This window comes from Balearica regulorum, chromosome Z (assembly GCF_011004875.1).
Source record: "Balearica regulorum gibbericeps isolate bBalReg1 chromosome Z, bBalReg1.pri, whole genome shotgun sequence".
Taxonomy (NCBI): domain Eukaryota; kingdom Metazoa; phylum Chordata; class Aves; order Gruiformes; family Gruidae; genus Balearica; species Balearica regulorum.
Window position 1 is genome coordinate 12,181,096 of NC_046220.1, and position 70,748 is coordinate 12,251,843.

The 70,748-nt window shown below is 49.8% G+C and overlaps 2 protein-coding genes and 1 long non-coding RNA gene across 3 annotated transcripts; 1 reads left to right on the plus strand and 2 right to left on the minus strand.

The window, feature by feature from the left end:
• Nucleotides 1-2,559: 2,559 nt before the first annotated feature.
• Nucleotides 2,560-3,279, minus strand: TMEM215 (transmembrane protein 215). The gene has a single exon (XM_010303995.2). The coding sequence runs from the start codon at nucleotides 3,277-3,279 to the stop codon at nucleotides 2,560-2,562; it is 720 nt and encodes a 239-aa protein (XP_010302297.2).
• A 37,027-nt stretch (nucleotides 3,280-40,306) lies between these two features.
• Nucleotides 40,307-40,923, minus strand: LOC142599449 (uncharacterized). Its single transcript, XR_012833006.1, has 2 exons — nucleotides 40,794-40,923; nucleotides 40,307-40,579 (listed from the first exon to the last, which is right to left on the minus strand). It is a non-coding gene; the product is annotated as an uncharacterized LOC142599449 (long non-coding RNA).
• Nucleotides 40,843-45,833, plus strand: TOPORS (TOP1 binding arginine/serine rich protein, E3 ubiquitin ligase). The gene is given in 3 exon segments (XM_075740130.1): nucleotides 40,843-40,926; nucleotides 40,928-41,218; nucleotides 42,290-45,833. Coding segments are annotated over 3 exon segments (3,372 nt in total). The 3' UTR covers nucleotides 45,287-45,833.
• The last annotated feature ends 24,915 nt before the right edge of the window (nucleotides 45,834-70,748 follow it).

Genomic DNA, 70,748 nt, shown 5'->3' on the forward strand with positions numbered 1-70,748 from the left:
TTTAATCTCTTTCTATATTGTGGGAAATTTTCACTCCTATTAAACTTTGCTGTAATACAAACATTCTCATTTCTACACTAAGAATGGAATAAAGCACATGAATCAGATCTGCGTGGCTGTATCTCAAGTTATATATTTACTATTCCATTTGTCACTAGAGTTTTCCGTCTTGCCTTGTAAAACCCCATATAACTTTTGACAGAACATCTAATCCTAGACAAAATGGAAAAGCTTGACCTCTTCCTATATATATTTGCAGAACTGTATAAATCTAGGTTCCCAGCGGGCTGACGCTTTGCTCTTTTATGCAAGGCAAGCGATTGCTCACAACGCCGGCAAAGGCAGTATGCAGCTACCTGGTAGCCTGTTTTCTCATGATGGGTCTGATCTTCAAGGATGCTGAGCACCCATGGGCACATGCTGAGATCCTCACCTGCTTCCCTTGGGAACAGAAAGTGATGAAAGACCCTATTTCTCATCATGTTCATCAGCACTATTTTAGCTGTTGGCTTCAGAGGTCAGGAAAGACTTCCCAGTGCCATCAAAGAGCTGCTCTGTACATCGCAGAATAAGGTCCTGCAGTGACTAAGCCTGCAGGAGGCAATCTGCCTGACAACAACAGTGTGCTTTTATGTAGAAGTGAGAGTTGAACATGTCAGGGAGAGGGTCTGTTTTTGTGGAATTCCTTTGCTCAGTGGATAAAACTTGGGCTTCTAACTTAGTCCCACAGTACTGTTGCTGCATGCCAGAGCAGCAAAGCTGCCTGTAACCACCTATTGAGAGGCTTTACCTGACTCAAACTAGCTAGTATTTTTTTAATTTATCCTAACAACATCCTGATGCCCCACCAAAGCCTGGCCAAAGCATTAGCATCTTGTTTGGTCTGAAAGAAACCAAGCTATCTTATGTAAAAAAAATTGTATTTCCTCCTTCTGGAAACGTCTTCAGAGACTGGTTGTCTGTAATGATTTGACAGAAGTTTCCAAATAAACAAACTAGTGGGTGCATAAAGTTTTCATTCACTTTCCAAACAATTCCATGGGCAGCGAAGAATGGCTTCATTTCAGTGGAAAATTCCTTGCCACTTTCCACACATCATCTCAGGTGACTACAGAAGAAAGCTTGTCTTCTTTCTATCTTGGTAATTTAATACATTTGTCTGGTACAACTTCTGGTTGACAAAAAACAGCTAAGTAAGAAGTCATTAAGATTTCCATCTCAGAGAAACTTTTTGGAGTTATGAGAGTTTAGTTATAGGAACTGGGACTTTGTGAGATGCTAGCAAATTACTCCGTGCTTTAGTAAAAATTACCCTAAGAGCTTAACCCTTAGAGTAGCTGCTAAGCATGTACATCGTATTATACCACATCTCTATTACCTACATATTATAGGCAAGATAAGATTTTTGTACACAGCATGGAACATGCAATTCACTGTTGGACAGAATAGCCATAATTTGCGTTTCTGTATGTAAACTGCAGGATCAGATTTTGAATGGTTAATCCTCATTACTCACCTCATAATTCTCTTGCTATGTATCCATAAGCTGTGAACAAAAACATCTGTCAGCCAGGTCCTCTGTTCCCTCCTCCCAGCAAAGCATGACTTTCAGACCCCTGCGTGGACTGTAACCATTCCTCACCCATAGAGAAACATCTGGCATTTTAGAAAAGGCACATGAAAATGACATTTTTGAAAGAGTCAGATCCAGTTCTGAACTCAAGCCATAGAAGTCTATTCCCTAAGCAACTTTAGAGGTATTGAAATATATTTTTAAGACCCTGAGTCCACTGACATCTGCTCCTAGTCTCTGCAAGAACTGTGTCATGAGCTCCTTGTCAAGTAAGCCTATAAAATCCAAAAGTGTTAGAAACATTCCTGTGAACTCAATACCAGTGGGGAATGAAGCTAAAACCTGTACCTTACATGCCATCGATGATGGATCAGCCTTTGAAAACTCCCCTGAGCCTATCTGGCTCCTAGGAGACTTTCAGAAGAGCCCACAGGGTCAGCACATCAATTCCTTGAAGCAGAGGAAAATAAAATCCTGCTAGGAAGAAGAAGGAAGAGAGACAAGTAGCTTCTACACTCCCAAACATCAGCCAGCTATTGGGGTGCATGCAAACATTTTTCAATCCCTCCCAAAATGAAGTGACACTATTGCTAAGACCCATTCACCACATTCTTTCCTACAGACAGTTCCAGAGTTTTGATTCAGCTCTTGATCTCAGCTTACAGCCACTGCTGCCCTCCTGCCAGTGTGTCTACGGACTTGGGTACAATAGGCAACAGGAAAACAAAAGGGGGGGAAAGGGAGAAAATAATATGTAATTTCTTTTTTCCAAAATGAAAAATTGAATTTTTTTAACCTTTAAACATGCTTGTTTACTTACAGAAAGAGTATTTCAGGCACAAAAGGTTTGAGAATCAGTCACATACCAGGTTAAATTGTAATAGAATCAGGATTGTCCCATGCAGTGTGGTCAGCTATAGTATCCCCTATCAAGAAGTTGAAGTTGTAGTTTTTGTTTACATACATATATATAAAGTATGCATCTTTCACACTATGGTCTCCTGGTCTGAGCTGACTCCAGTAGAGTTTACGTAACAACAGTATCTGTCATAAGGAGTGCTCTCCTTGTAAGAGCAGACAATGATACTGTCTTTAGGAGCAACAAAAATGTTGTCTTCAACGTCTGGGCGTGCGGTGCTGTCCTTGGTGAGAGAACAGCTCTTATTCTCCAAGGCACTGTATGCGGACCCCTCTCCCATGAACACGTTCTCTGGCATCTCTGGGTAACAGGTCTCCAGGTATCTCAGCATGTCCTCCTGCTCCACCTCTTTGATGAAGTTCTTGCGCTCTCCCATGGTGGTGATGGTGGCAGCGGTGCAGATGGTTGTGCAGTTCTCACCCCACCGCACCTTCCTGTCCTTCTGGCATGCTTTCTTGGCCAGCTCATCACAACTCCCCTTGCCAGACTCCAGGTCCGAGGGGGTCCTCAGCAACTCTATGCTGTCCCGGTCCTCGACTTCCTTGCAGCACATACACTCGTCCTCGGGACATTTGGTGCAGCCGTCGGTCTTTTTGGTGAGGGCGATGGCGGCGATCCCTGGCAGGCAAATGGCCGGCCCGATGGCCAGCAGCGGGATGTCCCCCAGGGTCTCTCCCTTGATGCCAGACACGGTGAACATGAAGCCAAACACCAGGAAGACGCTGACTAGAGCCACCACCAGCCCCGTTCGGGGGTTGATGTCGTCGGGTTTCACGGACCGCGCCATCCTGCCGGTGTTCAAGGGACCACTTTCCTTCACCCAATCGGCCTCTCGGGGCACGGGGTGGATGTTCCCCGGCAAGTGCCCCAAGTTTCCCGGGCAGCGAACCGCGGAGGTTCCCCTCGGCAGAGCCGCAGCCGGAGGGCGGGACGGAGCAGGGGTCGGGCGGGCTGGCGGGCTGGAGCCGTCCTGCCTTCTCTCTCCCCTGAGCCGCTCTGAGCCGCGATCCGCCGACCGCTCCGTTAAAGCGGGAGCGGCCCCCCCGCCGGCAGCCCCGCCGCGTCCTCCCACGTGTGGGCACGGAGATGGGGGGCTCAAAGCCGGGGGGGAGGGGGGGGGGAAGAGAGCCGCAGCCGGCGGGCGGGGAGCGAGCGGCCGCAAGGGACACCTGCCCTTCCTCCTCCTCCTCCTCGGCCAGCCCCGCCGGAGCCCCGCAGCACCCGTGAGTACGTTCACCGCCCAGCGCGGCGGGCTGCGGGGTCGGGGGGGGAGGCTTTTAGCAGGGCGGGACGGGGACGCTGGTGGGGGGGGTGGGGGAGGGAGGGGGTCGCCCCACCTGATGGCGGCCCCGGGCGGGCGCCCACTCTCCTCCCGGGCGCAGGGCACTGGGTCTGGGGAGGCCGCGCCGGGCCCCGCCGCGGGCATCCTTCCCCGGGGGGCTTCGGAAAGTCGGGTCTGCGCTCCCTCTGCCGCGGGGCCCCCGCCCTCAAAGCCCCTGCCTTGGTGGCGCTGGGATGTGCGGAGTAAAGCCTCCTCCGGACAGAGAGCAGTCCTGGCCCGAACTCTCCTTCCCGGAGTTAGGTGCAAGCGGGGAGAGCAAGGCTTCAGGAGACGCTGTGCTGCCGCTGAATTTCATCCCGGAGGAAGCTCTTAGAGCTAAAGCCTCTCCCGGTGCTATCCCCTCCCCCGAGACCCCAGGAATGAATCTGTCTGTTGGGGGCACCTCACAGGCCTGCCATAAATCAGCTGTGATGGTGATGTTCAGTTTCTGTGTTTTGATGCACACGGGTGATGGTAATTCAAAGTAATCCCCACCATCTGCATAAATACAGGGAAGGATCTGAAATGTGTGGGAATGTGGAAAAGCAGGGGGAGTCTTATAACCTGCACAATTTTCCGGCAGGTTGCTTCAACATTTAATGTGCGAGTGACATAAAGGGGTAAATGCTTTCATTTGGGGAACACATACTGGCAAATAAAAAGGAGTGATAACAGAAAGTGTCCAAGAGAATTAGGAGAATAAAAAAGGACATTCTGAAGTAAATTGTGAAACTGTGCTTTCTGTCAGTTTTCCTATCAACATGATTCCTTTTCATGGATTCACAGAAATCACAGATTCACAGATTCACAGATTGGTAGGGGTTGGAAGGGACCTCTGGAGATCACCTAGTCCAACCCCCCTGCTAGAGCAGGATCACCTAGAGCAGGTTGCACAGGATCACGTCCAGGTGGGTTTTGAATATCTCCAGAGAAGGAGACTCCGCAGCCTCTCTGGGCAGCCTCTTCCAGTGCTCGGTCACCCTCACAGTGAAGAAGTTTTTCCTCATATGCAGATGGAACTTCCTGTGTTCCAGCTTGTGCCCCTTGCCCCTTGTCCTGGCACTGGGCACCACTGAAAAGAGTCTGGCCCCTTCCTCCAGACATCCACCCTTCAGATATTTGTAAGTATTGATGAGATCCCCTCTCAGTCTTCTCCAGGCTAAACAGACCCAGCTCTCTCAGCCTTTCCTCAGAGGATTCTCAAGTCCCTTAGTCATCCTTGTAGCCCTCCTCTGAACTCTCTCCGGTAGTTCCTGTCTTCCTTGAACTGGGGAGCCCAGAACTGGACACAATATTCCAGATGTGGCCTCACCAGGGCAGAGTAGAGGGGGAGGATAACCTCCCTTGACCTGCTGGCCACACTCTTCTTAATGCACCCCAGGTACCATTGGCCTTCTTGGCCATGAGGGCACACTGCTGGCTCATGGAGAACTTGTTGTCCACCAGGACTCCCAGGTCCTTCTCTGCAGAGCTGCTTCCCAGCAGGTGAACCCCTAACCTGCACTGGTGCTTGGGGTTATTTCTCCCTACGTGCAGGACCCAATACTTGCCTTGGTTGAACTTCGTACAGTTCCTCTTCACCCAGCTCTCCAGCCTGCCCAGGTCTCGCTGAATGGCAGTGCAGCCTTCTGGTGTGTTGGCCACTCATCCCAGTTTAGTATCATCAGCGAATTTGCTGAGGGTACAGCCTATCCCCTTGTCCAGGTCAATGATGAATATGTAAGAATCCTCATACTAGAAATTCAGAAAGCTCAGAGAAGCCATTTTAGAAAGCACTCAGACACCTCTCATTTTTCAGGCATGAAAAGGCCTGGGTTTTATTCGTCCTCCCTACAGTACAACATGAACAAAGCACCTCTTTGTGGTAGATTTCGAAGTTGCCTTGCAGAGAGCAAGCCTGCTCATTAATGGGCACAACTCCTGCCTTACAGGACACTTTCTTCATAAACAGGATGTCAAGTGATAGCCTTTGCTGTCTTAATTTGAAGGAAGAGTAAGGTGGGAGCAGAAGTACACATACTGGGTAGAGGTGTTAAAGTTGTTGGCAATGACTTGGTTTTGAGATTAGAAGTTTTTAATGAACCATGATCATCATTTGAACTTGTCCTCCAGAAAGTTGTCCAGTAAAATCCATGTCGAGCCTCTTCACCTGTTGGGTGAAAGTGGGCTGAAACAGGGATAATTTAGACTCTGTTGGGAATACCTTCCATCTTGACTTGAAAGACTTAGAAATCATAAGCATCTAGTTAGCTTTCAGCACAAGTTAACTTCTACTTTTGTCACTGTGCAGGATTTAGCAGGGAGAGCAAAGAGTGTAGGTTCTCAGCTCGTATTTTCTAGAGTGAGGATTTGCTGCTTGTTTCCATCTGCTGTTGTTCAGATACACAGCTTTTATGTCCTCACATTAGAATTAATAATGCCTCCTTTTGCCCCTCTGCTAAGTTTTGTATGAAGGGAAATGATTAACCCTCAGCCAGTCTATCACACTTAGCCACAATGTTTTAAAGGTTATTAGCAGCGTTATGCTGTGAAACTCTCTGTTCCTGCTCCCTGGCCTTCCTTCACCTCCCCTTGTACTTTTGAATAGTCTTTAAGATTCGGCCGGAAATTGGTCTTTTGCTGAAAAAACAGTGTTTCTTGCAAATAGCAATTAATGGTAGCTGTATTCATCAACAGACCTTCAGAGAATGGGAAACTGCAACAATAGATGACACAGAAATGTAAATATCATTAGTGGCATCAGCGGAGGGGAAAAAAACCTGTGACAACCGCAATACATGTCAGAAGATCTAACAGGAATAAAAATGACCCTTCAAATTTAAGCGACAGGGTTACTGAGACGGAAGAGAGAACATCTACTTTGGAACAGAAAGCTGTTAGTGGGCAGAAAAATACTTACAGAAAATGTCAGGACAAAGGTGGAACTAAATGCTTCCAATCTGTCCGTTTGTGAGTGGTTTCCAAGACTTAACAGTATGAAGATTGTGTGCTTCCTGGAGAGGGATAGAAAAGGGAGACCAATCACCCCATTCCAGGAAAGCATGCTACAATTGTTAAAATTGTCTTTCCAAGCTAGAAATCAAGAGATTATCCACTTACACAATTGAGCAACAATGCAAATGGTTTAATTTTCTATCCTGTTCATAATTAGAGAAAAAAAATTACTCCTTTGAGATGAAGCATGTTTCCATTGTGGTACCTTACACAAAAGGTTTGCATTACCTAACATCATGACTGAAAATCCAAAGTGTTAATTGAACAGATGATGATGGTGATTAGCGATCTTTTACTGCTATTACCCAGTAACTCAGACTGTTCACTCAAAGCAAAATTGGAGCTGAATTTAGGGAGAAAAAATGTGTTCTTGTTTTTATTCTACACTGTGATTTCATCAGCTCGTTTAGGACTGTTCTAATCAGGTTAATCTCTGGAAGAGACTTTTGGGAAGATCTAGGATTCATTAAGAGAAGGATGCGAATGGCCATTCCTTACCAGGGCAGGCAGGATGCACATACTGGACAGGGGTCATGCGTAAATGGGGATATTAAATGGTAAGCTGGTTATGTTCTGGACTGGGGCACTGATTTCCCTTATATACTCAGTTAGATACAAAACCATTTTCCTGTCCCACATAACAGTTTAGTGTAACCGATAATCAGGTAGTGTATGTCATCCTCTCAATGTTGGAAATTCATAACTGAAAGTAGTGGCCACTGTTGGTAAAATATGTAAGCATTACTCAGGCTGAAAGCCACTACAGAGGTGTCACCTACCCCAGCTCCTTATGGCCATGGTGTGGAAACTGGAAAACTGCAAATTAGAGCAGACTTCAAATTGAAAATAAAGTTTTAAAGAGCTAATTCAAAGTGCAGTGACTATTGTTACCAGAAAGTGGCAAAATATTTCACTGTCTAAGACTTATTTTGAAGTTTTAGAAAGCAGGCAATCTTTATTGCAGCGCTGGGTGCACGGGGGATAACTCCACCTAACGTGCACACCCAAAAGACAAAACCAGCAAGTATTTATACTATGTTAATATACATATTCAGTATATTTCTGAGTAATGCTTATCATATTCATGGATTTTCCAGGAACTCGTTAGCATATGCTAATGTCTTTCGCACATGTTTGTTGGCACCTCCGGGTGGTTGTCGGGGGTCTTCAGACTCAGTCCTGGTATCACATATACCTTATCCCTCAAGGCTGGTTTTGTGATCACCTTGTAACTTTCTTATCTCTGCGCATCTGTTCTTCCAAGGCCGAGCTGTTTAAAATGAGATTGTTCCAGAGCTTCTTACCTTAATTATTTTCTAAGTTACAATGGTTTCCCTTTTGTTTGGTTACATCTATTGAGCAATGGCTCTAATTGCTTGAATTGATCTTAATATTTCAATATTCACAGGTATCACTATTGTGCTAGTCATGTTAAATATTGCGGGTGCTCAAAAAGGCTCAACTACTTTCTTTATCATCTTGATCCATCAAATGTGAAATACATAAATTTGAATGGCCCTAAATGAGTAAAACACTGTTAAGCATTAGCTAGGAAGGTGGGCAACTTTAACATAAAGATCTGATAGTCTCCAGCAGCCCTGGTGTCATGCAGGGGTCTGAGCCTATTCCATCTATATAGGAATAACTCATCCTTTCAAAAGGGTTGGATCCCTCACATAGGGATGACTCTATCTTCTTTTTTATCTCCACAACTTTTAGCTCTTGCCACCTCAACAATGCAAATGTCCTCTTGCTTGCATTTGCTGACCAATTGTATTGATGCTAAAATATCAAGAATCAATCTGGGTTGTTACTGCTTCAACTTGAAGTGATGTTTTAGCTCAATGGCAGGCTATTTCTTAATTACCATGGAACAACCAAAACAGTTATCTAGATAAACAACTTTAGACATCTTACATCATTTCTGGTTTTATGTAGGTTTAGATGGTACAGATCAGAGAAGAATGGACCAAGATGGATGTGGTGAAAAGGATAGCAGCAGAGTGACAGATAAATTTTCCTGGCACTTCTTTCTTAAACCCTTCTCTGGATCTTTTGTTTTGCAGATCTGGTTGTCCACTTCAGTCAGTGGCTTTGTGTAAAATCAAAGCCTTTCTCTGACCAGGCAGTACCATAAAACCTCTGGAAAAGTGTATGTAGCATATTTTTTTAGCATCCTAAAGGGAAACAGATCTGGGAGGTGGAGTTTCAAATTAATACATTACAACTGACAGCTGGCCTATCTCTAACATCTCAGTCATACCATATCAAGACTCCACAAGTCCTTAGTAACATCACAAGTAAAATTAGACTCTCCTTTCCACCTTCCAACATCTATGGCAATGCTAAAAGTTGGCATAACTTGATACTGCTTCTGAGTGTGGGATCATGTAAATCTTGTAAACACAGGACTTGTTTTGATGACAAGTTCTGTGTGGGTTGGGATGCTCAAGTTTCAAACTTTTACAGCAATGCTTTTGTGCACACATTTGAGCCACCCCATTAGCTTGAGTATACAAACTACTGTCATTATGTTGAGGCCACTGGTAATTCAAACCTGCTCAATAACTACTTCACAAAGTCCTTCTAGTTTGCTTTCTGTAGTGAGTACTCCTTGCTGAAGGTGGGTCCCAAATGCCACATCCATCTCCAAGCCTTCTTTAAGATTGTGTTTTCTTGGCCACATCCACAAAAGAAAATATTTGCTAATGTCTTTGTGCTGTGCAAATAGGTATTGTGATCCTCATATGCCTCAATTTACGGATTTTTTCCCCATTTGAAACAGCGTGTCATTGACCCAGCTCCATATACCAAAATTGCCTCATTTATGTTTCTTAGGGGGTCTATCTAGCCAGACCCTATGGCTGTTCCATCTCTCCTAACTGCTCCCAAAGCCCCAGGCAGTTCTCTGTCTCTTCATGACCTCTAGCACAGGAATTTCACCTGAGGGAGGATTTCTGGACCCTGGCTGTTCACTAATGCCCCAGGGTCCTGATCTTTGCAGGCAATCATTTGTGCTTGACTGCTTCTTGCTGGCGGATTGGCCATAGGTCAGACGTGGAAGGACTCTGCTGATGAGAGTCTGATCAAGAAACAAGTGGCAAAAGGGAAGTAGCAAATGCCTGAAGGGCTTGTGCTTTGCCATCACACCAGGAGCAGGATTCAGAAACCCTGGCAATCAGTCATGTGTCAGACTTGACATGACCTCAGGGACTTCAGCAGGATTATCATAGAATCATAGAATCACAGAATGGTTTGGGTTGGAAGGGACCTCAAAGATCATCTAGTTCCAACTCCCTGCCATGGGCAGGGACACCCTCCACCAGACCAGGTTGCCCAAAGCCTCATCCAGCCTGGCCTTAAACACTTCCAGGGATGGGGCATCCACAGCTTCTCTGGGCAGCCTGTTCCAGTGCCTCACCACTCTTAACAGTAAAGCATTTCTTTCTAACATCTAATCTAAATCTACCCTCCTTCAGTTTAAACCCATTACCCCTTGTCCTATCACTACACTCCCTGATAAACATTCCCTCTCCATCTTTCCTGCAGGACCCCCTTTAGGTACTGAAAGGCTGCTATGAGGTCTCACTGGAGCCTTCTCTTCTCCAGGCTGAACAACCCCAGCTGTCTCAGCCTGTCCTCATGGGAGAGGTGCTCCAGCCCTCTCTCTGGCTCCAGCCCTCTGATCATCTTTGTGGCCTCCTCTGGACTCGCTCCAACAGCTCAATGTCCTTCTTATGCTGTGAGCCTCAGAGTTGGATAGTTGCTGTGGAGCAGGCTGTTGTGTGTTGCAGCATCAGACAGTAAATTTGTACCATAAGAGCAAAACCTGCCCATATAATTCAATGGGAACTTTGTCTATCTGCATCATTCTACCCGATGTACTTTTTCCCTTTAGTGTACTTCTGATTAAATATACTTTAGTTCTTCTATCTATAAGTACTCAAATAAAATAAGCAATAATCTCAGGAGAGTCATACACAAGTACTGTGTGCTGTGCATAATGGTGAATAATAGGTGTCTTGCTTTGTCCCAAAGAACAGAGCAAACTGTAGCCTACACTTCTTAAAAGTGGTCTCTAATTGGATTCTCTCATCTGTGGAGAGAGGGGGAGGGAAAATAACCCATGTCAGGTTGTCTTGACCTAACTGTACAGAAGAAGATAATGATTTCGGATGCACTGAAATACCTTTAAAACATTTTTAAGCATAATCATGTAGAAATGACCACACATTAAGGCACTTCAGATGACTAATTCTCTCTGGGAAGCTCACTGACAGCCTTCCTGTCTGGTTGGGAAAAGTTAGTAAAAAACTGAGGGAACCGATCACAAGAGTACCAGCAGTTCATGTTACTTGCAGGCTCTGGAAGACTGTAACTTCCCAAGCCAGCTAAGCAAATGAAAGTGGGGGTGGCTATTATCAAATCCCTAGTCTATAGCTCATTTAAACAATGCAAATATCCCTTTTTTAAAAAATGATCCTATGCTGTAGATGTGAAAGAAACAGTGAAATCTTTGTCATAACAGTCCTGATTGCCTGCCCTCTGATTAGTTTGTGCTGTCTGTATCTTTGCCAAGATGTAGCAGCTAATCCTGGAAACCATTTCCAGGTATATGAATGAAAAAATAATAAAGAGCAGTCAGCATGGATTCATGAAGGGTAAGTCATGCTTGACCAACCTGATAACCTTCTACAATGAAATCACTGGCCTGGTAGATGAGGGGAGAGCAGAGGATATTGTCTACCTGGACTTCTGTACGGTATTTGACGCTGTCTCTAAAAGATTCTCATAGACAATTTGTTGATATTTGGGTTGGAGTGAGGTGGATTGAAAACTGGCTGAATGGGCAGACCCAAAGGGTGGTGATCAGTGGCACAACATCTGGTTGGATGCCAGTGGCTAGCAGCGTAACCTTCCAACAGATCCCTTCCAACATGCACGCACCACTTTGTGATTCTGTAATGGCAGACAGAATGATGGATGAGTGTGAGCATGTGTGTGTGCACAGGCTGAGCAGCCCCTCACCATTGTGTGCAGGAGGAGAAGGGCAAGGCATGTTTTGCTGGAGAAGGGGGTGCAAGCAGCTCTCTGAAGGGGATGAAACCTGCTCGGTGCACCAGGAGCTGTCTAGGGGGAGGAGTACAATGTGACACAAGGCACGGGGCAGCTGTGTCCCTGAATAACATGAAATTTTATTTTTTTTTTAGGAGGCAGCCTGTCTGATCCCTGTCAAATGCTGACGGCTTTCCTCCCCCGTCTGCTCCATCGGGACCATCTACCGTCACGTGCCTGGAGGCACCGGAGCTGCTTGCTGCAGTCCCATGGTGGCTCCCCAGCTCTTGGGCACTTCCCTGGCAGCTCCCCTTCCCGATGCCTTTGGGGAATACCTGCTGCTTCACCTGCCACAGCCCCCCCCAGCCACGTGTCTCGGAGGGGTTTTCTCCGGCAGTGCCCTCCAGCAGCTGCGGGGCCACTGAGGCTCCTCAGATGACACGTCTTGTCTCACCAGCTAGCTGCTGGTGGTGGCCACTGTGAAGAGCTTTCAGGCCTACTCTGAAGTCCTGGGGGAGAGTGATGAGCTAAGAGAGAAGTATCCATCAGCTCCGCTGACCTGGTGAGTGACACCCAGGACCGGCAGTCAGGGCAGCTGTGGATCAAACCAACAGCATGTTGTGCTGTGCAATTCCTTCTTGTGTTTGGCCTTCAGGTACACCAGAGACCGAGGTCAGGGAGTGACAGAAGTCTGTCCAGGCTTCCCTCCCACACTGTGAGCTGCTGGAGACTGCCTGCAGAGGAAACGCTGTTTGAGTTTGTACCCACAGGTACCAGCCGTGAGGAGTTGTGGGGAAGGAGGGGAGGAAATGGTTGTTAGGAAGATGTTGCTGTTCTCCGTGGATAATGCACCAAAGAGGTGGGAAGGGGTAGTAGCCATAGGGTCTTTTTGATGGAATGGGGAAAAACTAGGAGATGTTCTGTTGTTCGAAGGGAAATACCTGCACATCACCATGGCCCTAGTATGCCTCCAGCTGTCTAAAAATCAAAAGCTGACTTGTACAGGCACTCCTGAGAGCCATTGTTGCCTCAATAGTGGCTGATTGACCTGAGTGCCCTACCAACTAATTGGGAAGTTATGGGGGCATCTTCATGGATTGTAGTTTTTTCCTTTCTATGGACTCACTGCCTTTTCCTGAAGCTGCACCCACAGTATCCATTAACTTATTAAGCCATCACAGATGGTGAGATGATGCCAGTTATGGTACTGCCCTGTGTCAGGGAGCAGTATTTAAAGGTCAGGTTGTGTATTCATTGTGCACAGCTGTGTGAATGCTTCAGGCATAAAATACATTACAGTGTTTACTAGATGAGGACGTGTAACCACAAAGGGTGACGGAAAGTGATGAAGGAGGACTTTGCCAGTGTTACACACCTTTCAGTGTAATAAGCTGTTTTTGTGTTTCAAAGGCATTCAGTGCAGGAGAGGGTGTTAAAGTTTTATTGTTGTACACTTAAACTGATTGCAACATTTAGATCTGGTAAAAACTTTGGATGCTAGTATCAGCGGATATCAAATGGCTCCTGATTGCAAGCGTGGGTGTAAATACACTGCTAATTCACTTGTTTCTGTAGAACAGACCTGTCTCTCTGAAGAAACAGGGAAAGATGCTGTAAAAACAGCTACATATGTTGCGGAGGAGGAGCAGAGCACAGAAAGGTCTCCAGCCAGCCCCCAGGAGTGAGGGGTTGGTGCAAACCCAGCCTCTGAGCACAGGCTCAAACCTGGCCCCCTCCCCACCCTCACCTCCCCTGCACTCTGCCTGAGTGACCACCCCGGGCAGCTCCCTTCGGACAAAGATGTTGCTCACCATCCCCAAAGATGGGCTTAACCTTGCTGCTGGGATTGGAGGGCTGCAGTGTGTATTTACCCAGTGCATTTACTATTTCTGGCCCTTCCCAGCCCAGCACAAGCTACCCGCTAGAGAGGCCCATCTCTACATCCAGCATCAGGTGTGAGGTGCCGTATGTCCTCCATTGAGAGTTCTCCAGCCTACAAAGAAGGTGCTTGGGCCACGTGGCAGCTCCTTTCCCACTCTGCAGGGTAGTGAGCAATGCACGTATGCAAAATACACTTTTCACGGGTGTGGTGGTAGGGAAAGTAAAGTAACAGAAGTTTTATAACAGACTTTTTTCTCCTTCCTGCAAAGTGCAGGCCTTTTCTACAGACTCTGGCGGCATCTTGGGTCCCCAGTGTACCACATGTGTGGGCACTGCCTCTTCCACTGGGCTTTCACATCCCCACTCCCAGAAGCCCTGGTACAGCAGGACAGGTATCAGAGGTCCGGTCCCAAGACCGTCGGGTGAAGATGCTGCTGAAGGAGGTGCTGGTGTGCTCCCCACTTCCCTGTGTGCCACAACACAAGCAGATGGGTGCAGCTTGTGCAGTGTCACTCTGACCCAGGGTAAGAACTCTTAGGTAAGCACATCCTTGAGCTTCCAGTTGATCCCAAATGCCCACTTTCCAAAACTCATTTTCATTTTTCGTTCAGGAAGCAATCTTCAGTTGAAGCTGCAGGACATGGGCAGCAAAGACTCCTCGTCTAGACAAACGGCTCATCCCAGGCACAGACGCTTGGCTTGGACACCCCTCAGTCCACCTCTGTGCAGGGAATGAGTGCAGGTGAGTCCAAAACCCTCATCTGCTGCTCTCAGGATCTCTGAAAAGGAGCAACCAGCCATTGGTGTACACTGAAAAGTACCTTGTGGTTTGACAGGAAGCTGCAGTATGGCAAGATGAGTAATTAATTATCCTTGTGCTGCCACAAGCATTTCCAGTGCTAGCTGACACAGACTAATTAAGAACCTCCCTGTGGTGTCTATTTTAGATAACCATTTACTTTGGTACAAATTAGCAAAGGCTTTTCTAATGGTTTATTTCACAGACGACTCATTAGATTAATTTACGGAGCAAATAGCAGGAACTTGAATAGACATTTTGAGTTCTCAGCCACCAAAAGCTCAGAACTTTGCTGAAGAGTGCTTTAATTTTATCAAGGCGAAACACTTGCATCCTTCTCATTTTTTGTGTCATGTCATTTGCTCTCGGATATTACCTTAGCCCAAGTCCAGAGGCTTTGAAAACTGAAGGTGACCTCGTAAGTCCTGGCTCTTAGGAACAGATTGATGTCCTGGCACCTGGTACCTGAGTTGTCCAGCAGAGTCATTTGGGGTGCTTGCAGACCAAGTGCAGCTCATTATCAATGTTGTCTGTTTCGGCATCTCAGTGGAGGTTGAGGAACCAAACCTCATGCCACCTTTATGACCCCTGTATCTGTGACCATGGGAAACACTGATGCATGTGCAGCTCCAGGGGTTTTGCAGGTTACCACACAAAGCCTAAGAGAATCAGAAAAGGGCCCTCAAATATCAGGCAGGAGTGTCCTTCCTTTCCACATTAGCTTTCACATGTTAAGCTTGACCCTGCCTAACAAATGCACAGTTTGTCTTTAGGGTGCCGCAAGAGTCTCAGATGTAGTCTGGACCAGTTTAGGGACATAGGCTGACAGTGAACCCAGAAACAACCTGGTTATTTCCACTACAAGATCTGTCCTGACAGGAAAACAAGTGCAGGAGGATTTTACCTTCCCTTACTGTCTCTGCACTGCCTTCTGTTTACAAAGTGTAGCTGTGAGGGTGAAATATTTAAGTTTGAATCCCAAATCAAGATGACAGCAAAGGTGGCAGATTGGACCTTACGTAGCAAGGGATCACGCAGCTTGGGAAAAGAATTGGAGCTTTGGACTGGAGAGGAGAGCAAAGAACATGAGCTGGAACATCTCGCTGGGGGAACAGGGTGGCACAGCAGCAGCAACAAAATTCTCTGTGTGATTTCCAGCAGGGAACAGTTCTTCAGGCAACTGAGATGAAGTACTTCGGTCAGCACTAGAATTAACTGGGAAAGTCTTTCAAATTAAAGTTTGAGCATCTAATGTATTTTCTTTTTCCTCTGTGGGAATACTAGCCAGTTCCCTGTTTTCAAAGAGTGGCAGAAACTTAGGTTAAAGCCTCAGAGATAAATTTTTCTTCCACATTTGGTTGAAGTTGGGTTGTGGATTTGCATACAGAACAATTTAATTGGAGAAACTGGTAAAGCTAGAGATGCCTCACTACAAGTCATCCGCTCAGAGACACCTGCTCGGAGGTGTACAGATCGTCTTTGCTTCATTGTCTTGCTTTTCTTCCTAAAACACTTTCCTAAACTAGAATTCCTAGATTATTGTCTAGGTTAACTCATAGGAAGTGAAAACTCAAAAACATTAGTGCGATTATCAATTTGCATTTCTCAGCATGTAATTGCATGTAATTTTTGCTTCATTCTCCCCCACCCTCAGCAATTCTATATGTGCAGAAATGGGAGCATTTTCCCTGTTTCATGGCAACAAAGCTGTGTAGTGGAGGCTCCACAAAGCCACACACGTTACGATTTTTATCCCCTGTTGCAGGCTGGCGGTGTGCAAGCTTTTCCTTCCCAGTCCTCTCTGACCCTTTTTGGATGCAAGCAGCTATAGCAAATATCAAATATGACTTCGTTTGCTGTAGCGATCTGCCCTCCCCCTCTAGTCCTTGAGGCTGTTGATGATTTCCTCCGTGGCCGGACGCTGGGATGCTGGTGACCCACTTCCCGAGTCTGAAGGCATCACGGAGCATAGGGTAGCTGCAGCGCCCAGCAGCTCTGTTAAAGCTGAGTGCTGACAGCTGGGAGGCAGCAAGGGTTGAGCACAATTGCTTCTGAAGTGCACGCTGCACACTTATCCCCAGCAGATGCTTCTGCCACAACCGTGTAACAAAATGTGCTCTCCAGTCACGAGGCCAGACTCCTTGCAGGTGTAAACTGGCTCACCGCTACCAACTTCGATTTCTTCCCACCAAAGAGCTGTCCCTGTGCTCTCTGCCAAAAGCCTCTGAGGATCCTATTAAGCAGGGGGGCTTATAGACTTTTTTTTTTTTTAAATTTGAGGAGAGCATTATATAAGTGCCCTGTGCCACGCTGATGTAATTTGCACTGTTGTCCTTTTCTGGCTGATCCTCTGGGCATTTCTGAGTGGCCTCCTGAGGTCACTGGCACTGCTGTGCTAACTCCTACATGGGGCGCTCCTCCCTCGGCTCAGCTCAGCCTGCCAGAATAGTAAATTTGTCTACCGGGGGTACTCACATCAACTGCTGGGTGCAGCTGGCAGTTGCTGCAAAACCAGCAGCTGGTTTGTTTTCCTTTTTCAACTTAGAATAGCTGTTTCCAAGAATATTGGGTCGTTTCTAAGGATGCTGTGTGTAAGACCTCCCCAGGTTGTAAACTCACATGTCCTTTGTGCTTTGGTGCGTTAATGGATGGGGTTCTTGGGCGTGTCGCAGTGCCTGAGAGTCTGTCTGGCCTCTGAAGTTGACCTGATGTGTGCTGCTGATTTTCCAAAGCAGAAAATCATCATGAGACAATGAGTCTATGCAAGGTCTTGTGGGTGAGCTAGGTCTAAGCTCCAAGTAACCACAACCCACTGTGCTACATGGCTTGTTGCAGGGTCACAACTTGAGCAAAGGAAGTTTCTAATGGTATTTTAGGATTCCTTCAGAGCCTGTCTCCCTGACAGGGTCTTTTCCACAGTTCCTACCCACGTGCTAGCTGCAACACATGTAATCAGGCAGTGGGACACAGAGTGGATAAAAAAAAATTCTCAGCAACATTTATTTGGCAGATTTGGATAAGACTGGATAAAAAAATTCTCAGCATTTATTTGACAGATCCATTCACTGTGATCAAAGGCCCTGTCCTGATCCCATTGAATTTAATGGACATTTTGCTAATAACCTCAGGAGACCAGGATCCGAACTCTCCCTGATTTGTGTCAAGACAGTTAGAGCTTCAGGAGAAATTAAATCCTTTCCCCTACTCTTTGGGTGGGGGGAAAAGGCATGTATCATGCTTCCTCTTTGGATGATGCTTGTTCGCACAACTGGCAATTATCTGAGACAGTAGCTGGTGTAGCATGTGTCAGAGGAGTGTGCTAAGGCAATTTCTCTCATCGTCATATATTTAGCCCTGAGTCTGGAAGACAGCTCGTACTAGACAGAGCTGAGCTAAGGTTACCTCCATGATTGTAGCCATGCATTTCTAGTCTGTGCAACGAATGGTGCTGCAGAACCCGGCTTTGAACTTCCACTTCTTTTTATTCTTTTCCTAGCAGACTTGGTAGAGGAAGGGGTGTTGTGATGATTTCTCTGTCTTCCCCCGAGATTTATATTTCTGGAATATGTCTCAAATATACTTAGGGAAAAGGAATGAAATTCAGCAGTATGACTGCTAGCAGAACAAATGCTTTGCTGGTGGTAGCTCTTTCCCCCTTCATGTTAGCACTGAATTTGTTCTGGTTTTCCTGAAATGCCTTTAAACACTTCATTTCTTTTTTAGAGTTAGCCAAGATGGTCCCTTGTGTGAAAGTTAGCTTTGGGAAGAAAGCACTAAGCCTCTTACGAGAGCAAAGCTGTGCCTGTGTTTAGACTCATTCCATCATCCTCTGTGGCATTTGAGCTGATTCCTCTTTTTATGCCTATCACCTTCTCATTTCCTTTGGCTGGGATCCCTGTTTCTTTCTGCTGAAATGTTTGGAGGGCAGGCAATTCCCTGGCTGCCTGCAGATGAAACGAGATCAGCTTTCGGCGACGAGTTGTGTAACAGCTGCCCACTGTCACTATAGAGCCAATTTTGGGACAGTGTCGTCAGCTTTGTCAATCCATATGTCCCAGGGAGATTTTTACTGGATCAAAGCTTAAGTGCACATTAACTGGATCAAATTCTTAAATGTACATCCGAGATCTGAAGTGACGAATGGGACACCCAAGTTTCATTAACCAAACCATGGTCTATATATGAATGTGTGTGAATGAGCAAAGTATTTTTTAGTATTCTCTGCAAATTTTACTTTGTTATTTAATAAAGCTTGTAGCTGTCAGGTTTGTGCTTGTGAAAAGCATCTTACAAAAAGACCAGTATGAATAATATTAGGCTTTCATTTGGCCAGAGCAAGTGTAAAAAGGCCTGGTGGAAGCTTGCAAAGGTATATAGTAGCTTTCTAATAATAAAAATGTCTTAGATGTGGGACGCTGTGTCCTGGAAGATGACCTGTTGTTCCCTAACAGCAGAGCCTCGTCCAGTGAGGGCATGCCCTAAATTGCTCTTTGCATTTGAATTCATTTCAGAACAAGGTGGCAAGACCCCAGGGCTCGGAGGTCAGCAACGCACAAGCTGCATCAGATCCCGGGTGGCTTCTGCCAGGAGGATCAGCATTAGCCTGTCTTGCGGCTGATGGGCTGCAGAACAAGTTGTGGAGCTCAGACAGCTCTTGATTTGCGTCGGTTTGCATAGACAGCTAGATAACTGAAACACCATGTGCTTCAGAGGAGTTGTCTGCAGAGACCCCACGCCTGAAAAGAAAGTCTCAAGACTGAGTTTGGGTATATTTCTCTTTGCCTAAATACAAAAGCATAATCAATTCAGCTTGCTTCACTTACCTGGTTTGTACGAGATACATTTTTGTACGATATTCTTCTTTCAGCCTAATAGTGGCTTAACCTGATTCATCATCTTAATACTTCTTTAACTGATTCAATTTAAATAAGAAACCAACCGTATCTGGTGCAAAATTTGCTGAGTGATTGTGATGTGGGCCTACTCAGTAGCTCATGGTCTGACCTTAGCTCTGGGTCATTCTCAACAGGCTTCTGAGCATACACAACATGACAGCTGCCTTCAGGGCAGCTAAAGGAATGAAAAAAAATAATGCTTATTTATTTTATTTTAAATAACCATCTGATGTTGTAAACAAACTAATGAACATACTTTAGCCAGATGTGCAGCATTTATAAATTAGTACAAGCAGCTCCGTTCCTCTGATAAAGTCAGTTGGTGTATATTGATTTGCAGCTTCCACTGATCAGACCTGCCTGCATGAGATTAACCTCTTGAAATTGTCTTTGAAAAGTGAATTTGGCCTATTTCTGTGCAGCGCTGGATAGCTTTTAATAGGAAATGTCAACCCAGCATTCTGGGTGCTTTTGGACAATGGGTTTCATTATGGAAGTTCCCATAGTAATTTTTTCCAGCAATAAGCTGCTTTTTCAGGCTGGATAAATTCCAGCTCAAGTAATTACACTCCGCCTTCCTCAGTTCTCCCCAAAGGTCCAATTAATTCAAGCATTCTTAGCATAAAATCGTTACATGCTGCTACTGTACATGGCTAAACAGCTGTTGTGCTTCCCCCAACGACGAATACGTCTCAGTGGTGCGTGAACTGATTCCCTTACATCACTCTGCTGCAGTGTGCCCGAATGATTTCAGTGCTCACAGTCCTCCAGGAAGAAGCACATTGGTTACACATACTTTTATCATGCTCTTCCTAGTCCTGCTAATCTTGCTCGTCCTTCTTCACTGTCTTTCTCATTCAGAAGAGAAAATAGGAAGAAGCAGAAAGTCCTGCTGGTTAAATTCGCTTCTGGATCTTGAACCACCATGGGTGAGGAAGGTCTCAGAGCAAAGGGTGGCATGTTGCCAGGGGTGCCGGGCACAGTGGGAGGCTTTGCTCACATGGCACATGTTGTTCTGGATACCTGAGAGGGCACCTGCCTCTGAAGTAATTAGTTATGTCCGGATTGCTTAACAGACCTGTGACACCAGTGTGTTAGCCGGTGTCCATCTATAGTGAAACAGGGTCTTAAAAACCCAGAGAGATAGTGGAGATAAGCCTACAGCTGCAGTAGTGCCTGCTCTGCTTTTTCTTTTCAAAGTGTTTTCACATCTGCTTTTTTGGCGAGGTCTCGGTGCCATCGTTGCAGCAGGAACATGCTGCTTTGCTGCCCACTGATTCCCAGCTCTAATGATCTGGTGCAACTCCCGTGGCTGGTGAAATCAGCTCCAGTGCTCATGGCTGACCCTTGCTGGCCCACTGGATCCAGCTGTCCCATCCGGGAGGGCTTTCCAGGCCTTGTCCTGGGTTCAGCTGAGAGGGTTAATTTTTTTCATAGTAGCTAGTACTGGGCTGTGTTTTGGATTTGTGCTGACAACAGTGTTGATAACACCGGGATGTTTTCATTCCTGCTGAGCAGTGCTCACACAGCGCCAAGGCCTTTTCTGCTCCTCACACCACCCCACCAGCGAGTGGGCTGGGGGTGCACAAGGAGTTGGGAGGGGACACAGCCCGGACAGCTGACCCCAATGACCACAGGGATATTCCATACCATATGACATCATGCTCAGTATAAAAGGGGTGCTAGTCGGGGAGGGGTGCACGGCTCCAGGGCACGTGGCTTGGGCACGGTCCGGCTTCAGGACCAGTCTGAGCATGCGGTCTGAGTTGTGCAGTCCTTGGGTGAGAAACTGCATTGTGTATCACCAGTTTTGTGTATTCTAAGTACTGTTGCTGTTTTGGGTTTTTTTCTTTCCCTCTCTCTTTGCCTTCCCAGTAAACTGTCCTTATCCCAGCCCACGAGGTTTTGCCTTTTCCTTCCCATTCTCCTCCACATAACACTGGGGGCAGGGGCAGGGGGTGAGCAAGTGGCTGCGTGCTGAACCACGACACCAGCTTTGGAAAGCTTGGTCCCATCATAACAGCTGTGGTAGCGAGGCAGTTTCAACATCAGGGTTAAAAGGCACAGCGTCTTTTTTTGTAGCTTGAAAGCTGAAAAACAATGTGCTGCACCTGGTGGGACATGTACACTGCTCGGGCAGCAGCACATGGCAGGAGGGCTGCAACGAGAGAGGCTATCGAGAAAATAAAGCTGAGTGTGAGAAGGATCTGAGAGGGAAGTTTCTCTACCATGTGTTTTGCTCTTTGACCTTCAGGGATTTTTGCACCCTGCTCCCTGCTCACCCCACTTTGCAGGGAGGCTGGCCCTCACTGCTCCCCAACTCCTCTTTCTTCACCACCGGATCCACAGGTTTGATTTCTGTCCACGCAGACTCCCAGGCCTTGTGGAAGTGAGTCCTTATGGGGGCAACCCGGTGACCCCTCAGCATCCTAGGACTTTTACTGGATGTCCCTCTGTGACAGGCTGTCATGGTTTAACCCCGGCTGGCAACCAAGCACCCTGCAGCTGCTCACTCGCTCCCCTGCTGCTGCGATGGGGGAGAGAATCAGAAGGGTAAAAGAGAGAAAACTCATGAGTTGAGATAAAGACAATTTAATAGGTAAAGCAAAAGCCACGCGTGCAAGCAAAGCAAGACAAGGAATTAATTCAGCACTTCCCATGGGCAGGCAGGTGTTCAGCCATCTCCAGGAAAGCAGGGCTCCGTCATGCATAACGGTGACTTGGGAAGACAAACACCATCACTCTGAACATCCCCTCCTTCCTTCTTCCCCCAGCTTTATATGCTGAGCATGACGTCATACGGTATGGAATATCCCTGTGGTCAGTTGGGGTCAGCTGCCCCGGCTGTGTCCCCTCCCAACTCCTTGTGCACCCCCAGCCCACTCACTGGTGGGGTGGTGTGAGGAGCAGAAAAGGCCTTGGCTCTGTGTGAGCACTGCTCAGCAGGAACAAAAACTTCCCTGTGTTATCAACACTGTTGTCAGCACAAATCCAAAACATGCCTCCATCTCCATTTTCCATGGAGAAAATTAACTCTATCCTGGTCAAAATCAGCACACAGACTCTCCTCTTTGCTTCGCTGTTAGATGCCTGCATAAATGATGACAAAGCTTTTGCACATAACCTCACACCTCTTTAGAAGGGGGTACCTCACCTGAGCTGAGGTGCTGGTCTTATCCAGTGCCTCTGTACGGGTGTGCATCTTGTTAATGGAGGGCTGCGAGGCTATGCCCACGGGCCTCCTCCCTGCACCAGCACCCACCCTGGCAGGGGTAGCAGCCAGAGTCTTCCTCTGCACAGGAGAAGGGGTCTAAGGAGCTGATGCTGCAGGACCCCAGCGCTTGGGGTGGATGCCAGGGGCTGGCAACTTTCAGGCCCCAGAAGATGGCTGATGCCCAGAAGACCTGCTGAGAGCTTCTTTTTGTGTTACTGGCTGCTCCGCCAGAACTTAATTTGCTCTTTACCTTGTGCCAGATAGGGAATCCCTGTGGGGAGCAAATGCTGGAACCAGTCTTTCCCCCTGGGCCAAGGGTGTGGGGATATTAAATTGCCATTTTCAGGGTGACCTCCTGCCTCTGTGCAATCATTACAAGAGTCCAGAGGAGATGCAGCTCCCCTTGTTCTCTTCCTCAGTTTTCCCACTCCGTTGTCTCGGTTTTCCTCATCTCCCTGTCCTCTTCTCCTTTCTCCTTAGCATCTGCATGACACAGATCCATATGGATTTAACAGAATATCATTAACATGCAGATGGCTACAGAAGGCTGATGCTTTCTTAAAAACATAGCGCTTTCTATTTTTACTCTCTCTGAGCGATGGGTGCCTCAGACAAAGCTGAGGAGGTCTGCCCGGCTGCTGTGCACTGATCTCGGCTGCTGTCTCCCTGCACAAGTCTTATCCTGGTGGTGCTTCAGAGATGGCTTGGACTCCAGGTTGTGTCTGTTCAGACTGTGGCCCTGTTACAAATTTGTAGCAATACAGCATCTAAAAAGGGTAGGAGGAAAGTTATGTTTTCGGCTATGCATATGCAAATTAGGATACCGGGAAATTTAAAGAAGAGTGTGGGGTTTTGTTCTGTTTCTGTATTTCAAATTCCCCTCTTCCCCCCCCCCCCATCTGGTTTTTGTCCTTCTGCTTTCACAAGTGCTACAAGAATTGAGATCACTTGCCTTACGACACTACAAATTAGATGTGGTACAACACAAGTGCACTGGTACTTCCTTCACAGTGCATTGTAAGTTTGTCTTGTTCACGTGGCTTTTTTAAACAAGAGTCTGATAATAGTTTGTATTGTAAGAAAACAAAAAAGGACCCTTCATTTTCATCCCCCTCAATCTAGGTTGAATTTTCCTTATTTAATGGTTGGATAAGCAAGTATTTACTGCATTTATTTCATATGGTTGCTTTTCCGCTCAGTGATGATGATATCCATTTATGTCATATTTTGGCATATAGACTGGCGAGGGGGGCAGGGGGTGGTGTAGTTTGTTTTACCTTGCAGGCAAACCTTCACAGCATTTACCAGCCATTGTGCTAGCAGCTAGTTTAATCGCACATCCATTGTAGGCACTAAAGGTCCAGCATTTTCAATGGGAAGCATATGGGGCTTCGAAGCCAGTTGTAAACTGCATTGTTGTAAATGTCAAAATAAGTTACTTTGCCTGAGAATTTAAAAAAAAAAAAAAAAATCTAACACTGGGATCCAGCTAGACACCTAACTTTCCAAATTACAGGAATTCTAAAATTAAAATTTGAAGTGAAATAAAAATCAAACTTTGAAACTTTCCCAAGTCCCCTGTTTTCACCTTGAAAAGCCTTATTAGCTTCTCAAATGTCTCAAAGCATGTGGATTGTACTGATGTGACTGAAAAACACATTTTTTGCAGCAGTTTTTCACTTGAGTGTTCAAACCTTGAAGCAGAGGAACGTAAGGCATAGAACCAGATTTGGGCGTTTAATGTATTCTCCAGTGAAAATTGCTTACATAACTTAAACGTGTATAATCAACGCAACTCACGCCTTGCAGCATCAGCCTGACTCTCAGAATGCACCACAGCTGCAGAGTTTGGTGGCTCCCAAAGCTGGACTGTTACAAATTGGCTGTTTAGAAATCTAATGTATATTTCCTTTAAAAAGAAACAAACAAACAAACAAACCATCCAAGAATTAGTTGGGCAGGTGGTAGATCTCTGCTGCTTACCTGGAAATACTCTTTGCTGATAGAGACCTATGGTTGGAGTAGAACCTCATAATTTATTGTGATTTATTTCTGTCATGGCCTTACTGTTCACAGATAGGTAAGAAAATAAAGCCCTTTCTCCAATTGCAATGTAATGAGGTGACATGCACCAAAATCTGCATTTCCACTGCATATAAGGAGAATGGAGGGAGCCCGAAAAGCCTTTCTGTGTGCAAGACTCATATGCCGTGGGTGCAAGGCAGGATGCGAGTGACCACACACTTCAACACTTCAGCTGTTCTCTGCTTGTGGTCTCTGCTGGACCTGTGCATCCTCTTTATAAGTAGCTGCTATTACACTAGGGTGTCACTTCAGTCCCTGTGCAGACTTGTTGGTTGGGGTTTTTTTCACCATGAGATAATCAAGACATAAGGACATTTGAGGATGAGTCTGGCTAAAGCTTCTGGTAAAATCATTGTGCCCTTTGTATTTGGTGGTCCAGAGAGGTTGTGGAGGCCCCATCCCTGGAAGTGTTCAAGGCCAGGTTGGATGGGGCTTTAGGCAACCTGGTCTGGTGGAGGGTTTGGAACTAGATGATCCCTTCCAACCCAAACCACTCTATGAATCTATGATTTCTCTACAAATTTCCAGGCAAATTCTTCAGTGCAGAGTTCTGACCTTGCATCAGGATCTTACTCCAGTTCCTGCAGTCCCAGGGATGGGATGGCTTTTCTGACTTCACCCCACACCAGGGAAAGCATGGGTGTCTCAGCAGTGTTTATGCCTGCCAGGCAGCTTCTATTCCAAGGTCCTGTGTTTCTGCAGTTAGGGCTGTGTGCTCTGTACACGTTGCATTCAAGCACCTGATACTGCCCAGGATCACACAAAATGATGCCTTATAAGTTTTGAAATGTCCTCCCAAAGGGTACTCCAAGGAGCCTTGTAAGTACTGCTAGCATCCCTCTTTGAGGAGGATGGAGTCGTTGCTGGTTTTATTCATCTTCCTTTGAGACATTAGGCACAGTCATTGTGTGGGTAGACTGGAAGCTGAGATGTTGTGACTTAAAAGGGTAATCTGCATGAAATTCTTGGAAGGTGAAAAGATCCATATGCGTGGTTTTGCCTATTAGTGAGTGTGGAAGGTTTTCACTGCTGTCCTTGCCTATCTTTGAAGGCATGTGATTTAATTTCTTCCCCTTATGAGGATAGTTGCTCTTGTTTTTTCCTCCTTGCTTTCCTGCTTTTGTATATGGCTGCTGCTCCCGATGCAGCTTGTGTCTACTTTATACAACTCTTGATGTCTTGCAATTCAAAACTGCCTTTGGTCTTGAGCAGAGCAGAACCGAAAGCAAAGCATATCACGGCCAGAGAGCAATATTGCCTCATGGAGCAGCTTTGAAATAACAACCTTGTTTTCTCACTTTGCTTAACAGCTTCTGTTTCAGACCCTTTTGACCCAGTTTTTCCAGGGCTTGAGAACTCATTGCCTGCTTTACTTAGTGTCTGTGGTATGGCTCGCTATGTTCAGTGATTACCGCTTGACCTTTCCAGTTTCTCTTGCTGCTTTGTGATGAGCCAACCAAAGGGCAGGTGTTGGATATCTTTAAGGCAGCAGGTTGCTAATGTGGGCACTGTTCAGCCAGTGCATGTGCATCCCTGCAGCAGCGTGAGGAATGATGGGAGGATGTACAGCTTGCTGGTAGAAGGCAGCTGATCTCAGAACCTGAAGGCTTTGCACAGCAAAAGTGCTTTTGCTTTCCCTGTGCCAGGGAATATTAAATGTAACTCCCTGTCCAGAAATAACTCTGCAGATACTATCATGCTGAAAGGTATTTGTCTGTATCTTCCCTTTCAGTTGTTACCCAGAGAACTCCTCAAGGCCACTATGTAATTTTGCAAACATTCAATCCCTTCTGTAAGTGACTACATGCTGTACACATCTTGTCTTTTTGATTATGATGCTGGCTTAGACTGTGTATGTCCTTTCATGTCCAGGAGACCCAATCTGTGTGGTTTTGCTTAGAAAATAATAATTTTTAAAGTTAAAGAATAATTCTATTTTTAAGTCCATATAATTGTATCCTTTGCATCCCAGAACTTGATTGTTTTTGAAGAGGTAAAATAGGTCACTAGATTCTAGGGACTACGCAGCTTAAAGGAGCGGTTATGGAAGCTCAACCTTTACTTTCCAAGTTGCTGACTCAATTTCCATTCACATATTAGGAAGCTATGTTGCCATCTGACAGCTGCCTGCAGCTCACATCAAAATGAGATGGTGGTTCAAGTCGAGTCCTCGAGGCTGAAGGGAAACCAAAGTAAAGCAAAAGAAATAAGCCCCTCTAACTTCTCCTGCAGTTTGGGACCCTCTGGGCACCCTTGACTGAGTGCCACGAACAGAGATGGGAGATGCACACATGGCATGCTCTGCTTGGAAGGCCTCCTTTTCTCAGTGAGTAAACTCACCCCGTCCTTCGCAGGTCAGGATGTGACTCATGCTCCAAGGTGCTTCTCAGCAGGGATGACCCGACTAGGCAAATGGTAATCTTAAAATGAGATGGGTGCTGGGTGCTTTCTGTTAGCCAGGAGATGTGTACCTGGTGGTTCAATTTTCTTTGAAAAGACTCATATTTAAAGAAGCCTATAATTTCTGGAAAAATACATGCAATTACTGTGGCATTCCTGCAAGTCCTTATGTCTTCCAAATATAAAACACTTCAAGGCTCTGCAGGAATAAGGAAAGAAAATTTAACCTCTAAGATGAATCAGCTCCTACATTTACAGAGTTACTACCAGATTTCTACACCAATACAGTACTTCTGTGGTGCCACCATAAGCACACGTGTTGCCTTCAGAGCTTGTCTGTAATCAGAATATTGCTAATTTCATACCTTGATTTGAAGTTACTAAAAAGCTGCATAGGCCCTCTAGGAGATAAGAAGATTGGAAAGGAAAGATTGGATTGTGCATCAAAGGGAACATAATCAGTGATGCCTGAATTCCAGGAAACAGAAACCCCTGGGAAAATGACTTTTCAATCACTTTTAATTACAGCTGCCCACTGATAACCCCAGGGCCAGGATGAGATGTTAGATTAAGCCCATCAGGTGTGCTGGATGGCACAACCTGGCTGATTTAATGAGTTGCCTCAATAGGTATTATAACTGATGTGAATCAATCTCTTCACTGCATGACTGATCTCATTGTTAGAAGTCATGTTGCCTGAATGTTGCGCGGTGCAGCCTGGAAGATCAGCGGAGCAAGTAAGGCTAAAACATTGGAAAGCACCTCTTCTTAGCCAGAGATGTTGTTCTACCTGGTACTTAAATACTAATCCATTCTTTCTCTAAGAAGTCATGCGGGTGTATGGGAAAATGTGGGCCCCCTGCTGAATGAGTTGGGTGACGTGGTGACGAGGATACAGAGAAGGCAGAGTTACTGAATGTTGTCTTTGCTTCAGTCTTTACTGCTAAGGTTGGCCCTCAGGAAACCCAGACCCCAGAGGTAGGAGAGAAAGTCTGGAGAAAGGAAGACCTTCCCTTGGTCGAGGAGGATCAGGTTAGAGAACATCTAGGCAATCTCAACATCCACAAATCCATGGGTCTCGATGGGATGCACCCATGAGTGCTGAGGGAGCTGGCAGATGTTATTGCTATGCCACTCTCCATCATCTTTGAAAGGACATGGAGAATAGGAGAGGTGCCTGAGGACTGGAAGAAAGCCAATGTCACTCCAGTCTTCAAAAAGGGCAAGAAGGAGGACCCAGGAAACTACAGGCCAGTCAGCATCACCTCCATCCCTGGAGAGATGATGGAACAGCTCTTTCTGGAGGTCATCTCTAAGCATGTGGAGGAAAAGAAGGTTATCATGAGTGGTCAGCATGGATTCACCAAAGGGAAACCATGCCTGACCAATCCTATAGCCTTCTATGATGGCGTGACCAGCTGGGTGGATGAGGGGAGAGCAGTGGATGTTGTCTATCTTGACTTCAGCAAGGCTTTTGACACTCTCTGCCATCACATCCTCACAGGCAAGCTTAGGAAGTGTTAGATGAGGGGTCAGTGAGGTGGGTAAAGAACTGGCTGAATGGCAGAGGGTTGTGATAAGCGGGTCAGAGTCTAGTTGGAGGCCTGTAGCTAGTGGTGTGCCCCAGGGGTCAGTACTGGGTCTGGCCTTGTTCAACATATTCATCAATGACCTGGACAAGGGGATAGGCTGTACCCTCCACAAGTTTGCCGATGATACTAAACTGGGAGGAGTGGCCAACACACCAGAAGGCTGCGCTGCCATTCAGTGAGACCTGGGCAGACTAGAGAACTGGGTGAAGAGGAACTGTATGAAGTTCTACAACGGCAAGTGTAGGGTCCTGCCTAGGGAAGAACAACCCCAAGCACCAGTGCAGGTTAGGGGTTCACCTGCTGGGAAGCAGCTCTGCAGAGAAGGACCTGGGAGTCCTGGTGGACAACAAGCTCTCCATGAGCCAGCAATGTGCCCTCACAGCCAAGGCAGTAAATGGTACCTGGGGTGCATTGAGAAGAGTGTGGCCAGCAGGTCGAGACAGGTTATCCTCCCCCTCTACTCTGCCCTGGTGAGGCCACATTTGGTGTGCTGTGCCCAGTTCTGGTGGGCTCCCCAGTTCAAGAAAGACAGGAACTGCTGGAGAGAGTTCAGCGGAGGGCTACGAGGATGACTACGGGACTTGAGAATCTCTCGTATGAGGAAAGGCTGAGAGAGCTGGGTCTGTTTAGCCTGGAGAAGACTGAGAGGGGATCTCATCAATACTTACAAATATCTGAAGGGTGGATGTCTGGAGGAAGGGGCCAGACTCTTTTCAGTGGTGCCCAGTGCCAGGACAAGGGGCAAGGGGCACGGGGCACAAACTGGAACACAGGAAGTTCCATCTGCATATGAGGAAAAACTTCTTCACTGTGAGGGTGACCGAGCACTGGAAGAGGCTGTCCAGAGAGGCTGTGCAGTCTCCTTCTCTGGAGATATTCAAAACCCACCTGGACATGATCCTGTGCAACCTGCTCTGGGTGATCCTGCTCTAGCAGGGGGGTTGGACTAGGTGACCTCCAGAGGTCCCTTCCAACCCCCTACTGTTCTGTGATTCTGTATGGGGATACTGCCCAGTTTTCAGAAACAAAAAAGAAATAGGGTTTGTTCCAATGTTGGTCTTCTGTGGGTGAAAAAACAGAGCAGAAAAACCCACCTCACATGGAGTTTGCCCATCTCCTCACTCCTGCGTCCTCGCGAGTTTTATTTAGAGATACACAATTCACATGCCAGCTGTCCCTTGCGAATGGTTAGTGGCAAATGCAAGTCACCCCAGATAAGCACTCTTGATACTTCCTTCTTATGCTAGCTGTGTCCTCACACAGGAAAAGCCAAACATGGCACCTCTCGTGCGCACAGGAGGATTTGGGAGCAGAGAGATCTGCAGTCAGTGTTGGGAAAGAGAGGTGTGGGACAAGACCAAGAAGATAAGGACATGCATTTTCGTTCAACTTACTATAGCATCAGCAGACCCTGATGAAAGCGTAAAAAAAGCAAGGGAGTTAATTTTTGCATGTCAGTTCAGGCTCTGCTCAGGAAATTTAACGTATTTTATAAAATATGCCTGTGTAGGTACTTAAGCATGTTGGAAAATGTTGGACTTGGTTAGTGCTAAAAATATCTTTTTGATTCTTTGATTTTCTTTGTTCTCGTGATAAAGTAATTGAACCATGAACCTCACCTGATAATTTTCAGCATTTAGACAGCTTTGTTGCTGTTTGCCTTTTTTCAAGGCCATTAGTCTTGGTTCTCATATGTTGGCCTAATCGAAGTCATACCAGAGCAATTCAACTTATCCATGCAGCTGTGAGAGGAGAATGAGGTCTTCAAATAGTTAAAGATTTGTAAATGTGGAGTATAAAATAGGTGCTATCTCGTGGCTTTTAATTGCCATGTTAGTGTGCTGCTTGAGTGCTTCATTCAAGGCTTTTAATAGCAGTAAAAGATTCTTTTCAAAGGTGTGACTTTGTGTGTGCTGAGCTGATCATGTCAGGAAAGACAGTCAAAGTTGAGCTGGTGGAGGTGGCCTCATTTTCTCAGGGGCAGGTGGTGTCAGAAGTCTCTGCTGGTGCTTTGTCCCCTGGCAGGGACGAGAAGAGTGTCTGATGTAATGCTGACAGTTCTCTACATTCATATGCATACCATTAGTCTTGCTTTTTCTTCATTTGGGCCTTTCACACAACACTAGCAGGGAAAGAAGCATTTCTTTTAGTGAAAAATGTGGTTGTGAAAACGTAAATTATCAGCAGACTGCAGGCATAGCTTGCTTGCTTCTAAAACTAATTGTAACTCACTTTTATTTAGCACTTGACATTGTCCATTTAATGCAAGCACTAAAGTTTTATACAGGTTTCTAAAGTGTCACTTACAGTTTCATTATCTGACTTCAGCAGCAAAAAACAACATAGGTGAGCTATGGTTAACTCAAAAGAAGCAATAAAAGAACATATGCTTATTAAGCAATAATAGAGGAATCCTACTAAGCTATTTCTAAAATTGCTTCCCAAACTAGAAGTATGCATTCTTCAATTGAGTATTGAGTACTATTTTCCCAGAAGGAGCCAGTTAGTATTTATTATCAACATTAATTTATTATCAACATAGATACATTGGCCAATGACAGATTGCAGTATGAGTGAAGTAATTCAGTATTCCTGTCGGATAAAGACTTGCTAATCTGAATTTATCTAAAGGAAAATTGACAGAGCAATCAACATACTTATTCACAGACTAACTGGGTGAATCTTGCACAGAAAACACGACCAGGAGTTTATGCCAAAGTCTACTGAGATCTGTGTTAAGAAATTGTGTTTTTCTGAGTTTTTACTATTTTGAGAAAGCTGAAAATTATTATACATTCAAATGAATAGTGATCTGAGATACAAACATATTATATTACATATTTGTACATAGACTTCTGCTAATACATATTAATATACCCTGTTATATCTGGGAAATAAATGAACTAGTTGTTTCTGAATTCTCAACTCTGTGCTAACATTTGTTGTAAAACCTTTCTTTTTATCCAGAAACAAAATTCCCTGTGCAGTTTTTTTCTTTTTTCTTTTTTTTTTTTTTTTTCCTGGAAGGAAGAATTAATGGACCATTCAGAAAGAAACAATCTCTGCAAGGAAAGATGCAAATCAGTCATCTGTGAGTGGCTGATGTCCCTGCGCAGTCACTTGTGCTGGGCAGCCTACGGGGGATGGAAGAACACCCCTCTCTGCCAGCCTGCTTTATCCCAAGGAAGGCAGTTTGCCGATACCTGCCAGATGGAGTTGTCTCCCCTCCTATCCTACCCCTCAGACCGGCATTGTCCCTCTGTCTATCTTGCTCTCCAGTGTACTCCAGGCTCAGAAAGAAAAACAAGGAAACTGTTAGAGGTAGAGACTCAATGGGGGCAGAGAGAGCAACTGGAGTGACCAGGGGCTATAATAACCATGGATTGCTTAAAAGGAATGCAGAACAAGTATTTGTAAAAGATGAGACATGCTCCTTCCTCTGTGAAGTGCAGATGAGTTGGCAGTTGTGGAAAAAAAAAAAAAAATCTGCGGAAAATGGTTAGGGTGGTCTTGGGACAGCAGGGCTGGATGCCATGATCATGAGCATTTGTCTCCTGAACACATGTAATGCAAAGAGCTCTTCTGCAGAAAGAGGCAGATGACTGCAGATTTCAAAGGAACAAATTTATTTCTTTCCTCTTTCATTGCAGTTGTAGCCATCAAATAACTATTGCCTCAGGTTTTTAAACATCAGACTCACTGCCTTTCAGCCTGGGGCAGTCCACTGTGACACTACAGAGGTTTATCCTGTCAGTCTCTACATTCCTCCGCTGTTACCCATTTGTAGCCCATCATTCCCATCACAGCTGAGGCTATTTTAGTAGAGTATCACTAGACCAAATCCCTCAGCTCTTTACTGAGGCAAAACTCTCCTGGTTGCAGTCAATAAAATCTGTACGCTGTGGCTGGATGCTGCAAGTTTGAACCAAAGTGCAGTAGTTTAATTCACTACCTTTTGAATTGGTACTTAACTCCTAATAAGTGCAATCAATCAACATACAAATAGAAACAAGGACTGAAATGTTAAAATTGCTTAGTTTAGTTCTGTCCAGGTGAACTACCCAAACAGCTTCTCTCTATGGAGAAGAGAGCTCAGCATTACCAAGGCAGCGGTTGTTGATTTGAAGTCATGGACTTTCTTCTTTTAATCAGTGATTGCATTCACCTGCAATTTTCACACAATATGTGGTCCAAAAAGCCTTTGGAATACAAATACTGTAAAAATCCAGTTTGAAGCAGGTTTGGTGCAAGCAGAGACCAGCTGAACTCTGCATGCCGTCAGGACCTCGGGGCCCACTGCTGCGCGCGGTACTGTGCGTTGGAGTGCTAGCTGCTCTTGGAGAGATGCAGGACTTCATAAGTCTTTTCAATTCCTTCCCCTTTTCCTGCACTACAAATTTCTCCTTCTTGCATTAGGCATTTCTACCTGCTGTGAAATGTCCACCCACAGTTACGTCTGAAAAATAACAGTAGAGAAGACAGAGTGTGTTATCCTGTGCTTGAGAGCTTCTGTAGAAATGTGGAGCGACAGCAGAATGATGGCAGCTGATGAAAAAAAAATAAGGTTTTATTATCAAGCTGCATAGCTAGCAAATGATTTCAATAGTGTGGGTTTAAATCTTTCCTTTTGGGCTCTATTGCTAGCACTGAACTTTTGGTTCATGATGAAAACCAATATATATTTAGTCTTAATTACGCTTCCTCATTATTTTAGTAATATTGATTACTTTGCTACTTGAATCAGCACAAGGATAGAGTCAAAATATTATTTGGAATAGAGGACTGGGAAAATAATGCTACCAAAAAACTAGTATGTTGGGTAAAAATATATTGTCGTATTGACTGTAATCAGTAACACCCAAAGCGTGAAGGAAGTAAACACTGTCCCTATCTGCTGACAATGTTGTGCTCTCAGCTGATGTTATCATTTCAAAATAATCCTCATCTGAGTGAAAGAGAATTCTTTCTTCCTTTCCTCGGAGTGACTATTGTCCTCCTGTTCTTCAGTGTGATGTGTGCCATGGCAGAAGAAACTAAAGAAACTTACTGCATATGTTTTCTCATCCTATAGCATCCTGAAATCATTTTCAGAGCAATCCTGTATAGTCACAAAGCTGTACCCGGTTAAAAGATTATTGTGACATTATTATTAGAAACCACTGCAGCAACAACTTGCCAAATGAACTGTTAAAAACAAACCAGGTTCACTGAACCACAGTAAAATTTCATTGAAGGCTGCTTGAGGCAACATACGGTTTTTGAAGGTCTTTATCTTTTTAACCATTTGTCTCTTCCAGTATCAGTGGCAGACCTCTCCACCTCCCTTTTTCTTTCATTTGAATGTAAATAGCCATTTCAAAAACTGCAACTTGCTTTTTGTGACAAGCTCATTTGGTGGTGTGCCACTGTTAAATTGGACAATCTACTGACATGCAGAAACATGAATTAGGGGGAGAAAAATGCTTTTTTGCTACTAAATAAAAGTATGTGTTCTCAGAGCTTTGGGAACTCTGCTTGAGGCTTTTTGGCTGCTGCTTTCCCCCATGAACTCTGAGTACCTATTCTGTGGTTGTTGGTCTTGAGGCTGAAGTTTCAGAGATGCTAAACCATTTTTTCTTCAGATGACAAAAAAGGAGGCCCCAAACTGATTCCTGTAAATGCAGAACCCACAATTAGAGCCTGCTGTGCAAACTATGGGCAGTGGCTTGCCTGTGCCTTAGAGCATGTGCCAACACTGCCGTCTAGCTTCTGCAAAGGTTTTGTATGCTCTTGCTTCACTTTAGTTGCTTGTGTTCTTCAGTTACACAGCTTTGTCGAGTCTTCGGTGGCAAATCCAGGTCCTGTAGCATTGTCTTCTGTTCAGATACGCCGTGTTCTTTTCCACAGGAATGTTTGAATTGGTTGCAGCATGGGATGAGTGATGGCGGATGGCTGCAGCAAACAGTAGAGGAGACCTGAAGTGGGAATGCAGTAAGAAAACCCCCAGCCTGTGTTTGCAGATAGGGAACTGAAACCTGTCTGCGCAAACTCTTACGGGATTTTTGGCAGTACCACAACTCAGGCAAACTGGTCCTAGGTCTGTTCAGTGTTCCTAATCATGAAGCATTGGTAATATCCTTGGAGAGAGTCCTCTGACATGCCATCCGCCTTTGGGCTCAGTGTTGTCTTCCACTTTCCTGCATCTTTCTCTTCCCCTTATTCTTCTGTGTCTCATACCATGTATACATTTTTTTTCCTTTCACCACGAAATTTGTAACTTTTGCTTCTTAGTCTGTGGTGACCTGGGAGCTACTTACAGTCTGAAGTACTGTCTTTAGGTGTATATGCATTTCATGTCTGGTCACCACAGGGATTTTAAAACATTAAGTTTCCATTTACCAGGAACTTGCATGTGTTTACCAAAATCTGTATTTATACAGCTCTTAGGTTACAGGTGGTATTGCATAAATAAGAGAGAATAATGAAAGCATGTAATTATTATTAGGCAGGCAGAGGGCTCTATTAAACTCTAGTTTGAAGTTGTGTAATTCCTCCATCTTCAAACAGCCTGTAATGCAGGAATGAAACAATTATGTTCCCACTTCCTTGCTAGTATAATTTCAGAGAAATTGATTATCATCAGTACATTAAGGTGATTTAAAGCTGAATTTAGTCCACAGTTGCCTGGCTGATGATTTTGTTTCTGGTTTTGACTGTTTTCAGTAGCCTCCATTAAATATCTCAGCTGCAACATTAGCTATTCTTACGTATTCTTAACCTTACAATTAACCTGTATTCATGGGTACTGTCTCATGTTAGTGAGGCATTTGAATGAGAATCTTTTGTATCTGCTGAAGCAGCTGTTAGTGTGGCTGCATACCTGGCTGAATTAATTAATCATTTCATTAAACAAAAGTACTCTTAGCTATGCTAATCAAAAGCATGCTGATCACAATTTTTCCAAACAACCCCCTGAAACCTAAACAAACAAACAAAACACTTCAAGACTCTGATAAATAAGTGATGCTTTATTTAAAAGGATTAAAAAGAAAAAAGAAAAAAAATTATCTGAGAGGAGTTTCATCAGCATTATGAATATATTCTTTTAGGGATAATAGCACTGGCAAAATAGCCATCTCTGGTGATCTCATCTGAATAGTTAATGCTCCCTAAACATAGTTATTGCTGTGCCTTTTTGAATGTGACAGGAAACACATGCTTTGTGCTCTGCACTGCATCTTTGTGAACAAGGAGAGGATGATGGATGCTGATCACTGGATCCAAGCCCTTCTCGTGTCATCCCAGAAGCAAATTGAGGCAGTCTGCATGTGCTTCTTGACTTCCAAGAGCAAACACATGGGCACAGGCTGCACGGAGAGTTTGAAAGGGAAGGGGAGGTGGAACATATAAGTGATAATACTTTAAGTAAACAGCTTCAGAGACAGCTTCTTTAGAGAGAGGTAGATCAGTGTATTAAGAAATGAGACAACTGGCATCAAAACTCCATATGAAGCAAATTTTTCTGGTTTCTCTGCTTACCTGGAGCTCTCCAGTGTATGTTTTATGATTATTTTAATGGTACAATGCAGAGACTTTTTTTGCTGAGGTGGCAGTTTCAAATCCTTGGGATGCACATGATTTTAATTCATGCTTTCCTGAAAGAGCTACTGTTGTTGGGCAAGTAGCAGAGCCAAGCAGAAGGGTAAGCTGCAGAGAAAGAAGCTTCAAGCTGTGTCCTCCCCACTGGACTTGAAGGAGGTATTTTCCAACGTCTCTGGGGGCTTTGATTACAGAATCACAGAACAGTAGGGGGTTGGAGGGACCTCTGGAGATCACCTAGTCCAACCCCCCTGCTAGAGCAGGATCACCTAGAGCGGGTTGCACAGGATCACGTCCAGGTGGGTTTTGAATATCTCCAGAGGAGACTCCACAACCTCTCTGGGCAGCCTCTTCCAGTGCTCGGTCACCCTCACAGTGAAGAAGTTTTTCCTCATATTCAGATGGAACTTCCTGTGTTCCAGTTTGTGACTGTTGCCTGTTGTCTTGTCACTGGGCACCATTGAGAAGAGTCTGGCCCCTTCCTCCAGACATCCACACTTCAGATATTTGTAAGTATTGATGAGATCCCCTCTCAGTCTTCTCTTCTCCAGGCTAAACAGACCCAGCTCTCTCAGCCTTTCCTCATAAGGGAGATACTCCATTCCCCTAATCATCTTTGTAGTCCCCTAATAATCTTTGTGATCCCACTCCCATGTTACCTGGGAGAAAAAAGTTGCTTCTTGCTGCTGCCATCATCCTGACATGGCTTCAGGCAAACGTCATGATGTAGAGCTGAGGATGTTTCTTAGACCCTTGACACTGGTGGGGTGCTGGGGTAGCAGCACAGGAGAGAGAAGAGGGAGAATAGTTAGAGCAGGGCAAAGAAGAAAAAGCTCTTGAGATTCTCAGTTCTCTTAGTATCTGCAGAAACATTGCAGTTTTCTCAGTTAGCTAAGGACCATACCATACAAAGAACAAGTTCTCTCTCTGCCTCCTTGCTGTCACTGTGCAGGGTCCTAGTCAGCAGCCGGGACGTTTTTGGGCATTTCATCTCTGTTGTGAGCAGTTGTAGGCTCTGCCTTGGACTTCCAGGGACCAGAAACAATGGGGCAGGTCTTGGTCCTCTGGAGACTGTTGGAGAGGCACCCCTGAACACGCCGAGCAGCAGCTAACCCGACAGGAGAGAAATTCTGTCGGTGCTGCTGCTTCCCTGCAGCACTGGATGGCTCCAGCCGGGGTGCTGGCAAGCAGCTGGCTTGGGAGTGATGCTGGGAGTATTTTGCCATCTCGTGGCAGCTTGCAGTTAAAACAGCTCTCCGTCATCACGAACACTGGCTACCCAGAAGGAATAAAGCCAGAATGGGTGAATTCCATCGCGGTGGCTGCAAAATGTCATTTGGAAGGTTTGCAGCAGAGCAGAGCAATCCAAAACCCTGCAGTGACTGTGCACCTGCAGCTCCAGGGCCATGCCAGTAGTGGTGTTGAGGGATATTAGTGGTTTAGTGTAAATAAGTTTTAATTAGAATAAATTACTTTGGATTATAATATGGTATGATTTATGCTGTTTTACTTAGCTTTACTTAGCATGAGTAGCTACATTTGCTGAAGCCTTTAGGCCACGATAGAGGTATTTTTCTTAGTAATTTTCCTACCAGCTAGTGCTTAGGCTTTTAGGATAGGAAGGTATTTTGATATCACACTAATGTTTTGGTAGTGTTCTTCCCAAGTCTGAGACTATTCAGTTGTCCATGTTCCACCAGCAAGAATAGGTGCACAAGGAGCATAAACCAGAAGATAAGGAGGCTCCAACCTTCGGCTGAAACGGCAAATCAACAAGGTAAGAGCCTGCATGCCTGGACACAGAAGAAGAATCCCATTAGATGTTAGAAGACACCAGACAAAAATCACCATTGGATTGCAAGACACATGGACAGCATGCGAAGGGTGCATGAAGGGCAGGTGTGTAGATCATAGGGGTATAATTTCCCAGGGATTTCTTTGTCCAGGGTCCCTCTCTTTGGAGGCACCCAGCCTAGGCTGTTCTTGCTGCTGTACCTTTCAGTTAAACTAATTGTTTTATAAAATCCGATGCCTGAGACTCTGCTGTGGGAAACCTAGGGTCAAGCATGAAGAAGGAGGAAGTGTGCCCAAGAATAAGTGTGTGTGTGTGTGTGACACTACAAATGGTGTGTGAATGCTCAGGCAGCAGCTCCTCCTTTAACAGGTGGCACCTGAAAAAAGGGTGGAGAAGCTAGCAGAGAGAGGCCACAGCCTGGGGCAGGCTGGCGGTCAGAGAGTGTTTAACACAGCCGGCCAGCTGCGCATGTTAGTCCTGCTCTTGGTGACGTGCTGCTGAAAGGCCCAGCTGGCCAGGGGAAGGAGAATGTGACTGCGCCTGGCGACTGCTTGAACACCACGGTGTCCATAACAGTGTCCCAAAGCTGAGCTCTTACTGCATGGACAGCGCAAAGACGATCCAGCCACTCAGCTTTGGCTCAGAGAAAAAGTCAGTGGACAGGCAGAGAGCCTCTCTGTCAGCACAGAAACCTTTGTAAGGGGACTGCCGGGGTCTATGACAATTTTCATGTATTTGCAGGGTGGTGCAGCTAATGTGGGAGATGTTAAAAAGGCCCAGAAATTAAAGAGCCCGAGCCTCCTGCTGACCTCCTTCCCCAGAGGAGCTGTTGCTGCCATGCCTAAGAGGACATCCTCCCTGGTGCCAGGGCGAGCCAGAGTTGGCTGGGGGTTGTGCCCCCCCCCGCCCCGAGACTGTGGGTCCCACTGTCAACAGCCTGGGCACTGCTGGTGCTGTGGCTGCTGCTCAGGACATGAGACCAAGGCTCCTCCACGGCCTCACTCCCACAAAGCTGCTGGTGGGAAAACCCCTGCCCTGACCGAGGGACCCCAGAGGACCCGACGGCCCAGGAAGCAGGGCCAGGCCTCCCCAGGGGAGGGCTTTTCCCTAGCTCTAAGTGGTCTGTGGGTGGGGTAAAGTGCTGCTGGGCTGCAGGAGAGGAGCCACAAGACTTCAGCTCTTCCCAGCTGTGTAGGAAACCAGCACCCCAAGCCAGATCAATCTCATTTCCAGAATTGCTGCTTTTCAGCTCATAAGTGAAAATCCCCCTGTGGGGGGGGAAAGTGCCTGGGGCACTTTCCATCTTCCCATTTGGTGACTCGGGGAGTTCCAGAGATGGACTCTCCAAGTGGGTCCCACCTCACCCAAGCGCTGACACATGCAGACAGCATTTAGGAAGTTGACCAAGTAGGACCATTCTGGATACAGATCCCTCCTGTCATGCCAGAAACGGGAGTGGGTAAGGATGCTGGTGCCAGCAAAGGGTGCAAGTGACAGTGAGGGTCTCAGCTCCACCTGCCAGGACAGGACTGGTATGTGTCCCAGGTGCAGCTACTGGGGGAACCAGGGTGAGTAAAGCAAGAGCCTCGGCACCAGCATGACAAGCAGGACGGCGGGTCACAGTCCACATGCCCGGTGCTGCCTGCTGGGGAGACGAAGTGGTTCCATCTCCCCCAAACATCACAGAAAAGGGTCGGGGGTGAGGACCTAACTCCTGAGAAAACTTCAGGCTTGGTTAGCTGGTGTGTAGGAGGCCCTTGGTACAGGCAGGGTATCAGCCCATGCTGGTATTTGGGGAGATCTGTGGCTGTGGACCATCTGTTGGGTAAGTGTGTCAGTGCGTGCCTGTGTGTTTGCTCGTGAGCAGGAAGCTGGACTAGTTGGTAGGTAGCAGTGAGCAAGAGGGCTCAGGAGATGGGGCAGGGTTATCAGATGGACAGATGGGCTGTGCTGGTATGAGGGGATCTGTGAACCCACATGTGCTTTCACTAGTGAACTTCAGTCCTTACTGGCTGTAGAAGAAAAAAGGGACATGGCTTGCTGTGCTCGTGTTTTACACGAGTCCTGGTAGTACATGCGGGTGTGGTGGAAGGCAGCGCCTTGCCTGTGGCAGTCTGTACAGCTGGCTGTGTCAGCATCTTTTTTTTTTGCGCATATGTGTGTCGTTTGCAGATATGTGCTAGTACTAATCAGTAAAGAGAGATCTTTTTGCTAACAACTCTTTATGCTTTATTAGTCTTCTCTTCCCTAAGAACTATTTGTGCTCTATTTGCCCAACGGACCGCAAGGCTCCTCCAACCCTCCCATGGATTTCTCCTGGCTGGAGACAACGCCATGCTCCCAGCTGCGTCCCACGGGCTCCGCCATTGCCTAGGGCAGCCTCTGGGCCAGGAGGTCGCTCTCCAGCTGACGCTGGGCGGCGATCCGTGCCCCGTAGAGGACGAAGCCCCAGGTAAGCAGCACCACGGCAGCCAGCACCTGCGGGACAAAGTGCACCGCGCGTTGCCGGCAGCACCGGGACCCCACCCTGCCCCCCGTTACGCCCCCAGGTCCCGGTGTTCGCTTCCTCCACCCAGACGGACACCCAGCCCTGCTCCCCCCGCCCCCGGGCGGCGCAGCCGGGCCTGCCCCCCGCCGCGGTTCACCGCCAGCCCCGCCCCCCCTCCGGCCACGCACCCGGCCCGACACGCACCAGGTGGCACAGCGGCCGCGGGTCCCGCCTCCGCGGCGGAGTTATCTCCATGTCGGCCTCGGCCTCGGCCCCGGTCCCGGCCCCGCCTCCGTTCAGCGGCGACTCCGCCCGTCGGCAAGTCGTCACCGCCCATCAGCGGAAGTGACGCCAAACAACAGCGCCCGCGTTCCGCTCCCGGCAGGTCGCGCGGCGGTCTGGCTCTGCCCCGCTGGTGGTGGGGGGCAACGGTTCCCGTGGCAACGCCGCTTCCGCCGCCGCCGATGGCAGAACCATTACGGCGCCTGGCGGAGGGCGCCCGCCGCCGCCGCCGCCGCCCGACGGGGGAAGAGCGGCGGGACGCTCCCGGCTCAGGACGCTGCCGGACGCGCCACCGGCTGAAGGCGGCCGCGGCCCCAGCCCGCCCGGGGAGCGAGGGCCCGGCAGCGGTGAGTGCGCGCGTGGTGGCCGGGAGCGGCACCGGGCCCTTCGGCGGGTGCCAGGCCGGCGGCCCGAGGCTGGGGGGCGGGTGGTGTCGAACCGGGTGCGAGTGACTCCCCCCGCCCGCGATTGTGACACCCCGTGTGTGTGTTTGTGACGACACCCACTGCGTGTCCCTTCCCCGCCCAGCGTGTCCTTGCGCTTATGCCCCCAGCGTGTGTCTCGCCTGTCTGCACGGCATGCTTCCTGCCCGGTGTCCTGCAGGGGATTACCACCTGCTCCCGGGCTTGCTGCGACACATGGGCTGACGAGTTCTGAAGCAGCACGGTAACTTATTTCCGCTGAATTGTGTGCCGTAGGGTAACGCTGATAACTAAAATAACTTTAAAATAGAAGGGTTTAATCCTAACTGTGCTTGACGGGCTGCCTAGATATAAAGGCAGCGTGTACCTGAGGGTGGGTGTAGGAATGGCACCTGGCAGTTTCTGCCGCAGTCACAAAAACAAAGACTAATTTAGGCTGGAACATGCGCCTGGAGGTTGTCTAGTCCAAGAAGCTATTTGTGGTCCAGCATGAGTGCCCAGCAAAACACGGGCAGAGGGTGCAGGAACAGGACAGATGCAGCAGAGGCTTGAAACTGGTGGTTTAGTTTGAGTGCAATTACTTGTTTTAGCTTTTTTTCTTAAAGGGCAGCACTAACTGTTGTCGTATTTTTCATATGTAAACGCTGCTGTCTTTTGGAAGTGTGTTTTGGAGGATACCATGTTAATCTTAAAGTTACTGAACCATGTCAAAGCAGTTATTTATGAGTAGGGAAGAAGACAGAGTCCTTCCTGTTACCTTCATACATGCCAGCATAATTCCAGCTCCGTTTAAAACTTGCAACGCTCACCAGATCTCACTGTTAAGAGAAGCCAACCAAAGTAGTTAGGTCGAGTTGCCTTTTTGTTCGATGTTTTGTCAGTGCTAATGCTGCATCTTGCAACAGTGAAGGCAATTGTTATGGGTTTACTGTGTCTAGACTTTAAGAATTTTGTCTCTCTGAGACAGCAGTCATCTTTTGTCTCTTTCTTTTGTAGAACATGACTTCGTCAGATAAGGAGTTTCCAGAAGATAGCAGCTTTTCGCCAAAGGCCAGCACCAGCAAGCTGCCAACGGATGCGTCTCCTGACTCAAAATGCCCTATCTGCTTGGATAGATTTGACAATGTTGCGTATCTCGATCGCTGCTTGCACAGATTCTGTTTTCGCTGTGTCCAGGAGTGGTCAAAAAACAAAGCAGAATGCCCTCTTTGCAAGCAACCTTTCTTTTCTATTTTCCATACAATTCGTGCTGAAGATGACTTTAAGGAATATGTACTCAGCCCTTCAGAAAACAGCTCTTTTGCCAGCCCTGATGGCCAGAGATTTCGTTACCGTACCACCTTAACAGGGGAACGCCGCACTGTGAGCTCCTCTTCCCGAAGGACGCTGTCCCCTCCAGACAATGGGATATTATTTGAAGGGTTGTCCAGTGAGCCAGTGCGGCAGAGAGATGGAGAGATTCAGCAGATGATAAGCAGGCTGGCCTCGAGGAGGCAGGCTAGCGCAGAGGGCAGATCTCTTCGGCAGATTCAGGAGGAGGACATGATCAACTTCCGCAGAGCTCTGTACCGTACTGGTGTGCGTATTCGTAGTATTCAGGATGGCGGCCGCTATCGAGACATTTCAGCAGAGTTCTTCCGCCACAACCCTGCTTGCCTTCACAGGTTGGTTCCGTGGCTGAAGCGAGAACTTACAGTCCTGTTTGGTGCCCATGGATCTCTGGTTAACATTGTACAGCACATTATCATGAGCAATGTGACTAGGTTCGATCTGGAAAGTCAGGCCTTTGCTGACGATTTAAAGCCATTTTTGCTGAATCGGACTGAACACTTCTTACATGAATTCATCAGTTTTGCTCGTTGTCCTTTTAACTTAGAAGCATATGATCAACATGCCAATTATGACTGTCCTGCACCATCATATGATGAAGGAAGCCACTCAGACTCGTCAATTATTACAATATCTCCAGATGTGGCGTATTCTCAAGGGCCAGATAACAGTTTGTCTGTGACTGGTCTTGATCATGCACCCTGGGATGATGAAACTCCAGGGCCTTCCTATTCCATTTCAGAAGAGGTTCGTACAACCATAGCTTCTCCTCTGGAGACGTCCGAAAGTTCTGATGACGGCTCTGCTCCAAAGAGTCGAAGAACCAAACTGCAAACTCGGTTACAGGCTAATGGTGACTCAAACGACAGTGACTCTTCCTCAGACAATTGTGTTATTGTTGGCTATGTTAAGCCATTAGCTGAGAGGACCCCAGAAGTGGTTGAGCTGTCCTCGGACTCTGAGGAGTCCATCAGGGAAGAGAAAAGGGAAACTGTGAAGAAACAGCAGCCAATCCAGTGCCGCAGCTGGAGTGATAGTGAACCAAGCAGGAGTTTCTCGCCACATTCCCCAACATATAAGGAGGGTATAGGTAGTTGTAGAAGCCTCGTATCTCCAATTGAGAAGACAGAGTCAAAAGACGGTAACAAGAACAAATGTAAGGTAAAAGGTCTGTCTCATCGTGACTTGAGCTGGAGCCCCTCTCCAGGGAGTGACACACTATGCTCCCCTTGGAATCACAGATTGTCTAGAAAAGGAAAGTCCCGGAGCCCACAGGCCTGTTCACGGTACAGTCGAGGCAGTCATGGCCATCGGTCTAGGAGGGAGCATCGCAGCAAACACCAATTTAAGAGGAGACGATCGAGAAGCAGAGACAGTAGCAAACATAGGAGCAAAAGAAGCGGCAGGAAGTCGAGGGGTCATGACACCAGAGCCTCTCTAAAAAGCCAGAGGGGCTCTCTGAGTCATGAGAGCACTCCATCCCGAGAAGTAAGCAGATCACGATCACGTAGCAAAGGCCATGGCAAAAGGAGATCAAGAAGTAGAGACAGCGATCGTTATTATGTGAGAGACAATTATCAAAGCAAATATCAGTGGGGTTATGCTTTCTGTAGTCGAAAGGTGTTTGGAGATGGCTATGAATCCTCCAGCAGGAGGAGGACTCAGTCTAATGCTCTTTATTCAAGGCAGTCTGCTAGTCCAGAGTACAGGATACGATCATTTATTGAAAGGACAGATCCGCACAGCCAGAAGGGACTCCATGAGAGACAGTATTACTGTTACGAAAGATGCAGGTCAAGGAGTCGATCAAGCAACAGGTCAAGGACTCCTTCTGGAGGAACTGACAGGATGAAAAGTGAAAAGCCTGGTGGAAAAAGGAAGTACAAAACTCGCCACTTGGAGAGCGCGTTCACAGAGACCACAAGTCTAGAAAGAGAAAATGACCCCAAGAAAACATCCTCAAAATTCAGTGACTGCTACAGAAGTGAAGATAGCCTTTCAGACAATCGAGCAAGCAGTGAGACAAAGCGTAAGAAAAAGAGAAAAAAGATGAGGAGTCCAAGTGTGGAGATAGTCTATGAAGGAAAAGCAACAGACGCAACAAGGCATCTTAAAAAGAAAAAGAAAAAACACAAGAAGAAACACCGGAAGCACCATACGAGTAACTTGGCACATTCTTCTCCAGTGGTGATTACAATTGATAGTGATAGTAGCAAGGAGCCAGAAAGTACTGAATGTGACAGCAGTATTACTTGGATGGGCAGAACTCAGATAAATGAGAGGGAAAACGAGTCTCCATCTTCTTTTCTGGGAAGGACAGGATGTGAAGATGTTTACAAAGTTGGTGAGGAAACTGGAGGAGCAGCCGAGAAGTACAGTGTTCCTACCCGAAAGGGAGACTTAGATGGTGACATGAGAAATGCTGATGTCGAACTTCGAGAAACCGCAGCTGATCGAAGTCTTAGCATAGTGGATACCAGCAGTAACACCCCTCACACAGAAACCAGCTACGTTCAAGAAGCACCAGCAGCGCCTTCCAGTCAACTGCCTTCCCCCAGGATTTCCTTCCTAGAGTGTCCAGAGAGACAGCCATTGACACTAAGACTGCCAAAGGGACTTGTCAACAGATCCTCTTGGTTTGACTTCCCAGAAGAAAAAATGTAGCACACTTTCCAGGGAACACTTCTTAAAATTGTGAATTTGTTTTAACTGCTTTTTTTCCCCTTGAGAATAAAAACATCTGGTGTGATCTGTGTATGTCAAAAGATGTCTGGGAAATGTGTAAAATCTTTGAATGTGTATGCACTTTTACATCAAAGAAGATAGAAGATTGCTAGTACATGACTTTCCAAGTCTCTCAGAAGAGAGTTTGGAAGTTGTAATTTCATAAAGCCATCCTGTATTCCTGTAGTATGTAAAATATATCCACAGAGTATTTCAAAGTTTTGCTTAAAACAACAAAAATGGAGCCCAACCCAAAAGCCAGAAAATGCATTTTGTGAGGATTGCTCTTCTTTGACCAAGGAAGAATTGCTTAGTTTGTAAGAAATTATTCAGGTGGAGTTCTACTATCATTTTAATCTACTTGGTTTAAGCTGATCTCTGCTGAAAAGTAGTCAGCGATTTCTATATATATCTTCAACAGGACTTCTAGGAACATAGAAGTGAGCTATGTCAAATTCTGAATAAAGCAATAAGACTTTTTTTTTTTTTTTCAAATTTATTTAAATGTGTGAACTGTATACTTTGCAAAGAGAACACCTATCTTTTGGGTTTGGTTGTCTTACCAGTACAGACCATTGGATGTTCGTGCAGTCAGGAGTACTGCAGGTTGGAAAGGACCTCTGGAGGTCATCAGGTCCCAGCCTTCACTGAAAGCAGGAACAACTTTGATCAGATTGCTTGGGTTTTGTTCAGTTTTGAATTATTTCCAAAGCTGGATGGCTTCTCTGCGCTATGTCTTCCTCTAATGTTTAAATATTCCCATGGGAAACATTGGTCTTTTACAAATTTCTTTTTTGTACTTCCTTTGTTGTAGCCTGTGTCTTCTACCTCACGTGCTGTTGCTGTGCAACTCTCGAGGAGCCTGTATGCCCTACCACTAGGTACTTGAATACATCTGTCTTGTCTGTAGCTTTGCAATAGAGCAGCTCCTCCTGACCTCCTTGCTTTAGGCAACATTCACCCCACTGAGCTTGCCCTGGATGTCCTGCTGCATGTGTGTGCTTAGGCAGGGTCGTCTTCTCCAGGTTTGGACCTTTCTCTTTGTAGCTGTAGGACAGTAGGACTGAACCAGGAAGGTGCTTTCTGTCTCTCCTGTATTACTCTGACTCCGTGAGTGGTGGGTTTGACCTTAACTGGTTGCCTGCCAGATATCCACCAAGCTGCACTGTCACTTCCCCTCCTCCACAGGATGGGGGAGAAAATAAGATGGGAAAGCTTGTGGGTTGAGATAAGAACAGGGAGATCATGTAACCATTACTGTCATAGGCCAAATAGACTCAGGGACACTTAATTTCATTTATTGCCAATTAAAATTGAGTAAGATGATGAGAAACAAAGACAAAACTAATCCCACCTTCCTCTCCCTGTTTCTCAGACTTAACTTCACTCCTTCATTCCTCACTCTTCTACCTCCTTCTCCCCAGCAGTGCAGGGTGATATGGCATGGGGGTTGTGGTCAGTCCATAAAACTCACTCTGCTGCTTCTTCCTGCTTACACTGCTCCACTGCTCCAGCGTGGGTCCTTTTCTCAGGGTGCAGTCCTTCAGGAACAGACTGCTCCAGTGTAGATCCCCCACAGGGTCACCGGTCCTGCCAGAAGACCCTCTTCCTGTGTGGGCGCATAAACAAGCTGCAGCTCTTGCCAGAAGTCTGCTCCTGCATGGGGTCTCCATGGGCCGTAGCTTCCTTCATGGCATCTGCACCTGCTCTGGCGCGGGGTCTTCCACAGGCCGAAGTGTGGATACCTACTCCTCCGTGGGCTGCATGGGGACAGCCCTCCTCACCATGGTCTTCTCCAGGGGCTGCAGGGGAATCTCTGCTCTGGAGTCTGGAGTGCTTCCTGCTACCCCTCTGACCTGCAGGGCTCTTTCTCTCAAGTTTCTCTCAGAGGTGCCCTGCAGTATTTTTTACCCTTTGTTTTCCCAGAGACACCACCAGCGTGGCTGATGGGCTCAGCTGTGCCCTGCAGTGAGTCTGTTTCGGAGCCAGCTGGAGCGGTCTGTGTCTGGGACAGGGCAGCCCCTGAGCTTTCTGACAGAAGCCACGCTGCAGCACCCCTTGCTACCAAAACCTTGCCATGTCAGCTGTGTACACCCTGGTCTGACAGATGTAAATCCCACGCGTCAGCTGTCAGTTGATCATGTGTACAGAGACAGTGATGAGCATGTCTGGCAACGCTGAAGACAGTACCTAAATCCCAAGGTGAGTCGTTTCAACAAGCTATGGAACATGTGTTGCAGTCTCCTTCATGAACCACAAGGGATGGTGCTTTCATAACCATTCTGGATTAACGAGGTGACACCACACCTTCTAAGGTTTTCCTCACTGCCAAGGGTGCTGTTCTGTCTGGAGTATGGGGTATTTTTGGAGAGGTTGTTGAGCCATTTGCTGTAATGGCAGGGAGTGGAAGGATTTGCATGAGAATCAGTTTTCTCACCAAAGGTCACGCTCGTGTGGAAGGTCAGTCTCTGGGGCTGGTAAAATGGCTTCACTAAGGGCAAATTGTGCCTGACAAATTTGGTGGCCTTCTATGATGAGGTTACAGCGCTGGTGGACAAGGGAAGAGCAACAAACATCATCTACCTGGACTTGTGCAAGGCATTTGACACTGTCCCACACGACATCCTTGTGTCTAAATTGGAGAGACATGGATTCAATGGATGGACCACTTGGTGGGTAAGGAATTGGCTGGATGGTTGCACTCAAAAAGTTGTGGTCAATGGCTCAGTGTCCAAGTGGAGAACAGTGACGAGTGGCGTTCCTCAGGGGTCGGTACTGGGACTGGCGCTGTTTAACATCTTTGTCGGCGACATGGACGGTGGGATCGAGTGCACCCTCAGCAAGTTTGCCGACAACACCAAGTTGTGTGGTGCGGTTGACACGCTGGAGGGAAGGGATGCCATTCAGAGGGACCTTGACGGGCTTGAGAGGTGGGCCCGTGTGAACAGCATGAAGTTCAACAAGGCCAAGGGCAAGGTCCTGCCTGTGGGTCTGGGCAATCCCAAGCACAACTACAGGCTGAGCGGGGAATGGATTGAAAGCAGCCCTGCGGAGCAGGACTCGGGGGTGTTGATTGATGAGAAGTTCAACATGAGCCGGCAGTGTGCACTTGCAGCCCAGAAAGCCAACCGTGTCCTGGGCTGCATCAAAAGAGGTGTGACCAGCAGTTCGAGGGAGGTGATCCTGCCCCTCTTCTCTGCTCTTGTGAGACCCCACCTGGAGTACTGCGTCCAGCTCTGGGGGCCCCAGTACAGGAGAGACATGGAGCTGTTGGAGAGAGTCCAGAGGAGGGCCACAAAGCTGATCAGAGGGCTGGAGCACCTCTCCTATGTGGACAGACTGAGAGAGTTGGGGTCTGGACAGCCTGGAGAAGAGAAGGCTCTGGGGAGACCTTACAGCAGCCTTCCAGTACTTAAAGGGGCCTACAGGAAAGATGGAGAGGGACTGTTTATCAGGGAGTGTAGTGATAGGACAAGGGGCAATGGGTTTAAGCTGAAGGAGGGTGGGTTTAGATTAGATGTTAGGAAGAAATTCTTGACTATGAGGGTGGTGAGGCACTGGCACAGGTTGCCCAGAGAGGCTGTGGAGGCTCCATCCCTGGAAGTGTTTAAGGCCAGGCTGAATGGGGCTTTGGGCAACCTGGTCTGGTGGAGGGTGTCCCTGCCTGCAGCAGGGGGGTTGGAACTAGATGATCTTTGAGGTCCCTTCCAACTCAAACCATTCTGTGATTCTATGATTCCGTGGTAGAGGAGGAGACCGCGTACAGAGCTCTGCGTTGCCAAGGTCTGTCTGTCCAGTGTTATAAAGCATTGATTATAGAACTGGAGGCACCACACCACAGGGAAGGGAAACTGTTCCTGATACCCAGGCCTGAGCTTCAACCAAGTTCTTGCACCTATGCTTGCCAGGTGAATGATCTTAAAAAAAAGTTCTGTCACCGCTCCACATCATTTTTCCCCCTACACACTTCATTTTCTCCTTGGCTATTTGAATGGAGAGCACAACTGGCCTGATGGCTCAGTAGCTTCCAGTAGGAAGGCAATCGGTGTCCCATGACCCAAGGACAGAGGATGTCTGCTTGGATTAATGTTCCTGCTTCAGGAACCACATCCCTCCAGGGCCTCTGTCCTGCTGGTGGGGGACCCGCACACCAGGGTGGGTCTGAGTGGGATTGCACCCAAGGGTATGCTAATGCAGATCTTTCCTCTGGTTTCCCCTGTGCTCTGCACATGCTGCTCCTCTGCCTTCATCAGCTGCTCTTAGTAAAACAGAAGTTCACATGGTTTATATCAGACTAGTTACCCAACTGGCTGACAGCTGCAGGAAGATGTCCTAGATCCAAGCCTTGGGACTGACTCTTTTGTCTAGTGAAAGACTGAAGGAAACAGAAGATTTTTTTTAAGAGCTGATGCCTGCTTGTGAGAGCCTGCACATGGGAGAGCGGCTGCAGGGAAAGAGCTCTTTGGACAGTAATCCCACCACCAGGACACCTTGCTGTTGCCTGTCTGTGCTGCCTTCCCCTCTGCACCTTGAGTGTGTGTGTGCTGGTCCTGGAGAGTCTGTGTTCTACGCCTGAATTGGAATGGGATGCAAAATGTGTCAACGGGACGAGAGGCCCATCACTGAAGCACTAGTGAGTGCTCCAGTAAAGCCATTGAGACATTAACATTCAACCTCAGAAGACAGTGACTGGGGGGATGGATGATCAACTCCCAGCCGACCCTGAACTTGTCCGAGACTTGCTGCCCCAGCTGGACGCACATAAGTCTATGGGGCCCCAAGGGTACTTAAAGAGCTGGCTAATGTCCTTGTGGGACCTCTCTCCATTGTTTTTCAATGGTCTTGGGAGTCTGGAGAAGTCCCAGTTGACTGGAAGCTGGCAAACATTGTCCCATTTTTTCAAGGAGGGCAAGAAGGAAGACCCTGGTAATTACAGGCCTGTCAGTCCCACTTCAGTGCCTGGTAAAATTATGGAGAAGGTTATTTTGGGATTTCCCTTCCCCCTTCTCCTTCTTTTTTTCCCCTTTTTTTTCTTTCTTCTTTTTTTCCTTTTCTCCTTTTTCATCTGATGGTGATGTCCACTCAGCAGTGGACTGTGATGTCACAGGGCCACGGACTGTGACCTCGTGTCCCTCACTGCTTATCTTGGGGCGCCGGCAGAGGCTGGCCCAGCCTGGCTCGTGCCTGGAGTCCTGCCGAGCGTGTGTGCGAGGTCTGGAGGGTCGAGCGAGGCTTCTCCCGGTGCTGGGTGGTGCTTTGGGGGCTGCCCCAAAGGGCAGGTCTCTGTGCCCGTCCCGGAGCCGTCCCCTGTGTTTCCCCGGCCCTGCCTGGTTCAGGCAGCCGGGCACTGTGTGGTGTGCTTGCAGCAGCGGAGGTGAGCCGTGCGGGGAAACGTCCCCCCGGGGTGGCTGGGGGTGGGCGATGGGGCTCAGGGGGCCGGGAGGGTGTCCTTCTCGAGGAGCCTGGGCATGTCTTCCTGCCCTCCCCAGGACAGCGAGTGACCGTGGCCTCTCTCCATTTTGCAGCGCGTGATACCAGCGCCAGTGAGAGGGAGCAGCTCCTCGTCCTCAGCGCTCCCTATCCCACCACAGCACGCAGGGAGCATGGCCAGCAACAGCGAGTGGAGCTGCCCCATCTGCTGCGACGATCAAGACGACGTCGCCTACATGTCACCCTGCCTCCACCGATTCTGCTTAGGCTGTGCACTGCGCTGGGCACGGCAGAAGCCAAACTGCCCCCTGTGCAGGTCGGAGGTGACAGCCGTCTTGTTCTCGGTGTGGTCGGACGACGATTACCTGATGTTCGACGTCCCAGGCCCGGACCCACTGGCTGATGACCCTCAGGATGAGCAGAGGGCCGTGGGGCTGATGCCCGAGGCTGAGGTGGACGGCTTCCCTCCCCAGGTCTGGGCGGACTTTTTCAAGAGCCACCCAAATAACGTCAGGCCCCTGCTGGCATGGCTGCGACAGGAGCTTGAGGTGCTTGCCGAGGACCACTGGTGGGAGGTGGCTGGGGCGGAGGGCACCATTGTGGCCCTCCTGTGCCTCTACGGGCTGGACGAGGAGGCGTTGGTGCGGCATCTGCAGAACAGCCTGACAGAGCACACAGAGATGTTCGTCCACCAGCTCATCGCGGCCGCCGTGCGCCTGTGCGGCAGGGAGATCCGCCAGCACCTGGGCCAGTGGGACCCCCATGCTGCTGGGGAGGAGGACGAGGACAACGATGATGACCCTGAGCCCAGCCCTAGTCGCATCAGCTCCCGGCAGGGGACTCCCTCTCCGGACCTGAGGCCCACCAGCAGCCCTGCAGGTTCCGAGGAGGAGGAGGAAACCGGCGGGTTGGAGGCCGCCCTCCGTGGGGGTTTCAGCCACCCCTCATCTGCGCCCATCCCTGCAGAGCTGGAGCAGCCCCAGAAGCAGCTGGGGGAGGCGGCGGCAGCTCCCTCTGCCCAGGGCTACAGCTGCTGCTGCCCCGCTCCCAGCCGGGGCAGGGACCGCTCGCCCAGGAGGCCCCGGCGCCCCCCAAAGAGGAGGGCCCCCGGCACCCAGAACTCTCCCAGGCCCTGCAAGAGGCCGCCCCGCCGGCGGCACTAGGTGGGCTCCCCATGGGCTGGCGAAACGGGGGCCGAAGCACACCAGGAGGCTCTCCTTAGTCGCCTCAATCTACTTAGTAGAGAAAGAAAAGAAACAAATGAAAGCTACGGAAGTCTCAGTGTCATTAACGTTGTGGGTGGCGTTGCTGTCCCCACCTGGGCTGCCTCGGTGCTGTGCCCACCTTCCCTCTCCGGTGTCTCATGCAGCCTGGGGTTGGTGGGTCTGGAGGGAGCTGGGGTACGACGGCACAGCCCTGTGCTGGGGTGAGGGGAGGATGTTAATGCTGATGCCTCCTTCAGGTAGCCCAGGTGCTATTTCTTTGTTTCTCCCCCCGAGAGTGCATTCTGCTCAGCTCCAGGGCTGCGTCTTGGCAGCTGGTCCCAGGGGAGGTGTTTGCAGCCAGGGGGCCTCCAGGGCCAGCCTGCACCCCACAGCTCTTCACCCCAGGCCTGGCCGCCTCCATTCATCACCCTCTGCCCCCTATTTATCGTTTGACACCCTGTAGGCCTTAGAGATTAAGTATCCAGTAAATTTTGCATATGCCAGGCAGGAAGCACAGCGTGGTCATGTAGGTGGTCAGATAGGCATGACACGCCCCCCCCAACCCCGGCCACGTTTGTGACACCCCGTGTGTGTGTTTGTGACACCCACTGCGTGTCCCTTCCCCCCCGCAGCGTGTCCTTGCGCTTATGCCCCCAGCGTGTGTCTCGCCTGTGTGACTCACCCACGGCCAGTGAGACACTGAGAAATTCTTTGCATTGGTCCACTCTGGTTTTCTTGTCCTGTGCTAAATACAGCCTTGGAGAAAGAGCAATGTCTATTTTTTCCCATCCAAACAAATCTCATCAAACAGGCCATATCATTTGATATTCAAAAACGATTTGGCAAAACCTGCATGCAGTTATGCATTTGTTTACACTTAGCCAAGGTGTTCCTGAAGGGACAGCAGAGGTCTTGCAGGGAGCATCTTGCTCCCTGTTGAAACATCATAAAGAAGCTCATAAATCATGAATTTCAGCAGTGATTAGCAACATCTCTACAAAATGCCTAACAACTCTAGAGCTGACATTTCTCCTTCCCTCTTTCTTCTTTCTTCATCCTTTTCTCATTTTATCACCTTTCCTTTTCTGTATGTGCACTGAACATTTCAGATATCTGACCAGCTAAGGAAATACAGGCAGGGGATGAATCACGTCAAGGTAATGTCGGGGCCCTACGTGCACCCTGCTCCAGCCCTCTCCCCAGAGCTTGGCTCCTCATGCTGGTGGCTGGCTCCAGCATGGTGCAGCTCGGTAGCCTGGGGTCCATTTGCTGCAAGCTGGTGCTGTGCTGGGGGCCTCCCCATTGCTTGGGAGTCATGCGCCAGCTCAGCGCCTCTGGTCCTTTCCTGTGCCCAGGTTCCCAGCTCCCCTGCCAAGCAACCCACTCTTGCCGCTGGCCAGTACTTGGTGAGGATGCAAACTGGTTCAGCTTCCAGCTTCTTGAGCTTTGTGCACTTTGTTTGCACTTGCAGCCCAGAAAGCCAACCGTGTCCTGGGCTGCATCAAAAGAAGTGTGACCAGCAGGTTGAGGCAGGTGATCCTGCCCCTCTTCTCTGCTCTTGTGAGACCCCACCTGGAGTACTGCGTCCAGCTCTGGGGGCCCCAGTACAGGAGAGACATGGAGCTGTTGGAGAGAGTCCAGAGGAGGGCCACAAAGCTGATCAGAGGGCTGGAGCACCTCTCCTATGTGGACAGACTGAGAGAGTTGGGGTCTGGACAGCCTGGAGAAGAGAAGGCTCCGGGGAGACCTTACAGCAGCCTTCCAGTACTTAAAGGGGCCTACAGGAAAGATGGAGAGGGACTGTTTATCAGGGAGTGTAGTGATAGGACAAGGGGCAATGGGTTTAAGCTGAAGGAGGGTGGGTTTAGATTAGATGTTAGGAAGAAATTCTTGACTATGAGGGTGGTGAGGCACTGGCACAGGTTGCCCAGAGAGGCTGTGGAGGCTCCATCCCTGGAAGTGTTTAAGGCCAGGCTGAATGGGGCTTTGGGCAACCTGGTCTGGTGGAGGGTGTCCCTGCCTGCAGCAGGGGGGTTGGAACTAGATGATCTTTGAGGTCCCTTCCAACTCAAACCATTCTGTGATTCTATGATTCCGTGGTAGAGGAGGAGACCGCGTACAGAGCTCTGCGTTGCCAAGGTCTGTCTGTCCAGTGTTATAAAGCATTGATTATAGAACTGGAGGCACCACACCACAGGGAAGGGAAACTGTTCCTGATACCCAGGCCTGAGCTTCAACCAAGTTCTTGCACCTATGCTTGCCAGGTGAATGATCTTAAAAAAAAGTTCTGTCACCGCTCCACATCATTTTTCCCCCTACACACTTCATTTTCTCCTTGGCTATTTGAATGGAGAGCACAACTGGCCTGATGGCTCAGTAGCTTCCAGTAGGAAGGCAATCGGTGTCCCATGACCCAAGGACAGAGGATGTCTGCTTGGATTAATGTTCCTGCTTCAGGAACCACATCCCTCCAGGGCCTCTGTCCTGCTGGTGGGGGACCCGCACACCAGGGTGGGTCTGAGTGGGATTGCACCCAAGGGTATGCTAATGCAGATCTTTCCTCTGGTTTCCCCTGTGCTCTGCACATGCTGCTCCTCTGCCTTCATCAGCTGCTCTTAGTAAAACAGAAGTTCACATGGTTTGTATCAGACTAGTTACCCAACTGGCTGACAGCTGCAGGAAGATGTCCTAGATCCAAGCCTTGGGACTGACTCTTTTGTCTAGTGAAAGACTGAAGGAAACAGAAGATTTTTTTTAAGAGCTGATGCCTGCTTGTGAGAGCCTGCACATGGGAGAGCGGCTGCAGGGAAAGAGCTCTTTGGACAGTAATCCCACCACCAGGACACCTTGCTGTTGCCTGTCTGTGCTGCCTTCCCCTCTGCACCTTGAGTGTGTGTGTGCTGGTCCTGGAGAGTCTGTGTTCTACGCCTGAATTGGAATGGGATGCAAAATGTGTCAACGGGACGAGAGGCCCATCACTGAAGCACTAGTGAGTGCTCCAGTAAAGCCATTGAGACATTAACATTCAACCTCAGAAGACAGTGACTGGGGGGATGGATGATCAACTCCCAGCCGACCCTGAACTTGTCCGAGACTTGCTGCCCCAGCTGGACGCACATAAGTCTATGGGGCCCCAAGGGTACTTAAAGAGCTGGCTAATGTCCTTGTGGGACCTCTCTCCATTGTTTTTCAATGGTCTTGGGAGTCTGGAGAAGTCCCAGTTGACTGGAAGCTGGCAAACATTGTCCCATTTTTTCAAGGAGGGCAAGAAGGAAGACCCTGGTAATTACAGGCCTGTCAGTCCCACTTCAGTGCCTGGTAAAATTATGGAGAAGGTTATTTTGGGATTTCCCTTCCCCCTTCTCCTTCTTTTTTTCCCCTTTTTTTTCTTTCTTCTTTTTTTCCTTTTCTCCTTTTTCATCTGATGGTGATGTCCACTCAGCAGTGGACTGTGATGTCACAGGGCCACGGACTGTGACCTCGTGTCCCTCACTGCTTATCTTGGGGCGCCGGCAGAGGCTGGCCCAGCCTGGCTCGTGCCTGGAGTCCTGCCGAGCGTGTGTGCGAGGTCTGGAGGGTCGAGCGAGGCTTCTCCCGGTGCTGGGTGGTGCTTTGGGGGCTGCCCCAAAGGGCAGGTCTCTGTGCCCGTCCCGGAGCCGTCCCCTGTGTTTCCCCGGCCCTGCCTGGTTCAGGCAGCCGGGCACTGTGTGGTGTGCTTGCAGCAGCGGAGGTGAGCCGTGCGGGGAAACGTCCCCCCGGGGTGGCTGGGGGTGGGCGATGGGGCTCAGGGGGCCGGGAGGGTGTCCTTCTCGAGGAGCCTGGGCATGTCTTCCTGCCCTCCCCAGGACAGCGAGTGACCGTGGCCTCTCTCCATTTTGCAGCGCGTGATACCAGCGCCAGTGAGAGGGAGCAGCTCCTCGTCCTCAGCGCTCCCTATCCCACCACAGCACGCAGGGAGCATGGCCAGCAACAGCGAGTGGAGCTGCCCCATCTGCTGCGACGATCAAGACGACGTCGCCTACATGTCACCCTGCCTCCACCGATTCTGCTTAGGCTGTGCACTGCGCTGGGCACGGCAGAAGCCAAACTGCCCCCTGTGCAGGTCGGAGGTGACAGCCGTCTTGTTCTCGGTGTGGTCGGACGACGATTACCTGATGTTCGACGTCCCAGGCCCGGACCCACTGGCTGATGACCCTCAGGATGAGCAGAGGGCCGTGGGGCTGATGCCCGAGGCTGAGGTGGACGGCTTCCCTCCCCAGGTCTGGGCGGACTTTTTCAAGAGCCACCCAAATAACGTCAGGCCCCTGCTGGCATGGCTGCGACAGGAGCTTGAGGTGCTTGCCGAGGACCACTGGTGGGAGGTGGCTGGGGCGGAGGGCACCATTGTGGCCCTCCTGTGCCTCTACGGGCTGGACGAGGAGGCGTTGGTGCGGCATCTGCAGAACAGCCTGACAGAGCACACAGAGATGTTCGTCCACCAGCTCATCGCGGCCGCCGTGCGCCTGTGCGGCAGGGAGATCCGCCAGCACCTGGGCCAGTGGGACCCCCATGCTGCTGGGGAGGAGGACGAGGACAACGATGATGACCCTGAGCCCAGCCCTAGTCGCATCAGCTCCCAGCAGGGGACTCCCTCTCCGGACCTGAGGCCCACCAGCAGCCCTGCAGGTTCCGAGGAGGAGGAGGAAACCGGCGGGTTGGAGGCCGCCCTCCGTGGGGGTTTCAGCCACCCCTCATCTGCGCCCATCCCTGCAGAGCTGGAGCAGCCCCAGAAGCAGCTGGGGGAGGCGGCGGCAGCTCCCTCTGCCCAGGGCTACAGCTGCTGCTGCCCCGCTCCCAGCCGGGGCAGGGACCGCTCGCCCAGGAGGCCCCGGCGCCCCCCAAAGAGGAGGGCCCCCGGCACCCAGAACTCTCCCAGGCCCTGCAAGAGGCCGCCCCGCCGGCGGCACTAGGTGGGCTCCCCATGGGCTGGCGAAACGGGGGCCGAAGCACACCAGGAGGCTCTCCTTAGTCGCCTCAATCTACTTAGTAGAGAAAGAAAAGAAACAAATGAAAGCTACGGAAGTCTCAGTGTCATTAACGTTGTGGGTGGCGTTGCTGTCCCCACCTGGGCTGCCTCGGTGCTGTGCCCACCTTCCCTCTCCGGTGTCTCATGCAGCCTGGGGTTGGTGGGTCTGGAGGGAGCTGGGGTACGACGGCACAGCCCTGTGCTGGGGTGAGGGGAGGATGTTAATGCTGATGCCTCCTTCAGGTAGCCCAGGTGCTATTTCTTTGTTTCTCCCCCCGAGAGTGCATTCTGCTCAGCTCCAGGGCTGCGTCTTGGCAGCTGGTCCCAGGGGAGGTGTTTGCAGCCAGGGGGCCTCCAGGGCCAGCCTGCACCCCACAGCTCTTCACCCCAGGCCTGGCCGCCTCCATTCATCACCCTCTGCCCCCTATTTATCGTTTGACACCCTGTAGGCCTTAGAGATTAAGTATCCAGTAAATTTTGCATATGCCAGGCAGGAAGCACAGCGTGGTCATGTAGGTGGTCAGATAGGCATGACACGCCCCCCCCAACCCCGGCCACGTTTGTGACACCCCGTGTGTGTGTTTGTGACACCCACTGCGTGTCCCTTCCCCCCCGCAGCGTGTCCTTGCGCTTATGCCCCCAGCGTGTGTCTCGCCTGTGTGACTCACCCACGGCCAGTGAGACACTGAGAAATTCTTTGCATTGGTCCACTCTGGTTTTCTTGTCCTGTGCTAAATACAGCCTTGGAGAAAGAGCAATGTCTATTTTTTCCCATCCAAACAAATCTCATCAAACAGGCCATATCATTTGATATTCAAAAACGATTTGGCAAAACCTGCATGCAGTTATGCATTTGTTTACACTTAGCCAAGGTGTTCCTGAAGGGACAGCAGAGGTCTTGCAGGGAGCATCTTGCTCCCTGTTGAAACATCATAAAGAAGCTCATAAATCATGAATTTCAGCAGTGATTAGCAACATCTCTACAAAATGCCTAACAACTCTAGAGCTGACATTTCTCCTTCCCTCTTTCTTCTTTCTTCATCCTTTTCTCATTTTATCACCTTTCCTTTTCTGTATGTGCACTGAACATTTCAGATATCTGACCAGCTAAGGAAATACAGGCAGGGGATGAATCACGTCAAGGTAATGTCGGGGCCCTACGTGCACCCTGCTCCAGCCCTCTCCCCAGAGCTTGGCTCCTCATGCTGGTGGCTGGCTCCAGCATGGTGCAGCTCGGTAGCCTGGGGTCCATTTGCTGCAAGCTGGTGCTGTGCTGGGGGCCTCCCCATTGCTTGGGAGTCATGCGTCCAGCTCAGCGCCTCTGGTCCTTTCCTGTGCCCAGGTTCCCAGCTCCCCTGCCAAGCAACCCACTCTTGCCGCTGGCCAGTACTTGGTGAGGATGCAAACTGGTTCAGCTTCCAGCTTCTTGAGCTTTGTGCACTTTGTTTGCACTTGCAGCCCAGAAAGCCAACCGTGTCCTGGGCTGCATCAAAAGAAGTGTGACCAGCAGGTTGAGGCAGGTGATCCTGCCCCTCTTCTCTGCTCTTGTGAGACCCCACCTGGAGTACTGCGTCCAGCTCTGGGGGCCCCAGTACAGGAGAGACATGGAGCTGTTGGAGAGAGTCCAGAGGAGGGCCACAAAGCTGATCAGAGGGCTGGAGCACCTCTCCTATGTGGACAGACTGAGAGAGTTGGGGTCTGGACAGCCTGGAGAAGAGAAGGCTCCTGGGGAGACCTTACAGCAGCCTTCCAGTACTTAAAGGGGCCTACAGGAAAGATGGAGAGGGACTGTTTATCAGGGAGTGTAGTGATAGGACAAGGGGCAATGGGTTTAAGCTGAAGGAGGGTGGGTTTAGATTAGATGTTAGGAAGAAATTCTTGACTATGAGGGTGGTGAGGCACTGGCACAGGTTGCCCAGAGAGGCTGTGGAGGCTCCATCCCTGGAAGTGTTTAAGGCCAGGCTGAATGGGGCTTTGGGCAACCTGGTCTGGTGGAGGGTGTCCCTGCCTGCAGCAGGGGGGTTGGAACTAGATGATCTTTGAGGTCCCTTCCAACTCAAACCATTCTGTGATTCTATGATTCCGTGGTAGAGGAGGAGACCGCGTACAGAGCTCTGCGTTGCCAAGGTCTGTCTGTCCAGTGTTATAAAGCATTGATTATAGAACTGGAGGCACCACACCACAGGGAAGGGAAACTGTTCCTGATACCCAGGCCTGAGCTTCAACCAAGTTCTTGCACCTATGCTTGCCAGGTGAATGATCTTAAAAAAAAGTTCTGTCACCGCTCCACATCATTTTTCCCCCTACACACTTCATTTTCTCCTTGGCTATTTGAATGGAGAGCACAACTGGCCTGATGGCTCAGTAGCTTCCAGTAGGAAGGCAATCGGTGTCCCATGACCCAAGGACAGAGGATGTCTGCTTGGATTAATGTTCCTGCTTCAGGAACCACATCCCTCCAGGGCCTCTGTCCTGCTGGTGGGGGACCCGCACACCAGGGTGGGTCTGAGTGGGATTGCACCCAAGGGTATGCTAATGCAGATCTTTCCTCTGGTTTCCCCTGTGCTCTGCACATGCTGCTCCTCTGCCTTCATCAGCTGCTCTTAGTAAAACAGAAGTTCACATGGTTTATATCAGACTAGTTACCCAACTGGCTGACAGCTGCAGGAAGATGTCCTAGATCCAAGCCTTGGGACTGACTCTTTTGTCTAGTGAAAGACTGAAGGAAACAGAAGATTTTTTTTAAGAGCTGATGCCTGCTTGTGAGAGCCTGCACATGGGAGAGCGGCTGCAGGGAAAGAGCTCTTTGGACAGTAATCCCACCACCAGGACACACCTTGCTGTTGCCTGTCTGTGCTGCCTTCCCCTCTGCACCTTGAGTGTGTGTGTGCTGGTCCTGGAGAGTCTGTGTTCTACGCCTGAATTGGAATGGGATGCAAAATGTGTCAACGGGACGAGAGGCCCATCACTGAAGCACTAGTGAGTGCTCCAGTAAAGCCATTGAGACATTAACATTCAACCTCAGAAGACAGTGACTGGGGGGATGGATGATCAACTCCCAGCCGACCCTGAACTTGTCCGAGACTTGCTGCCCCAGCTGGACGCACATAAGTCTATGGGGCCCCAAGGGTACTTAAAGAGCTGGCTAATGTCCTTGTGGGACCTCTCTCCATTGTTTTTCAATGGTCTTGGGAGTCTGGAGAAGTCCCAGTTGACTGGAAGCTGGCAAACATTGTCCCATTTTTTCAAGGAGGGCAAGAAGGAAGACCCTGGTAATTACAGGCCTGTCAGTCCCACTTCAGTGCCTGGTAAAATTATGGAGAAGGTTATTTTGGGATTTCCCTTCCCCCTTCTCCTTCTTTTTTTCCCCTTTTTTTTCTTTCTTCTTTTTTTCCTTTTCTCCTTTTTCATCTGATGGTGATGTCCACTCAGCAGTGGACTGTGATGTCACAGGGCCACGGACTGTGACCTCGTGTCCCTCACTGCTTATCTTGGGGCGCCGGCAGAGGCTGGCCCAGCCTGGCTCGTGCCTGGAGTCCTGCCGAGCGTGTGTGCGAGGTCTGGAGGGTCGAGCGAGGCTTCTCCCGGTGCTGGGTGGTGCTTTGGGGGCTGCCCCAAAGGGCAGGTCTCTGTGCCCGTCCCGGAGCCGTCCCCTGTGTTTCCCCGGCCCTGCCTGGTTCAGGCAGCCGGGCACTGTGTGGTGTGCTTGCAGCAGCGGAGGTGAGCCGTGCGGGGAAACGTCCCCCCGGGGTGGCTGGGGGTGGGCGATGGGGCTCAGGGGGCCGGGAGGGTGTCCTTCTCGAGGAGCCTGGGCATGTCTTCCTGCCCTCCCCAGGACAGCGAGTGACCGTGGCCTCTCTCCATTTTGCAGCGCGTGATACCAGCGCCAGTGAGAGGGAGCAGCTCCTCGTCCTCAGCGCTCCCTATCCCACCACAGCACGCAGGGAGCATGGCCAGCAACAGCGAGTGGAGCTGCCCCATCTGCTGCGACGATCAAGACGACGTCGCCTACATGTCACCCTGCCTCCACCGATTCTGCTTAGGCTGTGCACTGCGCTGGGCACGGCAGAAGCCAAACTGCCCCCTGTGCAGGTCGGAGGTGACAGCCGTCTTGTTCTCGGTGTGGTCGGACGACGATTACCTGATGTTCGACGTCCCAGGCCCGGACCCACTGGCTGATGACCCTCAGGATGAGCAGAGGGCCGTGGGGCTGATGCCCGAGGCTGAGGTGGACGGCTTCCCTCCCCAGGTCTGGGCGGACTTTTTCAAGAGCCACCCAAATAACGTCAGGCCCCTGCTGGCATGGCTGCGACAGGAGCTTGAGGTGCTTGCCGAGGACCACTGGTGGGAGGTGGCTGGGGCGGAGGGCACCATTGTGGCCCTCCTGTGCCTCTACGGGCTGGACGAGGAGGCGTTGGTGCGGCATCTGCAGAACAGCCTGACAGAGCACACAGAGATGTTCGTCCACCAGCTCATCGCGGCCGCCGTGCGCCTGTGCGGCAGGGAGATCCGCCAGCACCTGGGCCAGTGGGACCCCCATGCTGCTGGGGAGGAGGACGAGGACAACGATGATGACCCTGAGCCCAGCCCTAGTCGCATCAGCTCCCAGCAGGGGACTCCCTCTCCGGACCTGAGGCCCACCAGCAGCCCTGCAGGTTCCGAGGAGGAGGAGGAAACCGGCGGGTTGGAGGCCGCCCTCCGTGGGGGTTTCAGCCACCCCTCATCTGCGCCCATCCCTGCAGAGCTGGAGCAGCCCCAGAAGCAGCTGGGGGAGGCGGCGGCAGCTCCCTCTGCCCAGGGCTACAGCTGCTGCTGCCCCGCTCCCAGCCGGGGCAGGGACCGCTCGCCCAGGAGGCCCCGGCGCCCCCCAAAGAGGAGGGCCCCCGGCACCCAGAACTCTCCCAGGCCCTGCAAGAGGCCGCCCCGCCGGCGGCACTAGGTGGGCTCCCCATGGGCTGGCGAAACGGGGGCCGAAGCACACCAGGAGGCTCTCCTTAGTCGCCTCAATCTACTTAGTAGAGAAAGAAAAGAAACAAATGAAAGCTACGGAAGTCTCAGTGTCATTAACGTTGTGGGTGGCGTTGCTGTCCCCACCTGGGCTGCCTCGGTGCTGTGCCCACCTTCCCTCTCCGGTGTCTCATGCAGCCTGGGGTTGGTGGGTCTGGAGGGAGCTGGGGTACGACGGCACAGCCCTGTGCTGGGGTGAGGGGAGGATGTTAATGCTGATGCCTCCTTCAGGTAGCCCAGGTGCTATTTCTTTGTTTCTCCCCCCGAGAGTGCATTCTGCTCAGCTCCAGGGCTGCGTCTTGGCAGCTGGTCCCAGGGGAGGTGTTTGCAGCCAGGGGGCCTCCAGGGCCAGCCTGCACCCCACAGCTCTTCACCCCAGGCCTGGCCGCCTCCATTCATCGCCCTCTGCCCCCTATTTATCGTTTGACACCCTGTAGGCCTTAGAGATTAAGTATCCAGTAAATTTTGCATATGCCAGGCAGGAAGCACAGCGTGGTCATGTAGGTGGTCAGGTAGGCATGACACGCCCCCCCCCACCCCGGCCACGTTTGTGACACCCCGTGTGTGTGTTTGTGACACCCACTGCGTGTCCCTTCCCCCCCGCAGCGTGTCCTTGCGCTTATGCCCCCAGCGTGTGTCTCGCCTGTGTGACTCACCCACGGCCAGTGAGACACTGAGAAATTCTTTGCATTGGTCCACTCTGGTTTTCTTGTCCTGTGCTAAATACAGCCTTGGAGAAAGAGCAATGTCTATTTTTTCCCATCCAAACAAATCTCATCAAACAGGCCATATCATTTGATATTCAAAAACGATTTGGCAAAACCTGCATGCAGTTATGCATTTGTTTACACTTAGCCAAGGTGTTCCTGAAGGGACAGCAGAGGTCTTGCAGGGAGCATCTTGCTCCCTGTTGAAACATCATAAAGAAGCTCATAAATCATGAATTTCAGCAGTGATTAGCAACATCTCTACAAAATGCCTAACAACTCTAGAGCTGACATTTCTCCTTCCCTCTTTCTTCTTTCTTCATCCTTTTCTCATTTTATCACCTTTCCTTTTCTGTATGTGCACTGAACATTTCAGATATCTGACCAGCTAAGGAAATACAGGCAGGGGATGAATCACGTCAAGGTAATGTCGGGGCCCTACGTGCACCCTGCTCCAGCCCTCTCCCCAGAGCTTGGCTCCTCATGCTGGTGGCTGGCTCCAGCATGGTGCAGCTCGGTAGCCTGGGGTCCATTTGCTGCAAGCTGGTGCTGTGCTGGGGGCCTCCCCATTGCTTGGGAGTCATGCGCCAGCTCAGCGCCTCTGGTCCTTTCCTGTGCCCAGGTTCCCAGCTCCCCTGCCAAGCAACCCACTCTTGCCGCTGGCCAGTACTTGGTGAGGATGCAAACTGGTTCAGCTTCCAGCTTCTTGAGCTTTGTGCACTTTGTTTGCACTTGCAGCCCAGAAAGCCAACCGTGTCCTGGGCTGCATCAAAAGAAGTGTGACCAGCAGGTTGAGGCAGGTGATCCTGCCCCTCTTCTCTGCTCTTGTGAGACCCCACCTGGAGTACTGCGTCCAGCTCTGGGGGCCCCAGTACAGGAGAGACATGGAGCTGTTGGAGAGAGTCCAGAGGAGGGCCACGAAGCTGATCAGAGGGCTGGAGCACCTCTCCTATGTGGACAGACTGAGAGAGTTGGGGTCTGGACAGCCTGGAGAAGAGAAGGCTCTGGGGAGACCTTACAGCAGCCTTCCAGTACTTAAAGGGGCCTACAGGAAAGATGGAGAGGGACTGTTTATCAGGGAGTGTAGTGATAGGACAAGGGGCAATGGGTTTAAGCTGAAGGAGGGTGGGTTTAGATTAGATGTTAGGAAGAAATTCTTGACTATGAGGGTGGTGAGGCACTGGCACAGGTTGCCCAGAGAGGCTGTGGAGGCTCCATCCCTGGAAGTGTTTAAGGCCAGGCTGAATGGGGCTTTGGGCAACCTGGTCTGGTGGAGGGTGTCCCTGCCTGCAGCAGGGGGGTTGGAACTAGATGATCTTTGAGGTCCCTTCCAACTCAAACCATTCTGTGATTCTATGATTCCGTGGTAGAGGAGGAGACCGCGTACAGAGCTCTGCGTTGCCAAGGTCTGTCTGTCCAGTGTTATAAAGCATTGATTATAGAACTGGAGGCACCACACCACAGGGAAGGGAAACTGTTCCTGATACCCAGGCCTGAGCTTCAACCAAGTTCTTGCACCTATGCTTGCCAGGTGAATGATCTTAAAAAAAAGTTCTGTCACCGCTCCACATCATTTTTCCCCCTACACACTTCATTTTCTCCTTGGCTATTTGAATGGAGAGCACAACTGGCCTGATGGCTCAGTAGCTTCCAGTAGGAAGGCAATCGGTGTCCCATGACCCAAGGACAGAGGATGTCTGCTTGGATTAATGTTCCTGCTTCAGGAACCACATCCCTCCAGGGCCTCTGTCCTGCTGGTGGGGGACCCGCACACCAGGGTGGGTCTGAGTGGGATTGCACCCAAGGGTATGCTAATGCAGATCTTTCCTCTGGTTTCCCCTGTGCTCTGCACATGCTGCTCCTCTGCCTTCATCAGCTGCTCTTAGTAAAACAGAAGTTCACATGGTTTATATCAGACTAGTTACCCAACTGGCTGACAGCTGCAGGAAGATGTCCTAGATCCAAGCCTTGGGACTGACTCTTTTGTCTAGTGAAAGACTGAAGGAAACAGAAGATTTTTTTTAAGAGCTGATGCCTGCTTGTGAGAGCCTGCACATGGGAGAGCGGCTGCAGGGAAAGAGCTCTTTGGACAGTAATCCCACCACCAGGACACCTTGCTGTTGCCTGTCTGTGCTGCCTTCCCCTCTGCACCTTGAGTGTGTGTGTGCTGGTCCTGGAGAGTCTGTGTTCTACGCCTGAATTGGAATGGGATGCAAAATGTGTCAACGGGACGAGAGGCCCATCACTGAAGCACTAGTGAGTGCTCCAGTAAAGCCATTGAGACATTAACATTCAACCTCAGAAGACAGTGACTGGGGGGATGGATGATCAACTCCCAGCCGACCCTGAACTTGTCCGAGACTTGCTGCCCCAGCTGGACGCACATAAGTCTATGGGGCCCCAAGGGTACTTAAAGAGCTGGCTAATGTCCTTGTGGGACCTCTCTCCATTGTTTTTCAATGGTCTTGGGAGTCTGGAGAAGTCCCAGTTGACTGGAAGCTGGCAAACATTGTCCCATTTTTTCAAGGAGGGCAAGAAGGAAGACCCTGGTAATTACAGGCCTGTCAGTCCCACTTCAGTGCCTGGTAAAATTATGGAGAAGGTTATTTTGGGATTTCCCTTCCCCCTTCTCCTTCTTTTTTTCCCCTTTTTTTTCTTTCTTCTTTTTTTCCTTTTCTCCTTTTTCATCTGATGGTGATGTCCACTCAGCAGTGGACTGTGATGTCACAGGGCCACGGACTGTGACCTCGTGTCCCTCACTGCTTATCTTGGGGCGCCGGCAGAGGCTGGCCCAGCCTGGCTCGTGCCTGGAGTCCTGCCGAGCGTGTGTGCGAGGTCTGGAGGGTCGAGCGAGGCTTCTCCCGGTGCTGGGTGGTGCTTTGGGGGCTGCCCCAAAGGGCAGGTCTCTGTGCCCGTCCCGGAGCCGTCCCCTGTGTTTCCCCGGCCCTGCCTGGTTCAGGCAGCCGGGCACTGTGTGGTGTGCTTGCAGCAGCGGAGGTGAGCCGTGCGGGGAAACGTCCCCCCGGGGTGGCTGGGGGTGGGCGATGGGGCTCAGGGGGCCGGGAGGGTGTCCTTCTCGAGGAGCCTGGGCATGTCTTCCTGCCCTCCCCAGGACAGCGAGTGACCGTGGCCTCTCTCCATTTTGCAGCGCGTGATACCAGCGCCAGTGAGAGGGAGCAGCTCCTCGTCCTCAGCGCTCCCTATCCCACCACAGCACGCAGGGAGCATGGCCAGCAACAGCGAGTGGAGCTGCCCCATCTGCTGCGACGATCAAGACGACGTCGCCTACATGTCACCCTGCCTCCACCGATTCTGCTTAGGCTGTGCACTGCGCTGGGCACGGCAGAAGCCAAACTGCCCCCTGTGCAGGTCGGAGGTGACAGCCGTCTTGTTCTCGGTGTGGTCGGACGACGATTACCTGATGTTCGACGTCCCAGGCCCGGACCCACTGGCTGATGACCCTCAGGATGAGCAGAGGGCCGTGGGGCTGATGCCCGAGGCTGAGGTGGACGGCTTCCCTCCCCAGGTCTGGGCGGACTTTTTCAAGAGCCACCCAAATAACGTCAGGCCCCTGCTGGCATGGCTGCGACAGGAGCTTGAGGTGCTTGCCGAGGACCACTGGTGGGAGGTGGCTGGGGCGGAGGGCACCATTGTGGCCCTCCTGTGCCTCTACGGGCTGGACGAGGAGGCGTTGGTGTGGCATCTGCAGAACAGCCTGACAGAGCACACAGAGATGTTCGTCCACCAGCTCATCGCGGCCGCCGTGCGCCTGTGCGGCAGGGAGATCCGCCAGCACCTGGGCCAGTGGGACCCCCATGCTGCTGGGGAGGAGGACGAGGACAACGATGATGACCCTGAGCCCAGCCCTAGTCGCATCAGCTCCCGGCAGGGGACTCCCTCTCCGGACCTGAGGCCCACCAGCAGCCCTGCAGGTTCCGAGGAGGAGGAGGAAACCGGCGGGTTGGAGGCCGCCCTCCGTGGGGGTTTGTGTTGGTTTTGCGTGGCAAGGTTTTGGTAGCGGGGGGGCTACAGGGGTGGCTTCTGTGAGAAGCTGCTAGAAGCTACCCCTGTGTCTGATAGAGCCAATGCCAGCCGGCTCCTAGACGGACCCGCCGCTGGCCAAGGCCAAGCCAATCAGCGCCTCTGTGATAACATATTTAAGAAAGACAAAAACAGTTAGAGAGCGCTTTTGCAGCCAGAGAGAGGAGTGAGAAGATGTAAGAACATCTGCAGACACCAAGGTCAGTGAAGAAGGAGGGGGAGGAGGTGCTCCAGGCGCCGGAGCAAGATCCCCCTGCAGCCCGTGGTGAAGACCATGGTGAAGCAGGCTGTTCCCCTGCAGCCCATGGAGGGAGGATGAGGGGGTGTAGAGATTCCACCTGCAGCCCGTGGAGGACCCCACGCCGGAGCAGGTGGAGACACCTGAAGGAGGCTGTGACCCCGTGGGAAGCCCGCGCTGGAGCAAGCTCCTGGCAGGACCTGTGGAGCCGTGGAGAGAGGAGCCCACGCCAGAGCAGGTTTGCTGACAGGACTTGTGACCCCGTGGGGGACCCACGCTGGAGCAGTTTGCTCCTGAAGGTCTGCACCCCGTGGAGGAGACTCACGTTGGAGAAGTTCGTGAAGGACTGTCTCCCGTGAGAGGGACTCCATGCTGGAGCGGGGGAACGATGAGAGGAGTCCTCCCCCTGAGGATGACGAAGCGGCAGAAACACCGCATGATGAACTGACCGTAACCCCCACTCCCCATCCCCCTGTGCCGCTGGGGGGGGCGGAGGTTGAAGCCGGGAGTGAAGTTGAGCCCGGGAAGATGGGAGGGGTGGGGGGAGGTGTTTTTAAGATTTGGTTTTATTTCTCATTCCTCTACTCTGTTTTGCTTAGTAATAAATAAGATGAATTCCCTCTCTAAGTTCGGTCTGTTTTGCTCATGATGATAATTAGAGAATGATCTCTCCCTGTCCTTATCTCGACCCGTAAGTTTTTTTTTCATTGTACCTTTTCTCCCCTGTCTAATGAAAGAGGGGAGTGATAGAGCGGCTCTGGTGGGCACCTGGCCCTCAGCCAGGGTCAACCCACCACAGGGTTTCAGCCACCCCTCATCTGCGCCCATCCCTGCAGAGCTGGAGCAGCCCCAGAAGCAGCTGGGGGAGGCGGCGGCAGCTCCCTCTGCCCAGGGCTACAGCTGCTGCTGCCCCGCTCCCAGCCGGGGCAGGGACCGCTCGCCCAGGAGGCCCCGGCGCCCCCCAAAGAGGAGGGCCCCCGGCACCCAGAACTCTCCCAGGCCCTGCAAGAGGCCGCCCCGCCGGCGGCACTAGGTGGGCTCCCCATGGGCTGGCGAAACGGGGGCCGAAGCACACCAGGAGGCTCTCCTTAGTCGCCTCAATCTACTTAGTAGAGAAAGAAAAGAAACAAATGAAAGCTACGGAAGTCTCAGTGTCATTAACGTTGTGGGTGGCGTTGCTGTCCCCACCTGGGCTGCCTCGGTGCTGTGCCCACCTTCCCTCTCCGGTGTCTCATGCAGCCTGGGGTTGGTGGGTCTGGAGGGAGCTGGGGTACGACGGCACAGCCCTGTGCTGGGGTGAGGGGAGGGCTCCTTCAGGTAGCCCAGGTGCTATTTCTTTGTTTCTCCCCCCGAGAGGGCATTCTGCTCAGCTCCAGGGCTGCGTCTTGGCAGCTGGTCCCAGGGGAGGTGTTTGCAGCCAGGGGGCCTCCAGGGCCAGCCTGCACCCCACAGCTCTTCACCCCAGGCCTGGCCGCCTCCATTCATCGCCCTCTGCCCCCTATTTATCATTTGACACCCTGTAGGCCTTAGAGATTAAGTATCCAGTAAATTTTGCATATGCCAGGCAGGAAGCACAGCGTGGTCATGTAGGTGGTCAGATAGGCATGACACACCCCCCCCCAACTCCTTTGGACACTCTCCAATAGTTTTATGTCCTTTTTGTACTGTGGCGCCCAAAACTGAATGCAGTACTTGAGGTGAGGCCGCACCAGTGCAGTGTAGAGTGGGACAATCACTTCCCTAAACTGGCTGGCAATGCCGTGCTTGATGCACCCGAGGATACACTTGGCCTTCCTGGCAGCCTGGGCACACTGTTGACTCATGTTCAACTTGCTGTTGACCAAGACTTCCAAGTCCCTTTCAGCATGGCTGGTCTCCAGCGTCTCATCGCCCAGTCTGTATGTATAGCCAGGGTTGCCCCTTCCCAGGTGCAGAATCCAGCACTTGCCCTTGTTAAACCTCACGCGGTTGGTGATTGCCCAGTTCTCCGATCTGTCCAGATCCCTCTGCAAGGCCTCTCCACTGTTGACGGAATCAACAGCTCCTCCCAATTTGGTGTCATCCTCAAACTTGCTCACAACACCTTCTAGTCCTATATCCAAGTCGTTTATGAAAACATTAAAACAAACTGGCCCTAAAATGGAGCCCTGGGGAACCCCACTAGTGACTGGCCACCAGCCTGATGTAACCTCGTTTAGCATAACTCTTTGGGCCCAACCCGTCAGCCAGTTGCTCACCCATCGCACTATGTTTTTGTCAAACTGTATGCTGGACATTTTGTCCAGAAGGAGACAGTATCAAAAGCTTTACTGAAATCTAAAATACATGACATCAACTGGCTTGCCTTGGTCAACTAGATGGGTGACCTTGTTGTAAAAGGAAATGAAGTTTGTTAAACAGGCACTTCCTCTCATGAACTCATGTTGGCTGTGACCAATGACTGTGTTGTCCTTCAGGTGTTTTTTGATAACTCCCAGGATAATTTTCTCCATATTTTTACCAGGCACTGAAGTGAGACTGACAGGCCTGTAATTACCAGGGTCTTCTTTCTTGCCCTTCTTGAAGACTGGAACAATGTTTGCCAGCTTCCAGTCAACTGGGACCTCTCCAGATTCCCAAGACCATTGAAAAGTAATTGAGAAAGGTCTCACAATGACATCAGCCAGCTCTCTGAGCACCCTGGGATGAATCCCATCAGGCCCCATGGACTTGTATGCATCCAGGTGGAGCAGCAAGTCCCGCACAATTTCGGGGTCAGCTGGGAGTTTATCGTTACGCAGTCACGGTCCTCCAACCCAGGGCATCTGGGGTCCCAGAGCCCATCATCAGTGTTGAAGACAGAGGCAAAGAAGGTATTAAACGTCTCTGCTTTGCCTATGTCTGTTTGTAAGGCAACCATTCTTGTCGAGTAACAAGTGAATATTCTCTCTGGTCCTCCGTTTGTCATTAACGTATTTTAAAAAGCCCTTTTTATTGTCCCCCACAGTACTGGCCAGCTTCAACTCTAATTGCACTTTGGCCACACGAATTTGCTCCCTACAAAGGTGAGTAGCATCCCTTTAGTCCTCCCACATTTCCTGACCCTGCTTCCAGCGGCCATACGCTTTCTTTTTCCACCTAAGCTCTAGAAGAAGATCCCTGTTCAGCCAACCTGGCCTTAAACACTTCCAGGGACTGACTGGCTGCCACAACCTCTCTGGGCACCCTGTTCCAGTGCCTCACCACCCTCACAGTAAAGAATTTCTTTCTAACATCTAATCTAAATTGACCCTCTTTTAGCTTAAACCCTTTAGCCCTTGTCCTGTCACTACACCCCTGATGAACAGTCCCTCACCATCTTTCCTGTAGGCCCCTTCAGGTACTGGAAGGCTGCAGTTAGATCTCCCTGGAGCCTTCTCTTCTCCAGGCTGTCCAGACCCCAACTGTCTCAGCCTGTCCTCATAGGAGAGGTGCTCCAGCCCTCTGATCATCTTCATGGCCCTTCTCTGGACTTGCTCCAATCCATTGTATCATTCAATTTCCTGGAGGCTAGTGCATGACACACCCACTCAATGCCATGCTCTTTGGCCCAAGTGTCTATGAGGTTGTTTCAGAAACAAGTCCCATTTCCTGACTCAGTTCTTTCTGGGATGCCGTGTCCCCACAGATTTTGCTTTTCAAGGCCCAGGATAGTGTTTCAGGTGGTGGCATGGAGCATGGGATACGTTTCAAGCCATCTGGTGGTTCTTCCACCATTGTAAGCACATAGTGCTTGCCTTGGCAGGTTTGT

What these genes read in the sequence shown, in the direction of transcription:
- TMEM215 (XM_010303995.2), bottom strand. Translation starts at nt 3,279, where the DNA reads ATGGCGCGGTCCGTGAAACCCGACGACATCAACCCCCGAACGGGGCTG.